The sequence below is a fragment of the Tursiops truncatus genome, chromosome 5 (genome assembly GCF_011762595.2).
Source record: "Tursiops truncatus isolate mTurTru1 chromosome 5, mTurTru1.mat.Y, whole genome shotgun sequence".
Lineage (NCBI taxonomy): Eukaryota > Metazoa > Chordata > Mammalia > Artiodactyla > Delphinidae > Tursiops > Tursiops truncatus.
Window position 1 is genome coordinate 102,417,683 of NC_047038.1, and position 72,089 is coordinate 102,489,771.

General features: G+C 41.1%; 1 protein-coding gene and 1 pseudogene across 14 annotated transcripts; one reads left to right on the plus strand and one right to left on the minus strand.

Moving 5' to 3' along the window:
- Nucleotides 1-4,551: 4,551 nt before the first annotated feature.
- On the plus strand, nucleotides 4,552-5,609 carry LOC101339124 (serine/threonine-protein kinase pim-1 pseudogene; annotated as a pseudogene).
- Nucleotides 5,610-18,089: 12,480 nt separating this feature from the next.
- Nucleotides 18,090-47,573, minus strand: TMEM192 (transmembrane protein 192). 14 transcript variants are annotated; one of them, XM_073805446.1, is made up of 7 exons: nucleotides 45,662-46,372; nucleotides 44,876-44,966; nucleotides 40,532-40,678; nucleotides 35,498-35,762; nucleotides 32,280-32,414; nucleotides 19,500-19,602; nucleotides 18,090-19,177 (listed from the first exon to the last, which is right to left on the minus strand). In XM_073805446.1, the coding sequence occupies exons 1-7, from the start codon at nucleotides 45,898-45,900 to the stop codon at nucleotides 19,039-19,041; spliced, it is 1,119 nt and encodes a 372-aa protein (XP_073661547.1). In that variant the 5' UTR covers nucleotides 45,901-46,372; the 3' UTR covers nucleotides 18,090-19,038. The 14 variants fall into 14 exon arrangements, 12 of the variants coding, with proteins under 12 accessions (XP_073661547.1, XP_019782261.1, XP_019782264.1 ...); XM_019926702.2 differs by lacking the exon at nucleotides 44,876-44,966 and adding an exon at nucleotides 44,396-44,465 and having other exon boundaries at nucleotides 45,662-46,371; XM_019926705.3 differs by lacking the exons at nucleotides 44,876-44,966; nucleotides 45,662-46,372 and adding an exon at nucleotides 47,436-47,573.
- Nucleotides 47,574-72,089: the final 24,516 nt, after the last annotated feature.

Below are 72,089 nucleotides of genomic sequence, written 5' to 3' on the forward strand. Positions count from 1 at the left end.
GCAAGTCTCTCTCCCCTACATCAGCTACAACATCTTTTTTAACTTTCTCTTCAGCTAAATCTTTTTTTTTTTTTGGTTCAGATATTTATTTTGTATAGTCAGCTAAATCTTTTTTTAATCCTGTTATGAAAAATTAAAAGCTTATATACAAAGTAGAGCGAATAGGATAATAAACCTCCATGCAGTCATCACCCAGAGGGATTATCCTTTCTACAACTTAAGAATCACTTTAGAATTATGTTCTATATATATAAATAGAATGGACTTAGATTATTTCTCAAGAATTTCCTTATGAAGTCAGTCTGCAACTATGAACCAGAGCTTGAGTAAAAACAGGAAGAAAAGAACATTGCTCACCCCCTGGCTCTACAAAGGTTAAGAGGCCACCCACAGCAGTCACCTCCCCCAACAGTGGACCCTGTTAGTAATTCAGGGTGAAAACCAGGATGAGGCACTCTGTGCTTTGGATAAATGAGCCCCTAGATAGTTAGATGCATACCTCAGAAAGAATTTTCAATGATCCCAGATTCTTGCATCTTCCTACACATAGAAAAGCACTAACTTCATTCACTTGAGATATCTTTTTTTTGTGACTTAAAGTAATATAAGCAGATAGGTTAGGGTGTCCTTGGCAAAAGATGATCAGGCATGGCTTTCTTGACATAAGAGGGACTGTTTTGACCTAAGCCATTTTGTGATCTAAGCCTGGCCTCAATGCTTGCGCTTGAACAAGTCTCAGTAGTCAATGATCGTAAGGGAACAAATGAATGCAGGAACAGAGAAAAGGTAGTCAAACGATAGTGCAGTGATAAAGCAGAGTCCTAGTTCCTCCTCAAAGGATATATGTAATAATACACTTTTGCATTCTGTAGGAACTAAGGCCCCCCACCCAGGTGGAGGATGGAATGAGGATGTTGACACTCTTGACTTCAGTCAACTAAAGTTTGGAGTCTGTTGACCTTTACCCCAATTCTATACCAAATTCTCCTCTGCTTGAGCCCCTTCATGAATATGCATGTACTCTTAGCTTAAAACCTCTCAGATTTTGCTGTTCTGGGATACACTGCTTTGGGAAGACCCTGCTGTTCTCCTTACTTGCTGCAAGTAATAAATCCTTCCTTCTCCTGAACTTTGGTGTGGTTCTGTCTTTTGACACCCACCGAGAAGCAAACCCACTTTTCTGATAACAACATAACATATAATACCACAGCAGATTGAAGGCAGAAGAAAATATGGTAAGCAAGATGTCTTCTATTAAACCAGAAATTAAAGATGTTGGCAAAAATGTAAAACAATGTCACTCTTCTCACTATTTGTATTTGTGTTTTAGAAATATATTTTTCATATTAATATGTGATGACTATTATTTTTAAGTGACTTCAATTTTTCTGTTTTATTCATAATAGCAGCTATCAATTGACGTTACCAACATAAACAAAACTTCTTTTTGGGTCCTGATTAATATTTAAGGGTATAGGGGAGGAAAACTAACTTTGCCTCTACCTTCTAGGTTCTTGCCTAAAAACCCCCTGTAGTAAAAAAACAGATTAACAGGAGAAAAAATAAAGTTAACTACGTATGCCATCTACATCTGGCAGCAGCACAAAGACATGGAAATAAAAAGGTGGGCAGAGGATTAAGATTTATATACCATCCTGAGCTACGGAAAGGGATGGGAGCCTGGGATTGCCAAGGGGGAGCAGTTCCTGGGAAGGTGAGAAGAGGAGCTGGTAAACAAAGGTTGTTACCCTTGCAAGAGAGGTTATTTCTGCTAGTAGCTATTCTACTAGCTATTCAGGCCCCCTTTCTAATGAAACCCTCCTTACCAAAGGGTAACTTCTACTCTGTTTTCAGAGCTTCTGTGTCTAAAGTTTTACAAAATAGTCAGCTCAAAATACTCTTTATGCCAAAGAGGCTTATTCTGCTACCCTTCAGTGTAAATGGGTCTTGAGATAAAAAAGTGAGAACCACTGCTTTAAAGTTCTAAAAGGAAGAAAAATAGGATGAAGATGGATCACAAGAGAAAAGTTTGCCCTTGAACCTGGAGAGGTGACTCCTTGTCTTAAAAAGAAGGTAAAGAGCATGGATTCCCATCTGATTCAGGTCTTACAAACTTATTACAGGAAGATGAGGGGTTTCCTATCTGATAGCCTATATATTTTATCTACATATCTATTCACTTAGTTTCTTTCTTGGTATAAGTTACTGTAAACAATGTTTAAAGGGTTCTGGTTTCAAGTCATGTTTAGAAAGTCACTTCCTATACCCAGATTGTAAACATGGTCTCCAATATTTTCTTATATATATGTGAGGGTTAATTTTACTTGTCAACTTGACTGGCTATGGGGTGCCTAGGTTAAACATTTCTGGGCAATGAAAGTAGATGAAGTCACAGGGTGTGAGTAGACAGAGATGACAAGAGGGCCCAGGACTGAGCCCTTGGTTATTCCAACCTTGAAAATCCAGGGAGAGAAACTTCGGATGCCAAACAAAATGTAATAAGCCTGCTATAGTCTATCTCTCCCACCGATTTTGATCTTGGAGAGGCAGCAGTGGGCAGTGGCTTGAAGCGAGGTCTTAGTTCTCTGCCCAGGAATCAGACCTGGGGAGCCTGGATGAAAACCAGGAATTCTTGACCAGCAACATCTAGAGGCTAGAAGCAGATTTCCCTGGCTCTTGCCCCCGGTGAAAACTGCATTTCTCAGGAGGTAAAAACTATAAAAACAGGTCCAAGGTATATTATTAGAGACACAGCACAACAAGTGGGAGAGCACACAGGGAAACGGTCTGTTTATTTAAGATAGAGGCAAGGTAGAGATACACACCCAGAGAGAAAGGGTGTGGGCCTCCCCCCTAATGAGGAGGAGTGCAGTAAAGAGGCTGTTAAATCATTTATATAGGGCAGTTCTTCCCGGTCTTTGTTTACCCTTAGCCAATTATCTGGTTTCCTTTTCCACACCTGACCTGCCCTAGGGCCCTCCCCAACACGAGTGCCCAACTTTTTTCCAAGATGGAGTCTAGCCCAGAGGCCTAGGGGGAGCCTTGGCATCACCTCTTCTAGGGTGGTGCCCCCTCCTTTTTGACCCGCAAGGGGCCTTTCTGCCCACGTGCAGTGTCTCCCTTGCCCCAAGGATGGGAAATATGTGGCCTCCTGATCTTTACTCCAGCAGGGTTTAGCCCCTCTGTCCTCCAGAGACAAAGCCTGGATATTTACCCTGTTTCTGTAGTTACTTCTCTTTCCAAGAGCAAACAGGAGGCAGGTTGTAAATACCTAACCTGGAGCCCACCTATCTCCTGTCTCAGGAAATGCAAACAGGAGGCTAGTTGTAAGTGTCTGGCCTGAAGCCCATCTTTTTCTCACCCCAAGAAATGTAAACAGGAGGCCAGCTGTAAATGCCTAGCCTGGAGCCCATCTATCTCCTGCATCAATTTCAACTGAAACCTGGACAAAATACAAAAAGCAGTTACCTGAGGAGTCTGAAAAGTAATTAAGGGCAGGCGGACTGGGGAGGGAAGGTAAAACTTGTACAGCAAGCTGTAAGGTGGCAGTGAGTTTCCTGGGGTTTCCCTCCTTTACTCTCAGCTTTGACCCAAGAGTGGGATGGTGAATCGAAGATGGCAAACCCTTGGAGAAAGACCCTTCTAGTGAGAGGACAGGGAAAGGGCACATGGAGAGTGTGAGTTCTCGCCTTGCTCTGCCTGAGACCAGTTCACGACCCAGCAGGGAAACTGCACTCCCGGGCTACAGAAACGGGGGAAAGAGACCACTTCTTACAAAGAGTGTGTGTGTGTTGGGGGGATGGATTCTCCTGTTATTTTTTCTCTTTTGCCACTTTGTCCTCAGGGAAGGCCCGATTGCTCAGAACTGCGCAATAGCATGGGAGGCTAAGTTTGCAGGAAAACGCCATCATTTTGTCCACATGTAATAGGAAAAGAAAGTCAGCCAGTGTGGGGGAAGCAGGTGGGACCTGGAGAAGGGAATTCCCTAACTCTCTGCATAGCTCCAGGCCCACCTCTAGCTGCTTTGAGAAATGAGCTGCAATGTAAACACACAGGAAGTCCCAGACAGCTCCTGAGTGGCTCATGCCTGGGGCACATCCAAATATATTAAAAGCCTCTTAAAAATCAACAAGAAAGCAAACAACCCAGTTTTTAAAATGGACAAATGACTAGAACGGACATTTCATCAAAGAAGATAAAGAGATGGCAAATAAGTGCACGAAAGATGCTCAAAATCCTAGCCGTCAGTGAAATGCAAATTTAAAACAAAGATACTACTACACAACTATTACAACAGATAAAACTTTTAAAGAGTGACAATGTCAAGCTCTGGCCAGTAGGCCGAGGCTGGAACTCAAGTTGCTGGTAGGAGTGCAAAATGGCACAGTTACTTTGGAAAATAGTTTGTCAGCTTCTTTCAAAGTTAGACCAGGGCCGCTGTGGCGGAGGAAGCGGCACCGGCTGCAGTAGCAGCAGCTACAAGCTCCCTGTGCTGGGGCGTTGCTGCACGCACCCCAGGAGCCGCCCGCCCCGCTGCCCTTGGAGCTGCCTGACCCCGCCAGCTTGTCTGTCAGCCCCCAGCCCGGCAGCGCCCCCAGGAGTCCTCCGACTTGCCTTCGGCCTTTTGCGCCACCTGCAGCCTCAGCCCCAGCTGTAGGCACAGCCACCGGCACAACCCCAGCCCCAGGTCCTGCTGCAGCTCCTCCAGACACAGTCCCTGCGCCGACACCCTGGAGGTTGGGATGCTCTTCTCCAAAATCAACTTGCTTGCCCACCTGCGCGTCGCGCCCTGCCACGACCTTCACGGCACCAAGCTGGCACCCGGCAAGGAGAAGGAGCCCCTGGAGTCGCAGTACCAGGTGGGCCCACCACTCAGGCATCTGTGTCGCCGACAACTTGCCGGTGACCAACAAGCACTTGGAGAAGGACCGGATCTCCGACTGCGGAGAGCTGCCTAATGGCACCCGAGTGTCTGTGGAAGTGGTTCTGCTGAAGAAGGTGAGCTCGGGCTTCTCCGGCATCATTAGGCTCCTGGACTGGCTCAAGAGGCCCGACAGTTTCGTCCTGACCCTGGAGAGGCCCGAGATGGCGCAAGACCTCTTCAACTTGATCACGGAAAGTGGGGCCCTGCAGGAGGAGCTGGCCCGCAGCTTCTTCTGGCAGGTCCTGGAGGCACCGTGACATCAAGGACCAGAACATCATTATCCGCCTCAATCACTGCGAGCTCAAGCTCATCGACTTCGGGTCAAGGACGCCGTCTACACGGACTTCGATGGGACCCGAGTGTACAGTCCTCCAGAGTGGATCCGCCGCCATGGCTACCATGGCAGGTCGGCGGCCATCTGGTCTCTGGGGATCCTGCTGTAGGATATGGTCTATGGAGATATTCCTTTTGAGCATAATGAAGAGATCACTGGGACCAAGTTTTCTGCAGGCAGAGGCTCTCTTCAGGGTGACAGCATCTCATTAGATTCTGCTTGGCCCTGAGATCATTAGATCAGCCATCCTTCGAAGAAATCCAGAACCATCCGTGGATGCAAGATGTCCTCCTGCCCCAGGAAACTGCTGAGATCCATCTCCACAGCCTGTCACCAGGGCCCAGCAAATAGCTTTTCCAGAAGGTTTTCCCCTCTCTGTCAGATGCTCACGGGAGGGGAAGTATCTGTTCCCAGCATCCCAAGTACCAGTGACACTTCTCTCCAAGCAGGACAGTGCTTGATACAGGAACAACATTTACAACTCATTCCAGACCCCAGGCCCTGGAGGCTGCCTCCCAAAGGCAGGAAGAGACTCCACTCCAGCCGCCTTAGGCCGCGACTCCTCCCACAGATGCTCTCCTTCTCATGGAGTCCAGCATCGCTGGACTCTGCAAAATCCCTGGGGGCGGGGGGCTGGGCGTGTGTCAGAATCCTGCCATGGAACTGTTCCCTTCATCAAGAGTTCTGCTGAATGCGCGATGTGTCAGGTAGGGGGAAATCGGGGTGGGGTGGGATAGGACTAGCACCATTTTAAGTCCCTGTCACCTCTTCCGACTCTTCTGAGTGCCTTCTATGGGGACTATGGCTATGCTGGGAAAAATACTTGAACTTGCGTCTTTTACCTGTTGCTTCTCCAAAAATCTGCCTGGGTTTGGTTCCCTCTCTTTCTCCCCCACCCCTTCACCCCCGTCCTTCATATGAAAGGTGCCATGGAAGAGGCTACAGGGCCAAATGCTGAGCCACCTGCTCTTTTTTCACCTCCTTTAGTAAAACTCCCAAGTGAACTGGTCTTCCCTTTTTGGTTTTTACTTAACTGTTTCTAAGACAAGACCTCACACACACACACACACAAAATGCACAAGCAACGCACATCCAAAAAAACAACAACAACAAAACTGTAAATGTGTGTACAGTTGGCATGGTAGTGTACAAAAGCATTGTAGTTGATCTAATTCTTTTTTAATTTTGCCTTTAAGTTATTTTACCTGGTTTGTTTTGTTTTGTTTTGGCTTTTTTTGAAAGATGCGCATTTTAACCTGGAGGTCAATGTTATGTATTTATGTATTTATTTAATTGGTTCCCTTCCTGCTTCAAGCTTTCATGGCTGCCACCATAGTTTTCTTTTCTTCTTTCCTCCTCTGACTTGGGGACCTTTTGGGGAGGGCTTCAGCGCTTGCTCTGCTCCTTCATAGGGTGACAGGACTCAGGTGGGACAGCTGCTGCAGCTCCCTGACTGCTGCGGGCCCCCTGGCCTGGTTTCCCAAGTGGGTATGGGCTTCGTGGGTGTTGGGGGAGGGGCGTAGCTGACTTCTGTACATAGGGTGGATATATGAAAAGCAGTTCTGGATGGTGTACGTTCCGCAACCTCTCTGGGGCTGTGTTTTGAGCAGCATGTGGTCTTCTGGTTTTATCGGCGTGAAATACTGTACAGGGGAATAAAAGAGATCTTTTTTTTTTTTTATATACTTGGTGTTTTTTGAATAAATACCTTTTGTCTTAAAATAAATAAAGTTAGACCATATGACTCAGCAATCCCACTCTTAGGTATTTACCCAAATGAAATGCAAGTTTCATTTCAGGAAAGTTCACACAAAAATCTTTACACAAATGTTTACAGCAGGTTTATTCATAATCACCCCAATCACCTCCTTTTGGGAAGCAACCCAAAAGTCACTCAACTGGGAGATGGATAAGCAAACTGTGGTACATTCCTGGAATACTATTCAGTAATGAGTGCCAATGAACTACTGGCACTCAGGACATGGATGGATATCAAATGTATTACGCTAAGCAAAAGACGACAGACTCAAAAGGCTACGTACTGTAGGATTCCATTTATATGACATTTTGGAAAAGATAAAACTATGGAGATGTGGAACAGATGTATCCTTGCCCACAGTTAAGAGTGGGGGTAAGGTCTGAGTATAAAGGGAATGTAGAACTAGGGTATTTTGGGGAAAAGGGCTGCTGACACTGTTCTTTCTCTTCATTGTTGTAAGAGTTTCCTATAAGCTGCTATAACAAATTACAAAACATTTGTGGCTTAAGACAACACAAATTTACCATCTTACAGTAAAGATGGTAAACAGTCCTAAAATCAAGGTGTTGGCAGGGCTGCATTCCTTCCGGGGGCTCCAGGAAAGAAATGGATTACTTCCTTCTTGCCTTCAGCAGCTTCCAGAGGCAGCCCACATTCCTTGGCTCAAGGCCCCTTCCTCAGTCTTCAAGGCCATCAGTATAGCATCTTCTAATCTGTCAACTTCCCTTGTCATACCTTCACTGACTCTCCTGCTTTCCTCTTTTCCTTATAAGGACACTTGTGATTACGTTGGGCCCACGGGCACCTCCATCTTTCATGACGCTTAATTTAATCACACCTGCAAAGTCCCTTTTGCCATGTGAGGGAATAAGTTCATGGGTTCTTGGGATAAAGACATGAAAATCTTGGCGGGGGGGCATTATCTTGTCCACCACAACCCATCCTCTGGCTCCCAAAGAGTCACATCTGGCCCCCACCCAAAAGACATTCACCTCATCTCAACCTCCCCAAAGTCCCAACCTACTACTATTGTGGTATTGGTTATACAACTTTACATGTACATTTTCAAGTCATAAAGCTGCATACCAACAGTTAATTTTACTGTATTTAAATGTTAAAAGTGGGGGTAGGAAAAGAGGAAAGAGCAAAGGAGACTGAGAATTCCACCAGTAAGGTGGAAAGAAACCCCAAGACTGTGGTGACCTGCAGATCAATGAATGTTTAAAAGAAATCCCTTCAATGATAGATTACCCATAATTTATCAAATGTCAATAAACAGTCTGTCCAAATAAGATGGTTCTCCAAGAAATTTTTATGAAACAGCCCACAGTATGGACTTCTGTGGAATTTTTGATGTAATCAATGAAATAAATATATCAAATTTGAAACATTGAAAAAGAAAAAAAAGATTTTTGACCTGGAAGCCAAGTAAAGAAAGTACATCAAGGAGGGCATGATAAACTCCGAAGCTGCTGACATCTAGGAAAATAAAGGTAAGAACCATCTCAGAGACACGGAGGCCTCCTTGACAACAGCAGTCTCTGTGGAGCAGTGGAAGCCAAGTGAGCTAGAAATGTGAGGTCAAGAGAGAATCAGAGAAGAGACAGTTAACACAGCCTTGAGTTACCCCAGTGGCCATCCTTGAACTGTTATTGGCCCCCCAGGAGATAAGGAGCTTGCAGGGGAATGCAAACCAACACACCACGTCCTCTGCTGAGAAGTCTTACTGTGAAAACGTCAGCTCATCTTCACACTTGCTGACAGATGTTGATTTACATCATGGCTCGCTCAGGGCCTTAATCTCAGAGACTGTCCTCCGGGCAGGCTGGCCACACTCTGGAAGTGTTCTTCCACCTGTTTTACAATCTCCACGTTTCTAAAAGGCATTTCCTCTCCTTTTATTTGGTCATTGTGAGTTTATGCCTTAACTTTTTCTTTATTATCATTCTAGGGGTCTAAGGAGGAGAGTAGTAAGTCTGTATGTTCAATCCACCCACCCTCTTTTCTTGCAAACACCAGATTTTCTTTGTATATATGGCACATGTTATTACTTAAAAGGTGGTTTATTAACTGGGCTGGGTTGTAACTTACATTTTAAAATTTAATATATGTTGAACATTTCTTTATTAATTAGAAAATAATACCTAGTCACTGTAAAAATATTAACTAATACAGAAATAGAATAAAGAGCCCCAAATCCCTTGTTCAGCCCCCACCTTTCAGTCTCCCACTCCAGAGTCACCTCTTTCTAGTGAGAGCTACTGGTTTATTATTCTTCAAATATACTGTGTTTGGTACAAATTGAAGGTTTGTGGCAACCCTGCCTTGAGTAACTCATCATCATTTTTCCAACAGTATTTTCTCACTTCTTGTCTCTGTGTCACATTTGGGTAGTTCTCACAATGTTACGATTTCAAAAAGGTTACAGCTTGTTGAAGGCTCAGATGATGGTTAGCACTTTCTAGTAATAAGGTATTGTTTAATTAAGGTATGTACATTGTTTTGTTAGATACAGTGCTATTGCACATTTGATAGACTATAGTGTAAACATAACTTTTATTTGCACTGGGAAACCAAAACATTCATCTGACTCGCTTTATTGTGATATTCACTTGACTGTGGTGTCTGGAACGGAACCTGCAACATCTCTGAGGTGTGCCTATAGTTTTGACCACTATGTATCATCTACAAGCTGCATGTATTTATCTTTTGCTTATTTTTCTTTGCTTTGTTTTTTTAAATCTGAAATTTAATATTTGGATAGGTATAAAAATCAAGATTCAAAATTCAAAGGTAGAAAGGGATATACAATGAAGTCTCACTTCCACCTAATTCCCCTTCTCAGAGGCAACAAAGGATACTAGTTTTTACAGTTTTAGAGAGAGTCAATGGATATATAAGGAACTGCATGTATAAGGAAAATGTACACTTATCTTCTTTTTACACAAACAGTAGCATACTAGCTAGTCTGTACCCTGTTTTTACTCGAAAACATATATGGAGATTATTTTTTCTCAGTAAATAGAAGGTTGCCTCATTCTTTTTGATGGTGCTATTTAACCAATCCTCTCCTGATGGACATTTAATTTGTATTCTGATTTTGGTTAAAACAAATAATCATGCAATTAATGCTTTCGAATTGGTGGGAGTATATCCCCAGGATAAGTTCCTGGAAGCAGTGTTGCTGGGTCAAAGGACATATGAAGTTGTGATTTTGACAGATATTTCTAAATTTGCCTTCCACAGTTTACAGGTCCCAGTGGGACACCAGTGCGCTTGCTTCCCACACCCTCGCTCACGGAGCAGTTAACACGTTCTCACGTCTGGTTTGCTATCTCATTGCAGGTGAGTTCTAATTTTTTTTATGACTGAGACTTATCATCTTTTCAAAGGCTTATGAAGCATTTGTATTTTCTTTTCTGTGAACTCTGTTCCTGTGCTTGGCCCTTTCGGTGGCAGTTGCTCTTTTTATATTAGAGAATTCTGCCCTTAGTCTGTGTAAGGAGCACCCCCCAGCCTGTGTGTCTGCTCTCCTCTCACACATCAAACAGTCCTGCCAGGTCAGCTGGGGATCCCACAATTTGTGATTCTGCAACCACTCACCTGTAGACAGCATCAGCTCCCACAGGCTTAGGGGTTCAGTCCCACAAAACTGCCGGTCCCACCCACCCCACATGCCTGGGGAGCCGTCACGAGCCCGCGTCGTCGCCTGTGCTTCCCACAGCCCCTCCTTGGTTTCCTTTAATTTCCTAGAGCAGCTCACAGAACTCAGGAAAACATTCCACTGACTACATTGCCGGTTTCTTCTAATAACTCAGGAACAGCCAGATGGAAAGGATGCATAAGGCGAGGTGTGTGGGAAGGGGCATGGACCTGCCCCCCACTGCCCCCCACCGCCCCCCTGAGCACAGCACCCTCTTCCCATCTCCAAGTGCTCATCAAGAACACCTGGGCCCCATCTTTTGGGGTTTTTAGGGAGGCATCCTTACAAAGGCACAAATGAGTAAATCATTGGCCACTGGTGACTGAGTCAACCTCCAGCCTCTCTCCCCTCCCCTTTCTGGAGGCTGGTAGAGAGGGGACTGTAAGTTCCAGCCCTCTGATCACTCGGTTGGTTTCCCAGGCAGCAAACCCCAATCCTTAGGGCCTTTCCAAAAGTCACCTCATGAAACTCAGTTCAGCTGCGGTTGGCTTTGGAGCTATTCAAGAAATGATGACAACAGACCAAATATTATAAGAAAAGATGCTCCCATTGCTGTTAAACGTAGGAAATTTCAAGGGTTTTAGGAGCTCTGTGTCAAATATATATTTCTTATTATAAATCACACTCTCAGCCTGTGACTTGAAGTGTAAATATTTTTTACCCAGTTTATTTGTCCTATAACTTTTGTCATGTTCATCTTACAACAGTTTTTCCCAAGGGGAAACTTTAATTTTTATGTAGTTAAATATATCAGGCTTTCCACTTATGGCTTCTATGCCAATCCTAAAAACTCTTAGAGCTCCCCTCTCTGAGATGATTTTGAAAACATACCCCATTGTTTATTTCTAATACTTTAATAGTTTCATTTTAAACTATGAAATCTTTGAATCAGCTGATTCAGAAGTTACAAACTGTAAGGTAGAGCTAATAACCTAAGTTTTTTCCTTGGTGCTTTACCCAGTTGTCTTAATACCATCTACTTATTGAGCTCACTTCTCTGTGATTTTAAGTGTCACCTTTAAGTACTAAATTCCCATATATGCTTTGGTCTATGTCTTTATTTCCTATGTCGTTTCTTTGATCTGACTATTCATGGACAGTATCTCACTGTTTGTTACTGTTATTATAATAATGGGCCCAATATCCTATAGCATTAGTCCTCTCATAGATGAACTGAGGAGGAATCACCATGTTTCTGGTGTCAAGTCTCTACCTGAGGACATGCCACGCCTTTCAAGTCTTCTATTGTAACTTTCAGTAGTGTTCTTAAGTTGTCTTCAAAAAGATTTAATCTTTTTTGTTGTTATTATAGATGGGGCTTTTTCTTGAACTGTATCTTCTAACTGGTAGTTGCTTGTATGAAGCAACAGATATTTACATATTAAGTTTTCACCCAGACACCTTACTGAATGCTTTTATTTCTGTATTTTTTAATAAAAGCTTTTCTAGCAGGATCTTTGGAGTTTTCTGGGTATTCAATCATATTATCTGCAAGTAAAGGTAATTTTCATTACCTTTTCAATCTATAAAGACCCATATTCTTTTTCTTATCTGAATATTTTGTTGGAACCTCCAGAATAATGTGTGGACATTTTTGTCTTAATTCTGAAGTAAATGGGAACATATCTGACGTTTCCTACTAACTTTGTCTGTTTTCTGTTGCATTATTTCTTTTCAAAATGAAAATCTTAAATAGGAATATTTGACTCTTGCATGGTAAATATGTTTCCCATACTGGTAGGTTTATTCTTAATTTTATATATGGTACCAGCCAACTTCTATATCAGTATATGTGTATTTGTATATATATATTTAATCACCTGAAACCATTTCAGTGTATGTATTATGAAATCCCTTTATCATATTGAGATATTTCCCTCTCACATTTTTCACTATTATAAACATTACTGCCATAATTTTACATGTCTTTGTGCACTTGTGTATCATGCAGGATAATGGCTGTAATTTTTTACTTTTAAATCTTTGCTACATCTGAAATTGGGATGTTACATTCCAGTCAGGGAAGAGAAAAACAACGTAAATAAGTAAATTATATAATATGGAAGGTGGGAAGTGCAATGGGAAAAACACAAACAGGGTGTAGAGGCAGAAAAATCTTCCCTTCTTCCCTCCTAGTTTCTTTGGCTGGTTTAATAATAAAATGGATATAAGACAGATTAACAGGAGAAAAACAAATTTAATTTTGTATGCATGGGAGCCCCATAAAAAGATGACTTGTGAAGAAGTGATCAAGCAGAAAGCTACCCTTTTGTAAGAAACATTTACATTTATAAATGAAATCTCTATTTGTAAGGGTATCTCCCTCTCTGTGCCAAAAAGAGGCGGATGACTCTACATCTTGATAAAGTGTTGCCAATGCAGAAGGCAAAGACCTAAATCTGTGTAACAACCATACTCTTGTCAACTGTGCTTTGCCTGTAGCCTCCCATAACCAGCTCTCCCACTCCCAAACATCTTTTGTCCTTAGCTGGATGGTATTTAAGGTGGTGGCTTGGGCCACTTGGGGGAGTTACTCAGTATTCCTGGGTATCTCCCATGTATGCACAAGGTATACATGTTATTAAACTTCTATTTGTCTCCTGTTTACTATCTTTTATTACAGACGGGTGTCAACCAAGAACCTAAAAGGATAGAGGAATATTATTTTTCCTCCCCTACACAAGGTTTGTTTATACAGCCTTCTTGGCCCTAAATTCCCTGTCTGGTGATAAGGATGTCTTCTACCCTCCTGGTGTTACCAGACCAAACCTGGGTCCACTCACCCACCATGCTGCAAAGCCAGTCTACTGACACCAGGCTGTGGTGAAGAAAGTACAGCATTTATTTCAGGGCCCAAGTAAGAGGAATGGGCAGCTCATGCTCAAAAGACCCAAAACTCCCAGATGGTTTTCAGGGAAAGGCTTTTAAAGGCAACAATTGGGGTGAGGGTTGCAGGGTACATGACTTTCTTCTGATTGTTTGGTGGTGAGATAACCAGGTGGGGCTCCAGGAAACTTAATCATCAACCTTCTGGTTCCAACCAGTCTGTGCTTGTGGTCAGCTTGTAGTCAGCTTGTAGTCAACATCCTCCACCTGAGTGGGGTCTTAGTTCCTGCTGAACAACTCAAAGATATGCAGCAGATTGCTATGTATAGCACTTGAGGAGGAAGCAGGACTCTTTATCTCTGCAGTATTGTTTCTTGACTGCTTTTCCTTTGTGTCTGCATTCCCTCACTCCTCTAATTAGTAACTGCTTGTGCCTGCTCTTTGGAACTCAGAGAAGGCCTAGGAGATTAAAGCCCTTTTCTACAAACAAACAAGAAACAGAGACATAGAGGGGCTTTTGTACCCAGGAGAGCCCTGCCGGGTCCTGCTCAGTTTCACTGGGGAGGGTGCCTTTCACGTGGCAGATTTATCTCTTGCTTTCTCAGGGAAAAAGGAGGGTAAGAGTTTACTTCTGTTTTTTTGTTTCTTAAGTGACTTTTATGAGTGGTAGGGTTTTGTTGTTGTTGTTGTTTGGGATTTTTTGTTTTTGTTTTGCTTTGGCCATGCTGCAGGGTATGTGGGATCTTAGTTCCCCGACCAGGGTTCGAACCCGTGCCCCCTGCAGTGGAAGCGCAGTCTTAACCACTAGACTGTCAGGGAAGTTCCAAGAGTTTACTTCTTGTAGTGGATGTTTCTCAAGTAACTGTAGTTCAAAATAACCAATATGCCAAAGTGACATATTATGAGATGACATATTCTGAACCCCTAAGGTAAGGGAGATAGAAGGGACTGAGTGGGGAGGAGGCCTCACTGAGAAAGAGACATGAATAAAGACTTGAAGGAGGTAAAGTTACCTAGGAATTGATCATTCCAGGCTGAGGGAACAGGGGTGCAAGGTCCTGAGGTGGGGACGTGTCTCAGAGTCCAGAAACAACAATGTGACTGAAACAGAGAAAGTGAAGGAGCAGAAAGAGGTGAGGTGGGTGGGAGCTGATCTTCTAGAGCCCTGGAGGTCACTGCCAGGGACTTGGGATTTTACTGATTAGGGAAACCTCAGAGTAACACGCTATGTCAAATGTGTTTCAGAAAGATGTCTTTGGCAGCTACACTAAACACTGATGCTTGTGGTGGTGGGGGGTAGGGGCGGGGGGAGAGTGGTGGTTAGAATCTGAAAGACCACTTAAGAGACTACTGCAACAATCCATGTGAAGGTGATGGAGTCTGACTCTATTGTAAAGGAAAAGCCAGCAACCCCCGTGGAGATAGAGAAGGCTGTGGAGGAGGGCTCACCTTTGCAAAATGCCTTTCAGTCGTTGCAGCGGAGATCTAGAAGAGAAGCAGCGTATACACGTCTGGAGGTCAGGGAGGACACACCTGGAAGTGGCCAGCTTGTACACTGCGCTATAGCCATGAGGTCAGCAAGAGCGAGTGCCTATGGAGAGAGAAGAGGCCCAGGAGACACTAACACCAAGAAAAGGAGCCTGCAAAGGAGACAGGACAGGAGGCCAGTGTGGCTGGAAGAAAGCCAGGAGGCTGCAGTGTCCTGGAAGCCGGAGTAAAGAAAATCAATCAAGGAGGGAGTGGGCAACTGAGAGGAAAGGTGCAGGCAGGCTGAGGAGGGCACTCAGCCCTGGTAAGAGGTATCCTACCCTTGGCCGGGATAAGAAGTTCCAGTGGAACAGCAGGATGAAAAGCTGGGCCAGACAAGAGAGGCTGCGAGGGGAAGAATTAGAGACAGGCTTACGTGGTTTACAAATAAACAACCTTCCTTAGGAAACCTAGGAAACGTTTTGAAATTTTTGTGATTTGTGATTGGCATATATTCAAGGTTTGTTTCCTGAAGAATTCAAGAGGCTAACAAATGGGAGTTTTGTATTCAAGGCTCACAAGAGCATCTCTGATCAGTTTGCGAGATTACCAAATAACAGTGTCTTCTGTAAAAAGGATGGGGAGAGAACGTAAAGTTCATTTTGTTTGCCATTCTGTTTTCTGAATGGTTGCAGAACATGGAAGCTAAATTCTTTCCACAAGTCATATTAACATCAGAATCTCCATGAGGCCTAACTTACAGAAGGAGAATTGCATTCTTCAATCCCGATACTGGCTTGTCTGTCTGCTGTGTTCACTTCCTCCCCCCGTCATGCCCCAACCCCGCCACGAGAATGTAGGTTCCATGAGAACAGAAACCACCTCTGTCTGACTGACCCCTGTTCTCTGGTGCACACCGGCTCTCAACTAAACGTTAAGTATTAAATGAAATGAAATGCCTGTGTATGGAGACATTTTTAGTTGTCACAACTGGAGGTTGCTACAGGCATCCCAGCAGTCAGAAATACTGCTAAATATCCTACAACACACAGGACAGTCACCATAACAAAGATTATACCACCCAAAATGTCCATAGTGCCAAGGTTAGAGAACCCTGCCTTAGAGAAAGAAGAAAAACGGCCTCCAGCAGAAGCCTGGGGGTGCAGGGTGTGTGTGTGTGTGTGTGTGTGTGTGTGTGTGTGTGTGTGTGTGTGTGTGTGTGTGTGTGTCTGTCTGTCTGTCTGTCTTTGGCTGCACTGTGAAGCTTGTGGGATCTTAGTTCCCTGACCAGGAATCGAACCTGGGCCCTCAGCAGGGAAAGCACGGAGTCCTAACCACTGGACAGTCAAGGAAGTCCCAAGCATAGGTATATTAAAATTCCCTCAAACACTGCTGGCTCTCACCCGATGTGGCTTTAGGAATTCATTTGTGTGAACTTTCCACTGGTGCTACAGGGAAAGAATCCAGGCTGTAGTGTTTGAAGAGTACGTGGCAAAAGAACCCAAAACAAACTAGCAAATATTTCCAACAAATATAAACTGAAGACTATCCTTATATATAAAAGAAGATGTTTGTTAGAAAAAGAATATCCCAGGAGAATAATAAGCAAAAGACTTACACATGTACATCACAAAAGATTTGTAAAAGGCCAAAGAATACGGAGGAAAAAAGCTCTAATTCATTAGTATTCAAAGAAATTCAGTAAGTCATGATGCTATTGTCATTTGAAATAAAATCCCCAAATTAACAATATAGAAATACAATACAGACATATACATATATACCCATGATAAAATGTTACTTTACCTGCCCTAGTTCAGCTCCACATACTCTGCCACCCACTTTCCTACACCACACTGGCAGTCTGATCCTTCTGAAACTAAAACCGACTGCCACTTCCTTGCCTAGAACACTTCAGTGGGCCCCATTCCACTGGAGGCCCCTTGGCCTAGAGAGCGTTAGGGTCCCCAGAATCTGCCACTGGTCGTTCCTCCTCCCATGTCCAGCACCACCCTTTGGGCTCAAGCTATACACAGTGCAGATGATCATCTGTAGCTGTTCGACCTTCTTGTTTACTCATAAATTTCCCTGGAATACCTAAAGCCTTTCCCCCCAGGAAACTCTCTGAGCCGGAGCCCCTATGGCACTCTGGGCTTAGTGTCATCATTTCACTTAGCACAGAGCCCGGAAATCCCAGTCCTCTCCTTAGAATGTAAGCTACAAGCTAGGACTGTCTTATTAATTTTTGTATCCACGGTGCTAGCACAGTATCTACTTGGTGCGCAGAATGATTAACATTTAAATTGTTTTGTTCATTCCTTTCTTTCATTTTCTTTTATTGTTTGAAATGTTCAGTACTGAGTTTAGAAAAGAGTGTTGGTGATTATACAGACAGCCCATCGGAACTTGAGTATTCTAACTTTTTAACTAGACCTTTCTCTGTAAACCAATGTTCATCACATAAACCTTAGAAACTGACTGTAGATCCAAACTGAATTTAAAAGTAAATGAGAATTAACCATCTACCACATGTATTTTCCCTAAGGAAAACAGCTAAAGGCAAAAGCTCTTCCAGAACATAGAGACAGGTTTCCACAGAAGGCAATGGCTTTGAGACATATTAAAAAGGAAGGAAAAAAGAAAAAAAGAGAGGAAGGAAAAGTCAGGAAACTTGGATACAATCTTAACTTTAAAAATACAATTTTGGCTTTAGTTTGTGAATGTTTTCAATTTGGGACTCAATGGTTTTGACTACAGGTGACACACAATCACCTTGACCTCAGCAGAAAACCTTGAGAATGCTCTGCAATGGCTGTATCTAAAGGAAACAGATGTTTGCCCTTCAGATGTATGGTATGACTCAATGAACACATCCCTTGCCAAATAGTTATGTATAGCTCAAGGATTTTTAAATCAAATATTGATTATTCAGCTAAATAAAAAAGAAATTCAGCAGCATACATAATCACACATATCCCCTTCCCTCATGTTAAGCTTTCACACAGAAGGCTTTCTGAGGCAGCATGTAAAGGTGCCAAAAGCAAACTGATACATGAAAAGGCCATGCTAGGAAAACTGGAGAAACAATGCCATTTATTCATAAATATGCTTCATTTTATCCAGAGAATTAGATATGTTTAATATCTATATATGTTGATATGACATTTTTTTATCATAATTTTTAAGTATAATCCAAGACTAAAAAACATATTCTTTTTTTCTTTCAAACTTAAAGCTACAGAAGACCCCTTTCCTGTCACTGAACTTATTAATCCAAAGACAGTCAATACTGAAATACATGGCTACCTCTCAAAGAAGGGCCAAAATAAAGAGAAAGCCCGAAGTCTTCTCTAATTATTTCAGCTGCTGCCAATGGCAGGCGCTCCTGCTTTCACAGGCAGCACTGGTCGGTCTAATGCTGGTCCAAGTAATCTTCAAATCTTATTTCTGGAGAATGGAAACCTGTAGGGGCTGCAAAGTAAATCATCCAGTGAGACCTTGGTCCTACAGTAACGAAATTCTTATAAAAGCCATAAGGGCCAAGGCTATCCAATACCACACAAGCATATAAAATACATAAGGCTCCATGGGAAAAAACACTAACCATGAGAAATGATGACTTCTCTCACCAGTATAAAAGTGGGAAAAACTCAAGCCCAGTTGTAAATAGGTTGTCATTTTAGACTTCCTCTATAAAAAGCCAAATTATTACCAGGTCCCAATAAGTATGGAAGAAGTGGTGGTCAAGGAGATGTTTAATCTATACCTTTGATCCTAGGATAAACCAGGCAGTTAAATAATTTCAAAATGTGCAAAACAGACATTCCCCTTGAGTTCGCGAGGCGCTACAAAGTGTCTTTCAAATGATCCGCGAGTCCAACTTATTAAACAGCCACACAGGTGAGAACCAAATTCAGGTTTCCAACAGAAATTGTAGAATGTTACTTGGCAAAGCTACATTTCCCTAAGACAGCTTGTCAGGTAGCCGGTCAGTCTAAATCACTCTGGCTCCTCTGGAATTGCTGTCAAATCCCACTTGGCTGAGAGCTGAGGTCAGAGGACGTGAAGGCCAGCAGACGCTGGCTGAGCAGGGCATTGTGCCGCTTCAGGTACACTATGATGTCTCCTTGCTTCTCCACAATCTCTTCCAGGCTTGAGAGAGTCCTGCACAGAACCAAGGTATTCATGAGTTACACATGTTCACCAAAAGTCTCTTTGCAAATGGATCTCTACTAGTTTCCAGTACAGCACATTATATCCGTTATTTTTTCTTAGATTTTATAAGCCAAGGCAATATCCCAAAATGAGATTCTTTCTTTAGACTTGGTTTCACCACAGCTGAGAGGAAGTAAACAAATCAAACATAGTTGTAAACATATTTTAACATATGCAGAGTCCTTAAACTCCAAGCATCAGAATGGTCTCTAGATTTCCAGATGGAATAAACTTTTAAATCTCTTTCACTAATCTTTTACTCCACACTTACCTGAATCCAGTCTCCGAGGTAATATTGCTGGGGTAAGCATAGATTTTTTCTTCTTCAAGTACATCAGGCTGTGGCTTGGCTTTATTAAATTTTCGAATTTTCACTAAAATAATAAAGTCATTATTGTCAGGTTATCCAATCACGAAAAATTTTCTAATTCCATTTATTCAAATTTCATTAGTAATTGGCTATTCTTTTCAAGTAATATGCAAAAAAAAAAAAAAACGGTTCATGAAGTGAATAAACAAATAGGGAAAATGTGCTAAAAGGGAATGGAAATGATGATGCAGAAGCAGGAGAAGAGTCAGGAAAGAGCCATCAGTGCTCATTGCCCGGAAGTGAAGACACGTGGAAGAGCCAGGGAATTCGGCGACCTGGAGGCCACTGACGAACCTGAAGCCTTAACCCCAACATGAGTGTCCCTGGAGACGTGACCTCTGGTGAGGTAATCAAAGTAAGAACAAAGTAATGGGGGCGGTGCTGATCTGAGAGATGAAGGGACACCAGGAATGCACCTGCACAGAGCAAAGGCCACGTGAGGACACAGCGAGAGGCGGCCACCTACACACCAAGGAAGAAGCCTCTGGAGAAGCCAGGTCTGCGACACCCTGATCTCAGAGGTCCAGCCTCCACAACTGAGAGAAAATAAGTTTGTGTGTCTTAGTCACCCAGGCTGGGTATGTGCTCTGGCAGCCCCAGCAGCCTAATGCACGTGGATAGAAGTCTGCTGCAGAGAGTTGAATAATCAGACACAACAAGGCGGTTGTTCCCAACCTCGCAGATGTGGCTACAGACTGAGCTGAACAATCTGCATGTCTGAGTAAGAGCCACTGTCCGGGGGCCCTGACCCACCTGCGTAATAACCCTGGGACATGGCTGGAATGAGCACTCCCACCACAGATGGTGACAAGGGGCCAAGAGAAAGGGCTGAACCAGGCCTCAGTGATGGCAGTGACTGTCCAATGAGACTGGCCTTGAGAATTGTTCGTGCAGCTCCAAATGGGTCAAGTATTCAACACATGGGAAGGGGGAGGGGAGGTGGGTTAGGTCCCAGCACAATTTTTAAAGACTCCACATATGATTCTTTCCTTTCTTGTGACAATCCTTGAGATATAATTCACATACAATGCAATTCCTTCAAAGTGTACAATTCAATGGTTTGGTACATTCAAACAGTTGTGCAACCGTCTCCACAATCAATTTTAAAACATCTTGTCACCCCAAAAAGAAGCCTGGGATCCATGAGCAGTCTCTCTCTAGGTACCCCCACCTCCAGGACTAGGCAACCACTAATGTGTTCTCCTTCTCTATAGATGTGCCTGCTCTGGGCATTCCAAGTACACAGAATCATACAACATTTACGTCTGGCTTTTTTTTCTCTCAGCATAATGCTTTCAAGGTTCATCCATACTGTAAGTGTCAGTGCTTCATTCCACTATTCCTTCCTTTTTGTGGCTGAATACTATCCTCTGTATGGGTAGAACACCTTCTGTTGGTCTAGTCCTCACTTTATCCTAACACCATTTAGGTTGTTTCCACTTCTGCCTGCTATAAATAATGCCATTTGTAAAAGTACACATGGACCCAGAAGTGCATGTGCTGAGTCATATGTTCAACCTGTCATGGAACTCCCAGGACCCACAGATGATTCTGATGTGACTCTCAGATGAGAATGAGGCTGGAGAAGATTAAACAAAGAGGTTAAAGAGAAATGTGAGAAGGTTAGGAGACATGCAGAGGGTTCAATCAGAAAGGACCAGAAGGAAGCGGGCAGTGAGATGCCGAAAGAACCGGGCAGTGAGATGCCCGGCAGTGAGGGAATGTAACAAGAAGCCCTTGATTTTTAGGTGGTGGCCAAGAGAGTTAGAAAAGAGAAGCCCCTCACACAAAAACAGACACACACAGATCAACACACAGAAACAGAACAGAGGACACAGAAATAAACCCACACACTTATGGTCAATTAATCCATGACAAGGGAAGCAAGAATATACAATGGAGAAAAGAATCTCTTCAATAAGCATTGCTGGGAAAACTGGACAGCTACATGTAAAAACTGAAATTAGAACATTCTCCAACATCATACACAAAAATAAACTCAAAATGGATTAAACACCTAAATGTAAGGCTGGAGACTATAAAACTGCTAGAGGAAAACATAGGCAGAACACTCTGACACAAATTGCAACAATGTTTTTTTGGATCCATATCCTACAGTAATGGAAATATAAGCAAAAATAAACAAATGGGACCTAATGAAACTTAAAAGCTTTTGCACAGCAAAGGAAACCATAAACAACACAAAAACAAAACCTACAGAATGGGAGAAAATATTTCCAAACCACAAGACCAACAAGGGATTAATTTCCAAAATATACAAAAAGCTCATATAGCTCAATATCAAAAAAACAAACAAACAACACAATCAAAAATTCGGCAAAACTCCTACACAGACATTTCTCCAAGAAGACATCAAGGTGATCAACAGACACATGAAAAGATGCGCAACACGGCTCATCAGAGAAATGCAAATCAAAACTACAATGAGGTATCACCTCACACCAGTCAGAATGGCCATCATCAAAAGTCTACAAAAAAGGGCTTCCCTGGTGGTGCAGTGGTTGAGAGTTCACCTGCCGATGCAGGGGACATGGGTTTGTGACCCGGTCTGGGAAGATCCCACATGCCGCAGAGCGGCTAGGCCCATGAGCCATGGCCACTGAGCCTGCACGTCTGGAGCCTGTGCTCTGCGACGGGAGAGGCCACAACAGTGAGAGGCCTGCGTACTGCAAAAAAAAAAAAAAAAGGTCTACAAAAAAAAAAGTCTACAAATAAAATAAAATAAAAAGTCTACAAATAATAAATGCTGGAGGGGGTGGGGAGAAAAGGGAACCCTCCTGCACTGTTGATGGGAATGTAAATTGGTACAGCCACTATGGAGAACAGTATGGAGGTTTGTTAAAAAACTAAAAGCAGATTTACCATATGATCCAGCAATCCCAGTCCTGGGCATATATCCAGAGGAAAAACATGGTTCAAAAGGTTACATGCAGGGGACTTCCCTGGTGGCACAGTGGTTAAGTATCTGCCTGCCCGCGAGCCGCGGCTAAAAGCGTGGACCCCAAGGATGGGCGCGAGCCGCAGCTAAAAGCGCGGATCCCAGAGACGGGCGGGAGACGCTAAGGCTGCTGCTGCCAGCACCAAGGGGCCTGTGTGCGAGCACAGGTCACTATCCACACCCCTCTTCCAGGGAGCCTGTGCAGCCCACCACTGCCAGGGTCCCGGGAACCAGGGACAACTTCCCCGGGAGAACGCACGGCGCGCCTCAGGCTGGTGCAACGTCACGCCGGCCTGCCGCAGGCCCGCCCCGCACGCACTGCCCCTCCCTTCCCCCCGGCCTGAGTGTGCCAGAGCCCCCGAATCAGCGGCTCCTTTAACCCCGTCCTGTCTGAGCAAAAAACAGACGCCCTCCAGCGACCTACACGCAGAGGCAGGGCCAAATCCAAAGCTGAGCCCCTGTAAGCTGTGAGAACAAAAAAGAGAAAGGGAAATCTCTCCCAGCAGCCTCAGAAGCAGCGGATTAAAGCTCCACAATCAACTTGATGTACCCTGCGTCTGTGGAATACATGAATAGACAACGAATCATCCCAAATTGAGGAGGTGGACTTTGAGAGCAAGATCTATGATTTTTTCCCCTTTTCCTCTTTTTGTGAATGTGTATGTGTATGCTTCTGTGTGAGATCTTGTCTGTACAGCTTTGCTTCCACCATTTGTCCTAAGGTTTTATCCATCCTTTTTTTCTAAATAATTATTTTTTAATTCAATAACTTTATTATATTTTACTTTATTTTATTTTACTGTATCTTCTTTCTTTTTTCCTTCCTTCCCTCCTCCCTCCCTCCCTCCTTTCTTTCCTTCTTGCCTTCTTCTTTCTTTCTTTCTTCCTTCCTTCCTTCTCTCCTTTCTTTCTTTCTTTCTTCCTACTTCTACTAATTCTCTCTACTTTTTCTCCCTTTTATTCAGAGCCGTGTGGATGAAAGGAGTCAGGGCTCTGCCTCTGAGGTGGGAGAGCCAACTTCAGGACACTGGTCAACAACAGACCTCCCAGCTCCACATAATATCAAATGGCGAAAATCTCCCAGAGACCTCCATCTTAACACCAGCACCCAGCTTCACTCAACGACCAGCAAGCTACAGTGCTGGACAACCTATGCCAAACAACTAGCAAAACAGGAACACAACCCCACCCATTAGCAGAGAGGCTGCCTAAAATCATAATAAGGCCACAGACACCCCAAAACACACCACCAGACGTGGACCTGCCCACTAGAGAGACAAGATCCAGCCTCATCCACCACAACACAGGCACTAGTCCCCTCCACCAGGAAGCCTACACAACCCACTGAACCAACCTTAGCCACTGGAGACAGACATCAAAAACAACGGGAACTACGAACCTGCAGCCTGCAAAAAGGAGACCCCAAACACAGTAAGATAAGCAAAATGAGAAGACAGGAAAACACACAGCACATGGAGGAGCAAGATAAAAATGCACCAGACCTAACAAATGAAGAGGAAATAGGCAGTCTACCTGAAAAAGAATTCAGAATAATGATAGTAAAGATGATCAAAAATCTTGGAAATAGAATGGACAAAATGCAAGAAACATTTAACAAGGACCTAGAAGAAATAAAGATGAAACAAGCAACGATGAACAACACAATAAATGAAATTAAAAATACTCTAGATGGGATCAATAGCAGAATAACTGAGGCAGAAGAACGGATAAGTGACCTGGAAGATAAAATAGTGGAAATAACTACTGCAGAGCAGAATAAAGAAAAAAGAATGAAAAGAACTGAGGACAGTCTCAGAGACCTCTGGGACAACATTAAACCCACCAACATTCGAATTATAGGGGTTCCAGAAGAAGAAGAGAAAAAGAAAGGGACAGAGAAAATATTTGCAGAGATTATAGTTGAAAACTTCCCTAATATGGGAAAGGAAATAGTTAATCAAGTCCAGGAAGCACAGAGAGTCCCATACAGGATAAATCCAAGGAGAAATACGCCAAGACACATATTAATCAAACTGTCAAAAATTAAATACAAAGAAAGCATATTAAAAGCAGCAAGGGAAAAACAACAAATAACACATAAGGGAATCCCCATAAGGTTAACAGCTGATCTCTCAGCAGAAACTCTGCAAGCCAGAAGGGAGTGGCAGGACATACTGAAAGTGATGAAGGAGAAAAACCTGCAACCAAGACTACTCTACCCAGCAAGGATCTCATTCAGATTTGATGGAGAAATTAAAACCTTTACAGACAAGCAAAATCTGAGAGAGTTCAGCACCACCAAACCAGCTTTACAACAAATGCTAAAGGAACTTCTCTAGACAAGAAACACAAGAGAAGGAAAAGACCTATATTAACGAACCCAAAACAATTTAGAAAATGGGAATAGGAACATACATATCGATAATTACCTTAAATGTAAATGGACTAAATGCTCCCACCAAAAAACTGAATGGATACAAAAACAAGATGCATATATTTGCTGTCTACAAGAGACCCACTTCAGACCTAGAGACACATACAGACTGAAAGTAAGGGGATGGAAAAAGGTATTCCATGCAAATGGAAAGCAAAGGAAAGCTGGAGTAGCAATTCTCGTATCAGACAAAATAGACTTTAAAATAAAGACTATTAGAAGAGACAAAGAAGGACACTACATAATGATCAAGGTATCGATCCAAGAAGAAGATATAACAATTGTAAATATTTATGCACCCAACATAGGAGCACCTCAATACATAAGGCAAATACTAACAGCCATAAAAGGGGAAATCGACAGTAACACATTCATAGTAGGGGACTTCAACACCCCACTTTCACCAATGGACAGATCATCCAAAATGAAAATAAATAAGGAAACACAAGCTTTAAATGATACATTAAACAAGATGGACTTAATGGATATTTATAGGACACTCCATCCAAAAACAACAGAATACACATTTTTCTCAGGTGCTCGTGGAACATTCTCCAGGATTGATCATATCTTAGGTCACAAATCAAGCCTTGGTAAATTTAAGAAAATTGAAATTGTATCAAGTATCTTTTCTGACCACAATGCCATGAGACTAGATATCAATTACAGGAAAAGATCTGTAAAAAATACAAACACATGGAGGCTAAACGATACACTACTTAATAATGAAGTGATCACTGAAGAAATCAAAGAGGAAATCAAAAAATACCTAGAAACAAATGACAATGGAGACACAACGACCCAAAACTTGTGGGATGCAGCAAAACCAGTTCTAAGGGGGAAGTTTATAGCAATACAAGCCCACCTTAAGAAGCAGGAAACATCTAGAATAAACAACCTAACCTTGCACCTCAAGCAATTAGAGAAAGAAGAACAAAAAAACCCCAAAGTTAGCAGAAGGAAACAATAGCAAAGATCAATAAAACTAAAAGCTGGTTCTTTGAGAAGATAAACAAAATAGATAAACCACTAGCCAGACTCATCAAGAAAAAAAGGGAGAAGACTCAAATCAATAGAATTAGAAATGAAAAAGGAGAAGTAACAACTGACACTGCAGAAATAAAAAAGATCATGAGAGATTACTACAAGCAACTCTATGCCAATAAAATGGACAATCTGGAAGAAATGCACAAATTCTTAGAAATGCACAACCTGTCAAGACTAAATCAGGAAGAAATAGAAAATATGAACAGACCAATCACAAGCACTGAAATTGAAACTGTGATTAAAAATCTTCCAAACAAACAAAAGCCCAGGACCAGATGGCTTCACAGGCGAATTCTATCAAACATTTAGAGAAGAGCTAACACCTATCCTTCTCAAACTCTTCCAAAATATAGCAGAGGGAGGAACACTCCCAAATTCCTTCTACGAGGCCACCATCACCTTGATACCAAAACCAGACAAGGATGTCACAAAGAAAGAAAACTACAGGTCAATATCACTGATGAACATAGACGCAAAAATCCTCAACAAAATACTAGCAAACAGAATCCAACAGCACATTAAAAGGATCATACACCATGATCAAGTGGGGTTTATTCCAGGAATGCAAGGATTCTTCAACATATGCAAATCTATCAATGTGATAAACCATATTAACAAATTGAAGGAGAAAAACCGTATGATCATCTCAATAGATGCAGAGAAAGCTTTTGACAAAATTCAACACTCATTTATGATAAAAACCCTGCAGAAAGTAGGCATAGAGGGAACTTTCCTCAACATAATAAAGGCCATATATGACAAGCCCACAGCGAACATCATCCTCAATGGTGAAAAACTGAAAGCATTTCCACTAAGATCAGGAACAAGACAAGGTTGCCCACTCTCACCACTCTTATTCAGCATAGTTCTGGAAGTTTTAGCCACAGCAATCAGAGAAGAAAAGGAAATAAAAGGAATCCAAAAGGAAAAGAAGAAGTAAAGCTGTCACTGTTTGCAGATGACATGATACTATACATAGAGAATCCTAAAGATGCTACCAGAAAACTACTAGAGCTAATCAATGAATTTGGTAAAGTAGCAGGATACAAAATTAATGCACAGCAATCTCTGGCATTCCTATATACTAATGATGAAAAATCTGAAAGTGAAATCACGAAAACACTCCCATTTACCATTGCAAAGAATAAAAGAATAAAATATCTAAGAATAAACCTACCTAAAGAGACAAACGACCTGTATGCAGAAAATTATAAGACACTGATGAAAGAAATTAAAGATGATACAAATAGATGGAGAGATATACCATGTTCTTGGATTGGAAGAATCAACATTGTGAAAATGACTATAATACCCAAAGCAATCTACAGATTCAATGCAATCCCTATCAAACTACCACTGGCATTTTTCACAGAACTAGAACAAAAAATTTCACAATTTGTATGGAAACACAAAAGACCCCGAATAGCCAAAGCAATCTTGAGAACGAAAAACGGAGCTGGAGGAATCAGGCTCCCTGACTTCAGACTATACTACAAAGCCACAGTAATCAAGACAGTATGGTACTGGCACAAAAACAGAAAGATAGATCAATGGAACAGGATAGAAAGCCCAGAGATAAACCCACGCACATATGGACACCTTATCTTGGATAAAGGTGGCAGGAATGTACAGTGGAGAAAGGACAGCCTCTTCAATAAGTGGTGCTGGGAAAACTGGACAGGTACATATAAAAGTATGAGATTAGATCACTCCCTAACACCATACAGAAAAATAAGCTAAAAATGGATTAAAGACCTAAATGTAAGGCCAGAAACTATCAAACTCTTAGAGGAAAACATAGGCAAAACACTCTATGACATAAATCACAGCAAGATCCTTTTTGACCCACCTCCTACAGAAATGGAAATAAAACCAAAAATAAACAAATGGGACCTAATGAAACTTCAAACTTTTGCACAGCAAAGGAAACCATAAACAAAACCAAAAGACAACCCTCAGAATGGGAGAAAATATTTGCAAATGAAGCAACTGACAAAGGATTAATTTCCAAAATTTACAAGCAGCTCATGCAGCTCAATAACAAAAAAACAAACAACCCAATCCAAAAATGGGCAGAAGACCTAAATAGACATTTATCCAAAGAAGATATACAGACTGCCAACAAACACATGAAAGAATGCTCAACATCATTAATCATTAGAGAAATGCAAATCAAAACTACAATGAGATATCATCTCACACCAGTCAGTATGGCCATCATCAAAAAATCTAGAAACAATAAATGCTGGAGAGGGTGTGGAGAAAAGGGAACACTCTTGCACTGCTCGTGGGAATGTGAATTGGTTCAGCCACTATGGAGAACAGTATGGAGGTTCCTTAAAAAACTACAAATAGAACTACCATATGACCCAGCAATCCCACTACTGGGCATATACCCTGAGAAAACCAAAATTCAAAGAGTCATGTACCAAAATGTTCCTTGGAGCTCTATTTACAACAGCCAGGAAATGGAAACAACCTAAGTGCCCATCATCGGATGAATGGATAAAGAAGATGTGGCACATATATACAACGGAATATTACTCAGCCATAAAAAGAAACGAAATTGAGCTATTTGTAATGAGGGGGATGGACCTAGAGTCTGTCATACAGAGTGAAGTAAGTCAGAAAGAGAAAGACAAATACCGTATGCTAACACATATATATGGAATTTAAGGAAAAAAAATGTCATGAAGAACCTAGGGGTAAGACAGAAATAAAGACACAGACCTACTGGAGAACGGACTTGAGGATATGGGGATGGGGAAGGGTGAGCTGTGACAGGGCGAGAGAGATGCATGGACATATATACACTACCAAACGTAAGGTAGATAGCTAGTGGGAAGCAGCCGCATGGTTCAGGGATATCGGCTTGGTGCTTTGTGACCACCTGGAGGGGTGGATAGGGAGGGTGGGAGGGAGGGAGATGCAAAGGGAAAGATATGGGAACATATGTATATGTATAACTGATTCACTTTGTTATAAAGCAGAAACTAACACATCATTGTAAAGCAATTATACCCCAATAAAGATGATTAAAAAAAAAAAAAGAATCTGCCTGCCAATGCAGGGGACACGGGTTCCCGCCCTTGTCTGGGAAGATCCAACATGCAGCGGAGCAACTAAGCCCATGTGTCACAACTACTGAGCCTGTGCTCTAGAGCCCCCGAGCCACAACTACTGAGCCCACGTGCCACAACTACTGAAGCCTGTGCACGTAGAGCCTGTGCTCCACAACAACAGAATAAGTCACCACAATGAGAAGTCCTCGCAATGCAATGAAAAACAGCCCCCGCTCGCCACAACTAGAGAAAGCCCGCACGCAGCAATGAAAACCCAATGCAGCCAAAAATAAATAAAGCTGTTTAAAGAAAAAAAGGATACATGCACCTCAAGGTTCATTGCAGCACTTTTTACAATAGCCAAGACATGGAAGCAACCTAAATGTCCACTGACAGATGAATGGATATAGAAGACGTGACACATATATACAATGGAATATTACTCAGCCATGAAAAAGAATGAAATAATGCCATTTATAGCAACATGGATGGACCCAGAGATTATCATACTACATGAAATAAGACAGAGCAAGACAAATAGCATATGATTATCACTTATATGTGGAATCTAAAATATGATACAAATGAACTTACTTACAAAACAGAAATAAACTCACAGACACAGAAAACAAACTATGGTTTCCAAAGGGGAAATGGGGTGTGCAGGGAGGGATAAATTAGGAGTTTGGGATTAACAGATATACACTACCGTATATAAAATAGACAAACAACAAGGACCTACTTTATAGCACAGGGAACTATATTCAATATCTTGTAATAACTTATAGTGGACAAGAATCTGAAAAAGAATATATACATCTGAATCATTTTTCTGTACCCCTGAAACTAGTACAACACTGTAAATCAACTATACTTCAAAAAAAAAAAGATATGAATAGCCCCTTGGCTTCCGATGGCACGAGAACAGCGCGCCCACCCAAGGGCAGACAGGGACTGAGCGCTGGGCTCCACCACGCAGGCCGGGAGAGCTCAACAAAAGAGAAGATGGGGCCATCAGGGGGCCAGGCGGGATGCCAGGAAACCAGCTTCCCAGGACAAGTAAAGAACGCATCTCAAGGAGGGAGCGAGCCACTGTGTCCAGTGCCACTCAGGAGATGAAGGCTGAGACTCGACTGTCTCATGAGGCTTGCCTATAAATTGGAGTTACGTTCATATGGCATTTCCTTATAATGATGTCTTCCATATAATAACTCCAAGATAAATGAAGAAACTTGGAACAAGTTTAAGTTTCTTGAACTGGGCAAAAAGAAATAACAGTTACAGGATATTAAAGTAAAAGTTAAGAGGCAGAAATAAAAGACAATAGCTCAACAACAGAAAAATGTCCATCTTTCAGACTCATCTTTGTGGGTTTTTTTTTCCTGAAGGTGTTCCTTTTTTCTTTTTTAATTGAAGTACAGTTGATTTACAATGTTGTGATAGTTTCTCGTGTTTGTGGTTAATTTTAAAATAAATTAAATTCCATGCAGTCAGCATATATCAGATCACAGGCCAGGCAATAACACCAGTGCAATCTACATGAAATGAGAATCTTCCACTCTTCCTTTCCACCACAATAAGCCAAGAAGAGCTCTCACTAAACCGCAGGACATTGGACATGGGCCTGCTGCCCCTTACAGTCCTTTCCTCCTGAGCTGAAGCCCAAACATCAGGGCTACTGGAAGGCTGGTAACTGAGTGGCATTTTTTGAATCCTTGCTTATTTATTTATTTTATTTTTTTGCGGTACGCGGGCCTCTCACTTGTTGTGGCCTCTCCTGTTGTGGAGCACAGGCTCCGGACGCGCAGGCTCAGCGGCCATGGCTCACGGGCCCAGGCGCTCCACGGCATGTGGGATCTTCCCGGACTGGGGCACGAACCCATGTCCCCTGCATCGGCAGATGGACTCTCAACCACTGCGTCACCAGGGAAGCCCCGTTGCTTATTTTTAAACAAATGGAAAGCTAATCAAATCACCACAAAGCTTTTAAGTTTTATTTCCCTAGTTTTTTCCTACAGGGGCAGTCAGGTGCCCAATGAGAAGAGTCTATCTTGACTTTTAGAGATTAACTACTTTACTGCAGACAAATTAGTCAAATTTAGATTAGAATTAGTATATCAAAGAATCATATCATGAAGAGTTCCTATCAGCATTACCAAAACTAGGAATCTTTTAAATCTTTTTAATATAGAGAAGCGAGAAAAATGCATGTATCAGGGAATCAACCTTAAATTTTTTGCGATACACTGAACAAAGTCAACATTTGCCCTAGAAGGCTTAAGAAGAGGTACAAAACAGTAAAATGAAACACAAGCTTTGGCCCATGTGACTTTTCCTTCATAACTGAAGAAATTATCTCTTTCAAAATGGACAGATAAGGTATTTTATTGTCACAAAACAACTGTTGCTCAATGCCACCAAATTAGCTGCTATTACAGATTTTAGTGCATGTCAGTACTGCAGCAGGAATGAAATCTTGTTTCTTCCGGGCATGGAGTTTTTTCTCTTCAGGTATCCTTCCATCTATTTTTCATGTTAACATGTTTGAAGCTTATTTAATTTTACCACTGAGAGTTCTGAGAGACAGCCAGACAGAACAATCCTCAGACAGTTCTAAATTTAGAAAGAAGTGGGTTCTTAAATGGTTTATCAAAATCAAGTTTGGGCTAAATGCAGTTTTGCATGTATTAACTTATTTACTTATTTTATTTTACTTTTATTTTGCCGCACAGCATGTGGGATCTTACCCCTACCACGGACTGAACCCATGCCCCCTTTAGTGGAAGCACAGAGTCTTAACCACTGGACAGCCAGGGAAGTCCTATATTTAGCTATATTTTAATTTAAAGCCAGAGTTACATCTCAGTTGCTTTTGAGGATGCAAAAGTTTGTAGATCTTATTTTTTCATTTTCTTTTTTTTTTTAATGGAAAGCCTTCATTCTAGTTGATAAGAATTTACTGATGACACAACTTTAGAAATGCGACTCACCGGTATGTTCCTGGTGGTTTGAAATTACAGAAGTCTGGATGTGGTCAGCAATGAGGTATGGGTGCTCAATAGGGTAACGGCCACGTAGAAAAGGTTTCCCGCCAGGAAGGTAATGGGCTGGGCTTCAGGTGGGGATGCGACCAGCAATGAAAGGCCTTTCTATAAGAACAGGCTCCTTGTCATTCTCACCTGTGTACACGAGCAGGCACGTCAGGGAACAGACCAGCTCCACGGCCAGGGTGGCCAGAATGAGGTCCAGGTACAGCGCGCTGGGCTCGGGGAAGGAGTGCTGCAGGCAGAGCAGGAAGAGTAGCGCCGTGTTGCCTGCGGGGAGGAGACGCAGCGTGCGTGCGTGCGTGGGCTGGACGGAGTCCCGGAGCCCGCCCCGCTGCCCCCGGCACAGCCCCCGCAGGAGTACCGCGAGGGCGCGGGCACCCACCCAGCTACGCGGCGACGAAGGAAGGTAGAGGATGGAAATCAAATGTAACACGGCTAAGAGCAAATGATGCCCCATAACACAAATACGTAAGAATCTGGACTTTTTTAAAACTCAAGGAGTGAGTTTCTACGAGGACCCGGTGGCCCCTTCTGGTCATGCAGCACAGTAAAGGACGCAGCGAGTATCCAGAAAAAAAACGGGGACACGCTGCTGCCCTTGTACAGATGACCTAACACCTCCACTCCTCGTCTGAAAAATGGGGTGACAATAAATATGAGCTGTTTCCCCCCTGCTCAGCATATCCATTATTTATTTTTGAAGACCATTTTAACCTCATTCTGCACTTACAGTCTGAAGACTGTCAAAGAAAAGTTTAGGGGCAGAAGTCATTCCTGTAATGTTTTACCTTAGAATTTCCTAAAACTAACATATTTATCCAAGTCTGATCAAGGCTGGGGAGATGCTCATTTGATTTACCTTCTGCTTCTTGGTACAAAGGGATGACTGTGAGCCAAAGAACCCTGTTTAAATAACCTATCAGAAGTCCCTCTACACAAAGCAGTGGTCCAGCACAAATCCCTACGCCCTCCCCTTACACTCACAAATGTCATAGTGTCTTAGCATGTTGACCAATAGCTCAATTTATGAATTAGTTTTGTGTACAAGACAAATATAACTTTACAGCTTTAGGGAGAGGAAAAAACTAGGGAAAAACCTCTGCAGGGAAAGTGAACACACAGTTTCCAGAGGATTTCTGATGCCCTGAGCAAGGCCTGTGTCAGCAGTGTGGCAGGTCACAGGGTGAACTTGTAGGCTGGCAGCAGAGACTGCAGAAGTAAGACATTCCCCTGAATGATAAGTACTGTGGACATCATGAGAACACCCTGCCCAGCACCATGTCTCCAAGGGTCAAGTTTTCGCTTCAATGAAAAGAACAAATATGCAACTTGCTATGCAGCTAATAACATTTGATAGAGTTCAGGATGTATTTCGATCTAAGGAAGGAGAACAGATAAATCAGATAAATATTTTCAACTTATTTGGAAGGAAAGAAAAGCCCTTCTCCCATCTCCACAAACTAAAGTAAAATCAATTTATTTTTCTCTCTGCAGAGAACAACAAGCATCAGGATGAAGCCAGACAATACCCAGCAATACTATCACAGGCAAAAAAAAAAGAATGGTTACACCCTTCGGATTAGCTGGAAGTTCTATACCCTCATAGATTTACCTTCTTTTTCTTCAAATAAGAAAAAAAAATATTTAAAGAAAATAGAAACAAAGTAAACACCTGCCCCAATTCTCCTGGATTTTCTGGGTCCTTATATGAGTAACTTAAAAGTGATGCCGCCTGTGATTAAACTGAGGGTCCAATTGTTTAGAAACAGACTGTGATTAAGGGTCACATGTGTAGCAATAATTTGAAAGTCAGAGGAAAGGCAAAGATTAGACAATCTCTTGGTGGGCCTCAAAAATACTATTTCCAGACCATCAGTGGAGAAACTGAACATTATTTTGGTCAGTATACAAACAGGTTTCTGCTTTTCTCTTTGTCAGAGGCGCAAAGATTATAGGGACATCTCCTGGCCAAAAACAAGTACTGCAATCAGCAGTAGAAGTAGAAACCGCACTCTTCCTCAGGGGGCAGTAAAGGCCGCCCCTTGGAGGTGCTTCAAGACCAGCCACTCCAATACAACGCTTCTTTCTCTGCAACCGCTGGGCCCTCCCGCTCCCATTGACAGCCTCGCTGAGCAGATGAACTCAGAGCCTGCCCTTTAAGAAAATGCACTACCAGAACACAGGAAAAACATTAAATTCTGTAGAGCTGTTTTTCTGGGGAAAAATTAATTTCTAATTTGGTTTCAAAATGTTCAAACATTTATTCTGGACTCAAATTGAAAAAGAGGGCTTTTTAGAAAAGGTAGAAACCTTGACAATTAGGCAAAAATACCTAAAGAAGTTCAATTTAATTCCATTAAGCCTTTAAATTGTCTGCATCCTGGATGGACTTTCTGACCTTGCCTTCATAAATTGTTTTCCAGGTTTTCTGCTTTAGTAATACATCTTATTATATAACAGTCTTTCTCTTACTGTGGGAAAAGCACTGAGCTTCATTTAAAATAAAACAATCCCCTCATCCTACAAGTATCAACTAGCGTCAGCTGTATATCTCCTTGCGATGAGTAAGTCTGCTAGTATCAAAAGGCGGAAAAAGTCCACATTTCACACAGGGGTAACTTGCTCATAATGAAGGGGACAGAAAATGCTACCCCAAAATATGCCTCCTTTGTCTTAAGGATTATTTTAAGCTGATTATTTTTAAGAAACGGCAGACACAGATGAAGCTCTGAAAACCAAGTAGGAATTACCTTTTATAAGAGACATTTACAATTATAAGGGAAATCTCCATTTGTAAGGTTATATCCCTCTCTGTACCAGGATGACTCTAAATCTCTAGCAACTCTAATCAATGCAGAAGGCAAGCATAACAAACTTACCCTTGTTTACTGTGCTTTTCCTGGTCACCTCCCAGAACTATCGCCCCTCCCACAACCCTCCCCATCTTCTTTGGTCTTTAGCTGGAGATATTATTTGAGAGGGTGGCTTAGGTCATTGTGGAGTTACTCTGCTTTCCTGGGTCTCTCCCATGTATACAGGAGGTATAATGTTATTAAACTTCTATTCGTTTTTCTCCTGTTAATCTGTCCTTTCTTGGTGGAATCTCAGGCAAGAACCTAGAAGGGCAGAGGGAATATTTTTCCTCCCTTACATAACAAATACAGATTTCAAAGGGAAATATAAGAAAAACTTCAAGACATTAAGGTGATCCTAATTTTAGTGGCCGCGTCACTCTCACAAAAATGAGAGCATGTATTTGATTATAAAATCAAACTTAACATTTTCTTTCTGCTGTCATTTATTACACTCAAGCAAGCCGCCGAATAGCTGAGTGAGACAACTGGGCTTACCAGTGGAGTGTATCATCAGCGCAAGGCTTTTAAGATGCCTTGTTGACCGGTAGATCTTGTTATAGCCTCGGTTTCTTACTTTGCTGTGGTGATACTGGATGTATCGTTCAAGGAGGAAATGCAGAATCCACAAAATAACTTTTCCGAGGATTATGACTGTCTGAACTTTCAATGGGTTGGTATAGTTTCCTGGGCACTTGTCCTCAATTGGATTGGGGTAAGAACAAAGCACACCTGTTAAAAATGCTAAAATAACAAACACAATCTGGTGGAAAGGAAAACAGTAGAATTAATATTCAATATTTGGATTTAAGAAACAATAATGACCATCCCCAGCACATGTTCTTATACCTATGACTTTCAGTATCCTACTTTTATGAGTTTAAAAATACTTTCTTTTTTGCCATTTTTACAAACTTTTTAAACAGATAATCTGGAGAAAAATTTGCAGAAAATTTGGGAAGCAGATAAAATCACAAATAAAATAAAAATCACCCCAAATCCCATCTAACAAAGATGAGTACTTAATGTTAAATTCAATTTCCTGCCCACTTCTCTTTTATTAAAAAGAGTAAAAACAGTTAATTTAGCACCTCAAAACTAAATAATAAAAATCATGAATTAAAAAAGTTTATTTCTAGCTTCAGTTTTAAGAGAACAAGAATAACTATCCAATTAGATTGACAAAAATTTAAAAGATTGATGTCAACATATGGGCAAACAGACAGTCTCATAAAATGCTGACTGGTCTGGGAAGTGCTGCTGAAAAATAATTTGGAAATATCTTGACCCAGAAATCCTACCTTAGGACCCTATCACTCAGAAGTAAAAGCACAGTACCTAGGATATATGGACACATATATTTACTGCAGTGTTCTCTGTATTTGAAAAAGACTGTAAATTGCCCAAGTATATGTATGCATCCATAGCAGAATATTTGAATAAATTAAGGTATACCCACTCACATAATAGAATGTTATTCAGCTATAAAAGAATTAACTAGGCAACTTCCCTGGTGGCACAGTGGTTAAGAATCCTCCTGCCAATGCAGGGGACATGGGTTCAATCCCTGGTCTGGGAAGATCCCACATGCTATGGAGCAACTAAGCCTGTGTGCCACAACTACTGAGCCTGTGCTCTAGAGCCCACGAGCCGCAACTACTGAGCCCTGGTGTCACAACTACTGAAACCCACATGCCTAGAGGCCGTGCTCAACAACAAAAGAAGCCACTGCAATGAGAAGCCCGTGCACCACAATGAAGAGTAGCCCCCGCTCTCGTCACAACTAGAGAAAGCCCAAGTGCAGCAACAAAGACCCAACACAGACAAAAAAAAAAAAAAAAAAAAAAATAATTAACTAAAGCTCTATGTATTAGTTTGGGTGGATACCTATGATATGTTAAGATTAAAGAAAGTAAGATGTAAAGTAGTAGTTCAAAGTGTGATCTCCAGACCAGTTAGAAATGTAAATTTTCAGGCCCCAAATCAAAATCTCTGGGCATGTGGCGAGCAGCCTGTAGTGTAATAAGCCTGCCAGGGTATCTGGTGCATGCTCAAGTTTGAGGAACACTGCTGTTGAGTAATAAATACCATATTATCCAATCTTTTCTTTTCTGGAAATGGGGGACATCCTTTTATAACGTGGTAATCTTTTTGTATACATTTGTATGAACTTAACAAAAGACACTGAAAGAGATACAGTGAACTGACCCCATTTATTAACTCAGGGAGAAGGGGTGAAGCAGAGAAAAGGGAAGATTATATCTTTGTATACTCTGGTAATGTTTTACTTGTTAACCATAAGGCAGTATTATTCTATAATTTTTAAAAAAAATCAAAGAAAATTTTAAATGCTGTCATTAACATCCATCACCAAGCATCCAATAGCAGCCAATCTTAGCATGTAATAAATCTATTTAAAATTTATGTGGTTTGTCAAGAGCAGTAATATTTGCTATAGCAGCTCAAGATGCACATCCTCATAAAGTAAAAGTGGAAAAGTCAACATATTCCCTCTACTGTAACATACTGTACATTGAACCCAACTGATCCATTTTATACAAAGTAGTATATAAAGACATTAGGTTTTCTTGTTCTTTAACATAAGATTTTCTTAGTCCTAAAATTAGGGCAATCAATCCCACAGTATCAAAGGCAGGCAATTTAACATAAAAAGTTTTTTTTAAGTGGTGTGTGTGTGTACTGTACATACATAAAGAGTATGTTATACTCTTTATATAATTTATAATTATATAATTTATAAATTGTATCAATACAAAGAGGCACAAGGAAAGAAGCGCTTCAGCTGCTATTTGGGGATCAGGAAGCCATGGCAGAATCAGGCCACTTACTAGATCTACATGAGGAAAACAGGTGCACCTCTGTCCTCAATGCACTCAGTTCTGAGCGCAAGTCTTCCACAGTGCACCTCACTGGAGCAGCACCTGGGCCAGTCCTCAACCACATCCACCCCCTAATGAACACCCAAGGAGTGGCGGGAATCTGCCTTCTTTTGATCTTTCACATTGCCGCAAAGAACAACTACAGCCCCTAGTGTTTGAGACTGCAGTAACCAAAATGAGGAAATAATTAACAGACTTGGAGCAGAGCCCCCAGTAAGCCTACAAGACCATTCATACATGTGTCTTGTTTTGTTTTTATGATGTTGAACTTTATTTATTTTTATTGAGGGATATAATTGACATAACACTGTATAAGTTTAAGGTGTGCAATGTGTTGATTTGAAACATTCGTATATTGCAAAATGATGGCCACCATAGCTTTAGCCAACACTTGTATCATGTCACATAATTACCATTTCTTTTTTGTGGTGAGAGCAATTAAGATATCTAGTCTCCTAGCAACTTTGAAATTTATAATATTAGTGTTGACTATAATCACTATGCTATGCATTAGATCTCCAGGATTTATTTATCTAGTGGTTGCAACACACATTTTTAAAAATCCCCAGACATTTGTAATTTTATCATATAAAACATGGGGCAACAGTACACTGATTTCTCTGCTTAACACTATTTCCTAGGTGTAAATAAATAGATAAATTTCCATGTCAACATATGTAGATTTATTTGTATCTTTTTTGTTTTTATAACTTAAAAAGTAATACATGCATATGATAAAAAAAATTCAAATAGTACAAAAAGTAAACATTAAAATATATTAGGTGTCCCTTCCATTGAGGCGCTCAGTGCAACTAGCATTAAAAGGGTCTTGTAGGGCTTCCCTGGTGGCGCAGTGGTTGGAAGTCCGCCTGCCGATGCAGGGGACACGGGTTCGTGCCCCGGTCCGGGGGGATCCTACATGCCGCGGAGCGGCTGCGCCCGTGAGCCATGGCCTCTGAGTCTGCGCGTCCGGAGCCTGTGCTCCGCAACGGGAGAGGCCGCAGCAGTGAGAGGCCCGCTTACCGCAAAAAATAAATAAGTAAATAAAAATAAAAATAAAAAATAAATTTAAAAAAGGGTCTTGCGAATGCTTCTGGAAATATTCTATTACAGAATACAGGAATAAATGTTAAAAGTTTCCAGTACCAATTCCAATGTGTTTGTGGGGGGGAGGGGACGGCAGAGGGGGGCGGCAAATCTCTGACACCAACTGGGAGCTCAACTGGTGAAATGGGTGTCTTGAAGAAGACAGCTCAACTCAATTCTGACACTACCTGGAGAGAGCATCAGATCCAGGGGTTGAAGGCTCAGTCCCACAAGACTGCCCTCACTTCAGATGCTAACTGCAAGTCCAAGTTGTCACCAGTGCTTCTTACCCACTGGCTACAAATCAGAGGTTCCCACAACCCCCTCCTTGGACTTTAGATACCACTTGCAAATCCAGGTTGTTACCTGCACTTCTGACTGACAGGCTATAAATCAGAGGTTCCCATCAACTCCTTCTTGGGTTCAATTAGTTTGCCAGACTGGCTCACAGAACTCAGGAAACCTGTTTACTCACCACATTACCAATTTATTACAAAGGATATTAAAAGATACAAATCAATAGCCCGATGAAGACATACTTCCTGCCAGTTCCCAAACAAAGGAGCTTCTATCCTGGTGGAGTCTGGGGGCCTGGCAGCGGTTCATAACAAGTGTTCTAGCTCACCAACCTGGAAGCTCTCTGAACCCCCTCCTTTTGGGTCTTTATGGAGGCTTCATTACATAGGCCTGGTTGATTAAATCATTGGCCATTGGTGGATGATTTAACTTCCAGCCCCTTTCCCATCCCCAGAGGCCAGGGCGTGGGACTGAAAGTTCCAACCCTTTGTTCCTGCTTGGTTCCCCTGGCAAAAGCCCCCATCCTTAGGTGCTTTCCGGAGTCACCTCACCAACATAAATACAGCAGTGGTGGAAAGGGGTTGTTATGAATATCAAGATACCCATTTCACCTTTATGACTTTGAAGCGATTTTAGGGACTGAGGACAAAAGACCAAAAATTATAACAAAAGATGCTCCCATTGCTCTTATCACTCAGGAAATTCCAAGGGTTTTGGGAGCTATGAGCCAGAAACCATGGATGAAGACCAAAGACATATGAGAACTATATTTTGATCATCTGAACGACCAAATATATTTCTTATAAGTCACAACATCACCCATATACACACTTCTCTCAACACCCTTTTAAAATGTACAAACAGGAACATTCTGTACACACCACTGTAAACCTCATTTTTTTCCATTCAACAATGAACCGTGAAGGGTACACATCCACCCCAAGTTTCTCTTCTAAGTTTCTCTTTTAATATTGTATAAGCATTCCTTCATATGGACAGGACATACAAAGCATCTTCTGGATGGTGGCAGATTGTAGTTTCCTCATATTACAGACAACATTGGTATCATAAACGATATCCTTACATGTGTGCAAATATGTCTACAATAAATTATTTGAAGTAGAGATATGAGTAAAAATGTATGCACACTTTAAATGTTAATAGATATAGCCAAACTGCCCTCTGAAGAGGTTATAAATTTTTGAAAAACATTGCCTTTGGATGGATCACTTTCTCCCAGTCAACTTACATGTATCAACAAGAGAAGATTTGCAATGATGACTGTAGGAAGAGCCTGGAATCTGGGCCTAAAATGAGCGTGTAATGAGTGATGTGGGAGATGCTGGGTGTCCAGAAGGGGGTCATCTTCAATACTTTGGATGAGATCCAAGGAACCCTGAGGTGCAGAAAAAAGCAAGCTATAATCACCACTCTCTGGATTATGTTTCCAAGACAAATCTACTAAACTATAAAGCTTTAAAATTCATTACACAAATTATAGGCAAGAAAACACACTCCCTACCTAAAGGTAATTTTGAAAAAATACCATAAACTTCTTGATGACTACTGTAAACTGGTAAAAACAATTATTAAAACAAGTAGAAGAAATCTTAATTCTTTATCTCAAAATGAGGTAAGTCAAAATGAGATTATGTATAAATAATCTCATTAATTATCAATTATTAATCTCATTAATTTCAAATAATTTTCTTCAAGCCCTCAAAACTTAGATATTGATTTATTTAACATTACACACACACACACACACACACACACACACACACACACACACACACACACACACACACATATATTTACATTTCTGGCTGTGCCGTGCAGCATGTGGGATCTTAGTTCCCTTACCAGGGATCAAACCCGTGACCTCTGCAGCGGGAAGCGCAGTTTTAACAACTGGACCACCAGGGTAGTCCCCAACATTATTTATATTATTGATAAAAATTACATATGATTGCAATTCTTAAACTATATCTCGGTGTTCCACAAAATTTTGGAAAGCTGGTTGAGGCATTACTAAGAGGTCTTAAACAAACTTTCAATCATGAGAGAAATATGTTAGAGTGTTAATAGAAACAGATCACCCTGATAGACCCTCGAGATTTCAGTTTGTAGATACCAGATTCTCAATGAAAACAACTAGTTGCCATGTCACTGAAGTAGCCAGCAAAGGCTGAGCTGCAACCTCAAAATCTTGTTAGTCATGTTTAAAGTTAGGGTCTTGACAGGAACAGCATCTTAGGTATCTGGTGCATAAAACAATCTCTCAGTCTCAGAGCCTTACTGAAAACTGTTCCTGAGATAAAAGAATGTAAGACACAGTCCCTATTCAAAAGGAGATGACATTTTCATCGGGGAGGTTAGGATAAAGGCATGCAGGATTGAACAATATAAGAATGCAAAATAGAATATAGTGTGTGGCATATTATGGGGCAGTACATAATAAATTAGCAAATGAATAGCACAAATGATGCAAAAAATTTAGGTTAGATAATTGCACTAGAACAAGAGGGAAATGAAAATTTAGTGGGAAAAGGGGAAGCCTGAGAATTGGATTTGGAGACAGAGGATATGGGCTCTTCACTTTGGAAGGGGTAGAGAGGGGGACCAATGGTGTAAGGGCAGGCTGCTGTGCACCAGGATTAAAAAGATAATACAGCAATCTGGGAAATGATCAGATCTGGAATGGGCTTCTCAATTTCCACTCCCAGGCATTCAATGCTGCTGCAATTTTTTTTTATTCAATGCCTAGATAGCTTCCTGTTTAGTTTGCCATAACTCATGGAGCAATTCTGATGATTTCTAATCTCTTCAAGACTCCTCTGTTTCTAGCTTTCTCAGTTAAGAGGCTGTCCCACCTCTACGGCTCTTCCCTTAACTAATGTCCATGAACCTCTCCAGGCCATCCTTCCAGTCTCTGTGCCTCTTCATCCCTCCCCACCTGTCAAGTGTCTGTCTTAGCAAAAATGCTGCCTTCTCTGATGCCTCAATGCTGTTCCTTTTTCATCTGACATTGTAGTTTTTATTTCTGCAAGTTTGAGTGGGTTTGTTTTATATCTCCCATGTGTCTTTTTAACCTTTGGAACATATAGAAAACAGTTATAATAATTTTTTTAAATGTCCTTGTTTGCTATTTCTAGCATGTCATTTTTGAATCAGTTTTAATTGACTCATTATGTCATATTTCCCTGCCTCTTTGCATGCTTGACCATTTTTTCCACTTTATTGAAATATAATTAACATGTCACATTGTGTAAGTTTGCATACCATGAGTTGATTTGATACACTTATATATTGCAAAATGATTACCACCATAGCATTACCTAACACCTCCGCTAAATCACATAATTAGCAGTGCCTGGTAATTCTGGACTGGATGCCAGACATTGCAAAATTTACCTCTTTGGGTGCTGGACATTTTTGTATTCCTATATTACTGAGCTTTGTTCTGGGATTCAGTTAAGTCACTTGAAACAGTTTGATCTTTTTGGTCTTTCTTTTAAGGTGCTTTCTTAGGTGGGACCATACCATGTTTGGTCTAGTGCTAATTATTCCCCACAAGTGATGCAAGACCTTTCTGAAAACCTAATACCCTGTGATTATGAGGTTTCCAGTCTGGCTGGAAGAACAGGCACTACTCCTGGCCCTGCATGACAGTACTGCTCCCTCTGGTCTTTCTGAGTGTTTTTTTCCCCAGTCCTCAGGGAGTTTCCTCAGAGGCACGAAGAACAGGACTCAGCTGAATACCTGAGGGGACTCTGCACCTCTTCCGAGCTCTCCCTCTGCACAGCGCTCTCCTTTCTGGGTTCTCTGTCTTGTGAACTCCAGCTGCTTCGGTATCCCCAGATTCAGCTCCATCTCCTCAACTCGGGGTCTACTGAAGCCCCACTTGGTCCCCCTTCCTCTGCCCACCCCGAAAACTCTCTCAAGGCAGTGAGCTGGGGCAATCATATGGCTCACGTCATTTGCTTCCCATCTCTCCAAGATCACTGTCCTTCATCACCTGATGTCTGTGATCTCAACAAGTATTTTTTCATATATTTTTTTGTTTTGTTTCATTTTGGGGTTTTTTTTTTTGCTTTAAAATATACTCTTTATTTTTTTCTCCAATTATAAAAATAATACATCATCCAAACAGATAGCTTAGGAAGCACAAAAAATCACCCAGGAAAACGACAACAAAAGCCCCTCCATCGCACCAGCCAGAGACTGCTGGTGTCTGTGACAAAGGCGCACCTGAGGCCACGAACCATGTACATCTAGATGATGCCTTTTAAGTCCGGGCAGAAGACAGAACAACTCACACTAGAAGGAAGGCTGCAGTAAGGCTCCAAAGTTTCTGCGCATACAACAGTGACCTTAAAGTCTCCACCCCTTGACCATTTCTGATGCTGCAGAGCCCCACCCACCTGGGGACAGAGGAAGAGCAAGTCCTGGCTCCCTGGGGACAGGGCTGGCCTCTCCTCCTCTCAGCCAGACGCCCACGTCCATGGCCACATGAGATGCCCCAGGGCTCCACGGGGCATAGCAGGGACTTGCAAGCAGGGACCCCGAGACTGTGGGTGCGACTACGCATTCCAGAGCAGGCAGCAGGAGACAGGGCTGGAGTCCCAGCTCTGCCGTCCACTGCCCTTGGACCAGGCAGTTTCTTGGGCTGGTCTCAGTTTCCTTGTCTATAAAATGGGAATAACGCCTACCTCATGGGCTTTTGAAGGGACTAAATAAAACATGAGAAGCAGGTCACAGCACTGGCACATCTCAAGGGTCAATAAATGTCACAGTACGCATCACTCCTTCCCATTAACCTGCTTCGTGTCAACCCTGTGGCTCTCATTTAAAAAAAAACTGTCCCTCTGAGAGCTGACCAAAGCCCGGGGGGGTAAAGGGGAGGTTTATCCTATCCAGGGCCAACCTGAGTCTAGATCCAGCCAGGCCTGCCAGGTGACAAGAACCTATGAGCCAGGGGCCTGGACCCTGGACCAGAGAAAATCAAGACTGGTGAGGGCTCTGCCAGGGCCGCGTTCACGCTGCAGAGCAGACAGGGCCCAACAAAGGGCGGGCCTGTGTGGAGGGGCACCGTGGGGGGCACCGAGGCTACCTGGCAGATCTCGGGGGAAGGAAGCCCTCGGGAGAAGGAAGCCCTTTCACCGGCCAAGCTGGAACCCTCCCTGCAAAACAATGAATCCCCCATCATTGTTTTGCCTTTAATCACATTTTTAAACACTTGACAAGCGAACATCTGTTCCCTGATGTTTTGTCTTTGTGCGTCTGTCATCCTCAAAATGAAAGTCCGGAACCTTCTGCTCTAGTTTTAAAGTCAGGCTGGACGTTTAGTCATGAACAAAGCTGCTTAAATTTCCCTCTAATTCTAAGTCTTCATCATAAGTAGGGTCATCATAAGAGAATTTCTGAATCATTCCAATCAACGATTCTAAGACCTTCATCTTTTTGCTGTCTTTCTCAGTGGCGTAGCCGTGCAGGAGACATCTCCAAGCAAAAGCAAAACCCTGGTAGCACCCGATCTCAGATCCGATTCTAGCTCCATGCAACGTGCCATACTGTCTCCCTTCAATCATACCCAAACTACTTCCTTCTTCATAGCCTTCCTGATAACCTTCCCCGTGAAACCGATCTTGGCAGGCGAAGTCCACTTCCGGTGGCGGCTGCGCCTGTTTTTTCATATATTATATACAGGTTTTTGGTTCTTTCAGGCAGAAGGAAGGACAAGGTATCAAAGTGGTTCGAATAAGGTGTGCTTCACAAGGGCAGGACTCTACATTATACTACGTTCTTTGTACCTTTAGTACCTGATACACAGCAGGTACTCAATATGTGTGTTGAGTGAATGAAAGACGGCCCAACTTCTTGAACAGTTGGGATCTGGGAACTTTTTAAAAGGTAGCATTGAAACCCTGACTGTAAGACAATAGTCTACTTTATCTCCCACTCGTTCCCTTTCATGCACCTTCTCCTCTAGCCTGCATGAGCTTTCTGGAATACCCCACAAATACCCTTTCTTATCTTTTTCAGAATCCAACTCATCTTTCGAAGTCCAACCAAAACTTACATTCTCTATAAAACTTGTCCTGCCAAGTGTTTTCTTTCTACTTTAAAACTCCTAATAAATTACTGCCCATAATATTAATTTGGAATCTTTCTTATGCTGCCTTGTATTGTTTTCTTTATGTGTATGCCTTTTGTTTTCCCTGACTACACTGAAGGGGCTGGGGACAATATGGTTTCTATATCACTTATTCAATGTTCATGAAATACAGTGTATTTGGTGACTACATCAAATACACTGCCCTTTGGAGCCTATAAGAAATGTGGGAAAACCATACAAACAGCACCCTCTGGAACTCACCATCTGCAAGTGAAGATAGCTGTTGTTTTTTCCACACCATCTTCTCCCTCTTCTTTTGTGACAATAGCTACTTCCTTTGGGGACCCAATGTCTACCTCTGCATTAAGTCTCAAGGGGAACATCCTTTGATGCTCTTCACCCTCTGTCCTGGGGTGGTCATGGAACCAAAAAGGGCTGGGCCAATCCAACTCTCTCTCAGAGCAGCAAAGCAAATGGAGTCCATGGTTGAGGCGATCCATCCCAGGACAGATTCTGAAAGGACCCCTGTCTCTGGATCCTTTGAGCTGCCCTTGTTTGGATCCTTTCAGAGGCCTAGGTGTTCATCTACCCTATATCCTTTCAAATAAATCCCTTTCTTCCTTAAAGTAGCCACAATTGGTTCACCCACTGGCAAACAAAGAATCGTTAACTAAAAAGCCTTTGCCTCTTTTAACTCATTTAGGTGTCTGGGCCTAAGACATGGCACACAGTTTTTAGCTTACTACTGAGTGGTAGAAACCATACCCACAAAATACCAAAAGCAGGCGACTTGCTCAGATCTAAAGCTATGTAGCTATTGGTGAAACATTACTCTCCAACTGTTTGGTGAAACAAATTTCTAGGGTTGTACTAATCCTAACGCTAAAAGCTACAGACCCAAGAACCCTGGGGCAGCTTAGCACCAACCAAGAAGCATTTACTGCACACATTTTGATGTGTCTCTAATTTTCCTCTTACTCATTTTCTCCACACATTGTCAGTTCATGAATCTCACTCTTAAAAGATTTAGAAACAATCAGTTTTTCTTTAAATATATATGAGTCTCAAATCTACTTCCAGGTGTTACAGTTAGCTTTCCATGTTCTCAACTGAAAAAAAAAATAGAATTTTTTAGTCTTATCATTAGAAATTGTTCGGTCTTTATTTAGTCAAGATAATTGAACTATAGTCACTATTTGCACAAGAATCTAAGGTCTTGTGTAGGGCTGGAACTTTGTTTCATGTGTCTTGCCTGATGCACCTCATTCAGTGGTAGGATCACAGTAATATTCCTATTAATCTATTAACTCAAATCAGTGCTTTAATATAACTATCAACTTTGCATTTTTCAAGAGCAAGAATTTTGTGCCAATGGGTAACCCAGTTAATTCTGGGCACAAATACATTCTTTTCTTAAAAATGTTTTAATACATTTAAGCAAAGATTTTTGCAATTACTCTTCACTCTGTACACTATATACACTGTAACTAGTGCACTGGTTTTTAAATAATCTGGTTTGGATCCATCTAAGTAAAGAGATTTAAAAATTCCTTCACTCCTACCATGCCTCGATTCAAAACATCACGACATTGTTTTTCTCCAATGTGGGTTTTCGGGTGATGATAACGACAGGTCTGCCGCAGCCGCTCCAAGTCACAGCCCTCAGGGCCAAGGCCGGGACCCAAGAGGACGGGGACTCGCCCCTGCGCCAGGGCGTCCGAGCGACCCCGCGCCCGGGGCCCCGCGCGCACCTCGGGCCGCCCCAGTTCCGGGACTCGACACGCGCCCGCACCGGGCTGGCGCCCGCCCGGCCTTCCGCCAGGAAAATAAGCCCGGGGCCGGCGTGGACCCCGACGCTGCCCCGGACCCCGACGCCACCCCGGTGCCTCCTCCCATAACCCCGCGCCCGGGCAGCCCCGCGCAGGAGGCGCCCCTCCGGCCAGGGCTGCCCCCACCCCCGTCTCCGCCCAGCGCGCCCAGCACCGGAAGAGTGGGCTCCGGGCCTGTCGCTCGCCACCAGCATCCGCGAACTCACGTCCTCCATACTGCCCGCCGGCGGAGGCCGCAGCCCTACCGCCCAGCCTTCGCACCTGCGCCTGGCACCGCCTTCCGGGACCCACCCCGGGACCCGCCCCTCGCTTTCAATTAGCCGAGGCGCAGAGGGCGGACCCCTCTTCCTAGCTCCAGGGCTCCACGGCCAGCGGCAGGCCTTCCCGGTCCCGCCCCCTCGCTCCCGATTGGCAGAGGGGGCAGGATGGACTGGCCTCGCCTCTCGCTTACTATTGGCAGATGCCCCGACACCTAGATCCGGAATGGCCGAGGAGGAGGGGGACGTTATACTCCCTGAAAACCAGCCTCCGGCCGCCGCTGCCTCTGGGAACGCTGCTGTGCCTGGGGATCCCGTAACCTGCGTTCGCGTTCTAGGTTGGCCGGAGATTTGGGCACCAAAGAATGCATTCCAAATCCAAGAATCGAACTGTTTTCGGCCGCCACTTGCTTCTTTGTAAAACATTAACTTTTCTCGGTCGTGCTTAATTATTGTTTGCAGCACAGCTCCGTGCACAGAACCAGCGGTGGAATCCCAGGTTCCTATTTATAGCTCAAAATTCCACCTGCGGAGGGACACGAACAGAATAAAGACTGATTTCCAGGACATACAGTTTTCACCAGAGGGACAGGAGGCAATAAGGAATTTTTAGGGCTTTCTCTCTCTCTCTTTCTTTTTTTTAAGTGGAATTGAAAAAGAAAATTTTATGACATTTTTCTGAAAATACACGATCGTTGTAAAACTGTAAGGAAAGTAAAATTTTCTGTTAATACCAGTCCCTATGCTGATACTACAATACATACACTTTCATAGTTTTTAATGCTTATTTGTACATTGTGTATGGTGTAATCTTGTTTATACCGTTGGTGAAATAAAATCATTTAAGTAGCAGCAAAGAAAAAGATGGTGTAAGACTCCACTTGATCTTTAAAATCTCATGAAAATTTTAAATCTTTAAAATTTCCTGAGATTCTATGAATTATTTCTTAAGAGGCTTGTCTAAATGTGCATTTCCCCCAACATATTATTTAAAAAAATTTCAAACCTAGGGAAATGTTGAAAGACTAGTACAGTGAGCATCCAGGTACCCTTCACATTGATTCAACAGTGGTTAACATTATGCCAACAGTTAGTTGCTCTGTGTGAGGGTGCATGCTTGTGTGTGTGTCACACATTTTTTAACTGAAGCATTTGAAAGTAGGTTGAGGACATAATGAAACTTCATTCCTAAATACTTCATTGCTAAAAATAAGGACATTTTCCTACCTAACTACAATTATATTATTACACTTAAGAAAACTAATAGTAATTCCATATTTGCAAAAAATTTCCAAATTGTCCCCCAAATGTCTTTTTTGCCGCTTTTATTTCCATCATCTAGGATCCAATCAAGGTTCACACACTACATTTAGTTATTATGTTGACATGTATTTTAACAGGTATAGTAAACTGTAAGCCAGGGTTCTGGAATTAGTCATGGAGGTTTGAATTCTGCATCTTACTAAGGGAGTGATCTTTAAGTTCTCTAGGGCTCAGTTTCCTCATTTGTAAAAATGGAACTGTTACTATTTCTAATTTCAGGGAGCTATTTGACTAAACGAAATATGCATGTAATGCTCTTGTACAGGGTGGTCTCTACAAAGCACCCAGCAAATATTAGTCACATTTTTGTCTAATTCAAGTTTGTTGAAGTATTATTAACATACATAGTCACTGTTTTAATAACACATTAAAATACTGTTATTCAAATCGTTCAGCAAGTCTTTTTTCCAAAGGTTAACATTTTTCAAAATAATTGGAGGTGTTACCAAGTCCAAGATTGTACCGCTTGCTGCACAGCAGGCCAATAAATCGAGAGACGAGTTGTTGGGGCAAGGAACACCAACTTTATTCGGAAAGCCAGCCAGACAAGAAGATGGTGGACTAGTGTCCCAAAGAACCATCTTGCCTGAGTTAGAATTCAGGCTTCTTTTATATTAAAAGAGGAGGCAGTAAAATCAAACACTTCCTGGTTCCCATCAGCCTCTGGAGGGGAATGTGTTAATTTCTTCCTCCCTGCAGTCATTCACAGGTGGGCCTGGTCAGGATGTTTCCTGTGAGCTAAACAAAGGTATTTTAGCTTAATGCTCATTACCTGGGAGGCAGGGTTCCCAGAGATGGGCCATTATGTATAATTTAAACTTATAGGCAACATCCCTTTAGTGATTAACTTAGAATACAAAGGTTCTTGCCTATTACAAGGGGACAAAGATGATGGTGTACTTGATAGGTTAAAGGACTTGCTTACACTTTAGGGTAGAAATAATCTATGATTACCCAGTATAAACCAGGGGGAGCAATGGTCTTAAGAAATAGAATTCTGAACTTCATGAGGTTATATTGGAGTGGGTTGGTGGGGAGTGAGGTTGTCAGGTTAAGAGGTGTGCTTCCGTAGGAGACCTTGACTTCCAGGAATAACAGTGAGTGGGGGAAAAGGGTGCTCTATGGAAAGGTAAGAGTGAATATTTAGAAGGAAGAAGTAGAACAAGCTTATCTTTGCCTCACCAATTTGTGTAGGCCTAGACATGCAGGAGTAGGTGCTATGTCATGTTTACTGTGTCTGGGTCAAAAGTTAGAAATAAAGAGAAATATATAATTGCCACTAAAAGTCATCAATACCCATAGTAAGGGAATATAAGCAGAAACAATGGGTTAGGTACAGGAATATGGTTCTGTGGAATTCTGTCCAAAAGGCAGCCTCCAAATTGTGTTTTTATAGAACCAAACGCATATATGATAAGTATGGGGAATTAAAACTTAGTCATCATCAGGAAAGATGATTAAAATCTTATGTCTACATAATGCTCTAGTGATAGACAAAACAAGTTAAATAAACATAGCCCTATGAAGAAATTATATTTATAAAAGTGTCTGACACTTCGTATTTGCATGATTAAAATATTTTTGGTGAAGATTCTTGTACTTGTTTACCTATGAGGAGTAAGAGGACAGCAGAGAACCTGTCTTTCGGCTAAACAGTTCACCTGGTAAAGATTCAGGTCTGAAGTGCCATCTTTCCTATGAGTGTTGTCACCATTTATACAGTTCCAAGCACAGTGCTTAGCCCCTATCACAGATGCTACAGTGTTAATAATATCTCATTTTTTCCAACGTCAAAACACAATGTGTCCTTAATTCACTGTAACTTCCATTTGTCAACGAAAAATTAATGTTGATCTAACAAAGAAATGGAAAATTTTACTCGAAACAAAGTGAGGATTATAAGCCAGGAACAGCCTCTCAGAAAGCTCCAAAAACTATTCTACCCATTAAAAGTGAAAGCATAGTTACATAATGTCTTGAGACAGAGAGTTGTCCATCAAATGACATATATATTACTGACAGTTTACACAATCCAGGTGTATACATACAAAGCGAGTAGTGGGTCATGGGTCACTGTGGCCCCTTACAACATTAAGAAGGAACGTTATCTTTTAAGGAGTTGTCTTGTTGGTGCTAGGAGAATGTTGCTCTTTATGGTTGAGCAGGTATTCCTGCCAATGGAGAGGTTTGTTTGATGAACAATGCAGACACACAATGCACAGTGAGGGGCGATAGGAGGCCAAAAGGCAGAGAAAATTTTTTATGCTTAAATTCTTCTTGTCTTGCCATAAAATACAAATTTTATTTCATACATTTTTCAGCTTAATATATCTAGTATCATGTATTATGCAAATGATAGGTACGTAATTAATATTTATCATTGATTTTAAAGTGAGATCTCTTTACTCTCTTTCACAATTGTGACATTTTCACGATTCTCGTAAGTTTCCCTGTACCTCACGAATGCACATATTCTAAATTCTGGCTTTGGATAATGCTTTGTAGTTGTTTCTCTTAGCTCCCCAGAGATGTGTCACTGAAATTTTCCCTTTCAATGAACAGTCAGAAAAAGTAAGTCAACAGTTATTTTAGTGTGTCAAATTATTTTTGGCTTATGTACTTTTTCTAGAAAACATTTTACCGAAAGAAATGTAAGGATATTGTGAGTAATTGGAAATATTCCACAGTTTCTATTTATTTGTTCCATAAGTGTTCATGTCTTTCAGAGCACTGTGTACCACAAATAGAAACAAACTGCAACCACACATTTCAAATTTGGGTGAAAATGGTCTATTAGAGGTCCTCAGAACCAATGAAATTTCAGACATTATCCAGTACTTCCTCCCACGTTATTGGTTTATGTTCTCCAGGAGTTCTTGTGCCTGACTTTTAAAAACACACTTGTTTTTGAAGACAGAAAAATTTTATTTTGGTTTCACTAACTAATTCGGGAGTGGGAGAACAAATTTGCTAAAACTTCCAAAAATAGTTTGTCCTTGGATAGACACCAAATATGTGAAGTTTTAGACCAGAACCAAAATTTCCCTGAAAGTTTAGAAAAAAACTTTTATCATAACTCAGGAAGGAATGAATTTTGTAACTTCCATGGAAATCAAGGCTACTACTTAGTACTTCTAGAGCTGGTCTCATCTGATCTCTGCTCTTGCCTTATTCTACTCTAATGCTAAGTCCCAGGCTCTGCAATCCAGCCAGGTTAGTTCTTAACATTTTCATGGAGGATTTCCTTATACCAGAAAGAACCAGAAGATGAGGCTTTCAGCTTTCTGCAGTGATGTCTCATTTAATCAAGTAAGATTAAGAAGTAAAATTTTTCTTTTAAAATACAATTCACAATTCTGTGTGCTGAATTGTGACATTTGAAATGTCCTCCAATAACTTATAAAGTAATTATTTTGATTTTCCAGTATTTAGAAACAATTGTAGCTTCAGTCTCTGAAGTTGTGTGGGCAGAGGTGACATAAAGCAGGATGTGTGATGATTTGCTGTTTACAGCATCTTTGTTATATAAGCTAGTGATGAATTTGTTCTTTAAAATAAGTGAAAATTAAGTTACTAGAGTGTTAAAAGGAGAAAAAACAGAAAACAAAAAGAAATAATATGTAAATTTGTACACGGACATGTGTATATCCTGCCTCTCTCTAAGAAGGATCCTAGGTACAGCATTTATGGAGGGATGACAATTGACAAAGCCTTTACACATTTTTAAACAACATTTCTATTTTGGTCCTGATGACAATCCTCAGAGGTGGGGTTGCACAATATTATTACTTTCATTTTATAGTTCAGAAAATTGGTAAGAGTGTTTAAATGACTTTCTCAAGATCATCTGTTAATCACAGGGACACTGGAGTTTGACTTTATGTTCAGCACTGCCTCACTCATTCATTTATTCATTCATTAATAAATATTTGCTAAAGTCCTCCAACATGGGAAACTGATAGGCATTGTGGGAAACTAAAAAATTAGTAAGTCCTATGTTTCCTTGTTTTTATTCTTTGCCTCCTGGCTAGTCTTTGTAAATGCTGCTCTAGATTTGCCCTTAGACTCTTGTCTTTAGGCTTAATTTCTACATGGACTGAGTACCCTATACTCACAAATGCCCGTAATTCTCCCAATTATACCCTCATACCATACGATGTACTGGTCTCCAGCATTAGCCCAATTCTCTGGTATCTCCTGTCAACCCTCTCCCATTTTCAGGTTTCTATTCTCAGCTGACAGTTAAAAAGGATTCCTGGATGTCCTGATATGTGTGTTTGAAGTAAAGCAGGAGAAAAACCAGAAACTTTTGGAGAGCAAATAAATATTTCATTGTGGTTGAGGTGGTAACTGAGTTGGATTTCACAGAGAAAAGTAGAAAGGGAGGGATATTTGGATTAAAGGGAATGAGCAAAGAACCCAAATTAGAAGCCATAGTCTCACACACTGGGCTGAGCAATTGTTCTTAATCTGGCTCCAATTCAGTTCTGAATGATAAGTAGGTTTCATCTTCTTTCAGGAGACTCATGCTCCAGAGCATGAGTCTTTGTCTGCATAACCCTCCTAGGAATAAAAATGTCCTAGTCCTTTTTCAACTTGAACTTTATATTTCTTTTATAAGTACCTCGTAGTTGATGGATTATTTGATGAATGATGTTGGGAAAACCAGACAGCCATTTAGAAGAAAATGAAACTGGATCCCTCCCACATTCCTTAAGCCAAAATAAGTTCCTAAAAGTATAAAGATTTAAACATAAAAGATAAATCAACAAGTGTGCTAGAAAAAAGAACATTTTTAACATAGTCTTATAGTAAAGAAAGACTTTCCATGCATAACCCCAAATCCAGAGGCACCAAAGGAAAAAAGTATAGTGGATTTGACTACGTAAAAGATTTGAAACTTTTGCATAAGAAAAAAAGACAGCATAAAGTTAAAATATAAATTCCAAATAATTGAAAATAACCTAAATATCCATTATTTGTGGAATGGTTAAATAAACTGTGGTATGGTATAATTAGAATACTATCCAACAATTTTTAAATGAGATAGATCTATATATGTTGCCAAAGAAAATTCAGCTGTATAATTTCGTGTGTCATAAAAGCAGGTTGCAAAATTTTTTCATGAAAAAGAGAGTACACGCATAATGCAAAAATCAAATATTTTGATATTCAAATATATGCTATAAAAGCATACAGAGCTAAAGAAATTAGGCAAGAGAAAGAAAATAAAAAGCATTCAAATAAAAAAGAAAGAAGTAAAACTATCTCTATTCACAGAAGACATGATATTACATCTGGAAAACCTTAGGGAATCCGCAAAAACACCATTAGAGCTAAGAAGCAAATTCAGCAAAGTTTCAGGATGAACAATCAACTCATGAAATGATTTGCATTTCTAAACATTAGCAGCAAACATTCCAGAATAAAAGAACTCCACTTAAAATAGCATCAAAAAGAATAAAATACTTAGGAATAAATTTAACCAAGGAGGTGCAAGATTTGTACACTGAAAACTGAAGAACATTGCTGAAAAAAATTAAAGACCTAAATAAATGGAAAGACATCCACATTCCTTGATTGCAAGACTTAACATTGTTAAGATGACAATACTATCCAAAGTGATAAACAGTTTCAATGAAATCACTGGGAAAATCCTAACAGTATTTTTTCAGAAATGGAAAAACTCATGCTAAAAATCATACAGAATTTCAGGTGACCCAGAATAGCCAAAATAATCTTGAAAAGGAAGAACAAATTTGGAAGACTCATCCTTTTCCTGATTTCAAAACTTGTTACAAATCTGTAGTAATCAAAGCAGTGTGATACTAATATAAGGTTAGACATTTACACAAGTAGAATAGAACTGATACCCCAGAAATAAACCCACACATCTATAATCAATTGATTTTCAACAAAGGTGCCAAGATCATTCAATGAAAGAAAGAATGATCTCTTCAACATGTTGTGCTGGGAAAACTGGATATCCACACCATATTCAAAAACTACTCAAAATGGATTAAAAACTAAATTTAAGAGCTAAAACTGTAAAACTATTAGAAGAAAATATAGAGTCAAATCTGCATGACCTTGAATTTGGCAATTTTTAAAAAATATGATATGAAAATTACAGGCAACAGAAGAATAAAAAGATAAATTGGACTTCATTAAAATGAAAAACTTTTGTGCATCCAAAGATGCTATCAAGAAAGTGAGAAAACAACCCACAGAATGAGAAATATTTGACACTCATATATCTGATACAGGTTTAATATCCAAAATATATAAAGAACTCCTACAACTCAACAACATCCCAATTAAAAATTGGGCAAAGGACTTCAACAGACACTTCTCCAGAGAAGACATACAAATAACCAATATGCACATGAAAAAGTATTCAACATCATTAGTCATCAGAGAAATGCAAATCAAAACCCCAATGAAATAGCACATCATACCTACTATACTCAGAAAAATGGAAAACAGCAAATGTTGGCAACAATGTGGGGAAACTGAAATCCCCAAACATTGCTGGTAGAAATGTAAAATGATGTAGCTGAAAACAGTTTGACAGTTCCTCAAAAAAGCTAAACAGAATTACCATAAGACCCAGCAATTCCACTCCTAGGTGTATACCCAAGAGGATTGAAAGCAGGCACTCAGACAGGTACTTGTCTGACAGTGTCCACTGCAGCATTATTAACAATAGTCAAAAGGTGGAACACTCCTTTTTCTATTTTTTCTGTTTTGTTGTTGTTGTTTTGCAGTTCTCCATGTTTATTTTAGAATTACAGATAGGAAATATAAACATCATTAAATAGTATGAGTAGAAATAATAGCAGTCTTGTTAAAGACAATAATGGTAATGTGCGTGTGTGAATATATATATATATATATATATATATATATATATATATACTGTATATGTACACATAGGATAGATTTTACATATTTACATATGAAAGGAGTCAGGGGACTTAAATCCCTGTAATTTTCAGCTACAGTTATGATTTCCTGCCACTGAAATTAAGAAGATTGACAGATGAGGCTCTGGAAACATCACAAATGTAAACAGATGGAATGAAGAGCTTCAGAGCTGAGCTGTTCCTCATAGGTGCATGGAGAGACACACAAGGCAGTCACACCCTGCACATAATCACCCACCAAGTCCCCTGTTTACAACTCCTTTTTTAGCAATTCCTGTGCCAGTCAGGCCCCAGCACCTGGCCTGAACTCTTTGGGCATCTTGGGGACATGAGCCTCTCTCTGCAGGGGTTAGGGTGTGGAGGCCAGGCCTCTCCCTTCCAGCACCTCCCCTCACTCACAGCTCAAGCGTCCATCAACAGATGACTGGATAAATAAGTTCGGTCTATACATGCAATGGAATATTATCCAGCCATCGAAAGGAATGAAGTTCGATACATGCTACAATATGGATGAACCTTGAAAATATTATGCTAAGTGAAATAAGCCAGATACAAAAGACAAGTACTATTATGTTTCCACTTATATGAAATATGTAGAATAGACAAGTTCATAGAGACAGAAACTAGATCAGAAGTTACCAGGGGTCTGGAGAAAGGAGGAAGTAGGGAATTATTGTTTAATGGGTAAAGATTTCTGTTTGGGGAAATGAAAAATTTTGGAAATAAATAGTGATGATGGTTGCATAATATTGTGAATGTAATTAATGCCACTGAATTGTAAACTTAAAAATCGGGAACATGGCAAATGATATGTTATAAATATTTTACCACAATAAAAATATAGTTAATAAAAAGTCTGGAATAGGAATACACACACAAAACTGCTTACTGTGTAATTATGAATCATTGAATGATTCTAATTTTAACTCACATGATAAAGAGCTAATTTCCTTATTATACAAAGAATGCTTCAAATCACTGTTAAACAAAAATGTAAAAAAAGGGGAGGGGGCAAATGATAATAAGTGGTTCACAGAAACAGAAATACAAGTAGCATAGGAAAAGTATGTTCAATTTCACCCATAATTTTTTTAAAGGCAAATTAAAACAACAGAAGATGCTATTTTACTTATCAGATTGACAAAGGTGGAAAGTCTGGGTGACAGTGTGGGAAACATTCCCACACCATTCTGAGAAAAATTTGGCCAAATCTGTCTAACCCATCAAATAAAATCCAAGTTTTAAATATTTATCCTTTGACTCTAGGAGTTTTTCCTGATGTTATACTAGAAAAGATAAGAAAGATATTTGTTTGTGGACATTTGTTGGAATATTGTTTCTAAACTCTCTTCTTTATTAAAAACAGTAATAATCTGAATATCCATCAGCAGGGGACTAGTTAAATAAAATATTGCACCAAAGAAACTTACCATTAAAAAGCATAGGGGTAGATCTCAATGCCATAGCAAGTAAAAAATTTCCAATTTGCAATTATATGTATATTGTATATGTTTCCATTGTGTTTACCTCTACTAAGAAGGAGTTAAGGGTATTGAAGAATGCTTTCTTTCCAGTTAAAATTTTCCACACTTTAAAGTGTTTACTATATGTAACTTTTAACACTTAACTTTTAAATGTTTCATTAAACAGGTAATTCATGACTACACCATGAGCAGTTTGGCATGTGTTTTCTTGCAGACTATTTTCTGTATACTTATATAGCATACATTTGCATTTGGTTTTTCTATTATGTATACATTTTTTAATGAATAAAATAATATCATAACTATTTTTTTCTACACTGTAGAACCGAGTGTTTTTGGATAATGTATATAGATCCACTTCATTTTTAAAAAATTGCTGAATAGTATTCTAATTACGAATATCATAGTTTATTTAACCTCAATGTATATCCTCACATATTATATAAACTCAAATAATATATATTCTCAAATAATATCATCAAATAATGGATATTTAGCTTGTTTTATTTGATATTTCAAATAACGCAATAAATGAACATTTTCCTACTTCCTTCTTTAAGTACACTTGTGCTTCTTGATGCATTTTCTGGAACAGGTATGTTATTTTTACAATTAAAAATAGTTTGACAGGGCTTCCCTGGTGGCGCAGTGGTTGAGAATCTGCCTGCCAATTCAGGGGACACGGGTTCGAGCCCTGGTCTGTGAGGATCCCACATACCTCGGAGCAACTAGGCCCGTGAGCCACAACTACTGAGCCTGCACGTCTGGAGCTTGTGCTCCACAACAAGAGAGGCCACGACAGTGAGAGGCCCGCGCACCGTGATGAAAAGTGGCCCCCGCTCACTGCAACTAGAGAAAGCCCTCGCACAGAAACGAAGACCCAACACAGCCAAAAATTAAATAAAGAAAGAAGCTTTCATTAAAAAAAAAAAAGTTTGACAAAGAATCATGCTTTGGAAGGCTACTAGACATAAATTTGGAAAGTTCAGACATAAGTATCCAACCATATAAATAGAATATATATTATAAGGCTGAAGGTGTCTCTCTATGTGTCATTGGAAAGCAGCCAAGAGAAATAAAATGGGGGGAAAATGACTTAAAAACCTACGTCATAGTCAACATGCCTAAAACATGGTTTGAATTAAATATATTGAATCAAAGATGGGAAACTATAACCGAAGAAATTAAGAAAAATACTATAAGGAAAACAAACATCAACAGGAATGTGAGGAGGAGTCCTGGACAAGGGGAGTCAGAGAGTAAAGGTTTCCTCAGCCAGGATCAGGCCGGACTCGAGAGAAAGATGCACTGATGCCCTTGGCTCCTTGACGCTCCTGTCTGGACCGGTGGCTCCTCTTCCTTCCCTAACAGCAGATTTTCTCCAGCCGCTTAAAAGTAACAAAACTGAATTTCTTTCTTTCAAGGTATTCTTTTCTCATACCTTTTAACATACATTTTAAGTTGACTTTTATCCTTTAGTGACTGAGAAATTAGCAAAGTTAAAACCAGATATTTAGAGTTTAGAAGGTTAAAAAAATACCAAAGCCCTCTCCCACCGCGGAGCACAGGCTCCGGACACGCAGGCTCAGCGGCCATGGCTCACGGGCCCAGCCGCTCCGCGGCATGTGGGATCTTCCCGGACCGGGGCACGAACCCGTTTCCCCTGCATCGGCAGGCGGACTCTCAACCACTGCGCCACCAGGGAAGCCCTCTCGTCTCTTTAGATCCCAGTCCACACCGTGTTTCTGTCTGACTTCCAATAATGATTTCCTGTAATCGCCGAGTTTCATGGTTATGCCCACCCCCCCAAAATCAGACACTTTAAAGTGTGATCCACACACACAGCCCAGAACTGAACAAGCAACAAATGGAGGTTGAATTGAACTCAAAGAGAAATGAGGGAAAGGGATAAAAATAAGGTGCTACTGGAAGGTGGGAAGTGGGATAAATACGATCAAGAAGGATGGGTTAGGAGAGATGTGGGAGGGAGGAGGAGAGAGAGGGATGGTGGAGGAACAGATAAGAACGCTTGCAGCAGTTGAGCAGAGGTACAGAAAAGCAGTGGGGCGAGGCCTGAGGGGCACTGACCTGGGGACTCACCGCGCCCCTCCTCAATTAGTTCAAGACCTGGAGAACAAGATCTACGTGAAACACCAAGGGCTGGTAGGGGCACAGGGAGATAAACCGTGTAGGTGCCTGGCGTAGGGCAGCAGAGGCACCAAACACACAGACACTCCGTGCTGACAGTGAGTGGCAGACGGATGCCAGGCAACGAGCAAACATCTGCGTGGTGACAGGGTCCCAGCCCGGCCACCAGCAGCAGCGGGCTCTGCGCTTGGGCGTTTCTGTGGACCCTGCCGTAGCTTTGCAGCCTTACTCTCCGAATGGTCCTGCATCTGCGGCAGATTCACTGTCCAGAGGCGTTAAATACGAAGGGCAATCTCGGGATCTCATAACAGCCTGGAGGGGCGTGGGAGGGGCAGGCGCTTCTCAGTCCCCTGCACTCTGCAGCACCCCAAGCCTGAGAGAATAAGCAAAGTGTTTTTGCCTCAAGCTTTCAGGACTGAATAAAGAAGTCTCTTTCAGGATGTCTACAGGACATACTTTCTTTGATCCCAAATTACATTTCATTCATCATCTCTGCCTTCCATCCCCAAATGCTGGGAAGCTGTCTTATTGTTTTAAGGGGCCATTTTGCTCTGAGCACACTTTCCACATCAGCCTGTCCTGTCAGAGGCACTGTGGTGTCCAGGAGAGAGCCTGGCACTTAGAAAATTCCAGCTCTACAATTTCCCCTCTGAGCCTCCCTTTCCTCATATATAAAATGGACAAAATGATACTTGTCTTATAAGGTTCCATAAGGATTAACTCACATGTTGATGGGACTGGGCACAAATGAGGAACTCATGATGTGTTAGCTTCCTTCCTGTCTCTCCCTCTGCCCTCCCTCCCTCCTCCTCTTCTCTATACTGTAAACTGCAGGAGGGGGGCCTGGGGCACCTAGTTCTCTCTGTGGGTATCCAGCACAGCAACACCCGTAATTAAGTACTTCACAAATGCTTTTTGATTAAGCTCAGCAGCATCCTAGCAGGCGAAAAGCACTTTGCTCAATCACCCTGATTAGATGTTTTTCCTTGGCAGAATTTCAGATGGCACCAATGCTAAATTCAGAGTGTTGTTTTGGCAAATCACATAATGCACTTCAATTCATTTCTCCCCAAGATGGAATGATACTTCTCACACCTGTCTCACAGCTTTGCCTCTATGGCACTGGGCAGTCAGGCGTCTAGAATTTGAGTGTCCTGCCCTTAGATCACATAGTTATCTAAGATGGAAGCAAAGAGGTTAAGCTGGAGGCTGGTCAGAGAGACTGATGAAGTGCTTTGTCGCTTGTTCACAGTCATCACCCCTTCAAAGGTCAGGAAGAGAGGGTGAGATAAGGCTTTCAGTAGGAACCCAGATGTTAGCTGGGGTCTCCTGGCCCTTCTCCCTTCACTGATTTCTGCAAGAAACCAATTTACACCAGGTGTTTGTGGATTGTAGAATTTTCTGAGGATTTGAGGAAGCGTGGGGCTTTCTGCCATCCTACTGGCTCAGCCCATTTCCCCGCTGTTTGCTCCGTGCATACTCTTTTTTTTTTTTTTTCTCCAGTACGCGGGCCTCTCACTGCTGTGGCCTCTCCCGTTGCGGAGCACAGGCTCCGGACGCGCAGACTCAGCGGCCACAGCTCACGGGCCTAGCCGCTCCACGGCATGTGGGATCTTCCCGGACTGGGGCACGAACCCGTGTCCCCTGCATCGGCAGGCGGACTCTCAACCACTGCGCCACCAGGGAAGCCCTCCGTGCATATTGTTGCTTACATCTTTTGTTGTCCCATCAGGCTCTTGATGCCTGCCCTCCTCCACTAGCAGCTTCCAAACAGAGCTTCAGGGCTCTCCCTAGGAGAAATTCTGTGGTGTGGAGTCTTCTCTACCTCATCACCCCTCCTCCTACTCTTTAACTCCCACCCCTCCCCTACACTGCTCTGGTGGCTGCCCCCTAGGAGCAAGCAATGAAGTTTGGGCAGGATGGAACACGCTCATCTCACTGCCTTAAGGACTGCAAGCTATCCAGCAGCTTTCCTGAACTGACTTGCTTTGCAAAAGCTGAGCAATTTCGTTCTAGGTTCCCTGCCCACCCCTGCACTTAGAGACGCCGTTCTCATCCAGCCCTCTGAGCGGTGCTGCTCCTCCACTAGTAATGGACAGTGGACCCTTAGAAGTGTAATCTTTCTCATCAAATGGATAAATAGTATTTCTGGCTAAGTGTTTAAAGATAGATATTTGTTTCCTTTTCATGATGTGTATGAAGAGGCTCTTTAGTGGACACTAAATAATTAAAGCGAGCTGTTATCTGTATAGCACTTAGTGTGCATCAGGCATTGTGCTAAGAGGTTGACATACCAGAATATCTAAGAGTCTTAAAACGTGAGACCTTAATAATGTGCCTCAACTCTGATGAGAATCATCATCATTTTCATCATCACTAAGGCCGGAGTCTTTAGTTCTGTATTAAGCTGTTGCCATGTACCTGGACACTCTTGTCTTTGTGCAGGTGGCAGGAACATGAAGCCAGATAACAGAACCAAAATTCTTTACCTGTGAGTTTGGGAAGAGGCATTCTGGGTGTCTTTATTTTTTTTCTCGAGAAGGAGAGCAGGGAAAGGAGATTAATATTTATTAAATGACCACTATACAGTAGGTATTATGTGCTTATTTTATAAAATTACCTCATTAAACTTCATAACCTTATGAGGTAAGTGATAGTATCCTCAATTTAAAGAAAAGAAAACCAAGGCTCGGTAAGCCAGATGATTTGGCCAAAGTCACACAGTTACACCAATGTGTAAACTCAAATATATGTGACAGCAAAGTGATGGTTTTTCACCCTAAACATACACACTACAACAACAAATGGAAGGCAGATGTTTCTTTCTTTGTTGGGTCTTTGTTGCTGCATGCAGGCCTACTCTAGTTGCGGCGAGCAGGGGCTACTCTACATTGCGGTGCACAGGCTTTTCATTGCAGTGGCTTCTCTTGTTTCAGAGCTTGGGCTCTTGGCACGTGGGCTTCAGTAATTGTGGCACGTGGGCTCAGTAGTTGTGGCATCCGGGCTTAGTTGCTCTGCAGCATGGGGGATCTTCCCGGACCAGGGCTCGAACCTGTGTCCCCTGCATTGGCAGGAGGATTTTTAACCCCTGCGCTAGCAGGGAAGTCCCAAGGCAGATGTCTCTGATGGGAGAGAGTATTTTTAGGTTTCTGAAATTATTTTAAAATTTCAAGATTAGGAAACTTGAATACGGTTGCTGTGTTTTCTAGAAATCAGTGTTGAGCATTCATTCTCTTTTTAAGACATTTTCTTCAATATTGATTGACTTTATAGAAATCTTAGATGACTGATGATTTTAAACTAAATGCAAAGCAACATAAAACTATTTCATTGCATACTCTTCAGCAGGTATTATATTCAAATGAACTCTGTGTGTATTAGGGAGTTTCCTTTTTTGCTCTAGGCAGAGATTACATGACTTTTACGTGCTAACATAGCAGCATAATAAAGATACATTTGGTTCTCTGTTTCAGGTTGTCTTCAGCCTTTTAAAAGAAGGTTAAGGAGGGAATGAAAGTTGTTTCCTAGCAAGAGAATATGACTGATTATAGAATATTTTTTCTCCCTCACAATTTTCATGCTACATCTGGGCACCTGAAGGAGTTGTGTCTATCTGAAGCCTGTTACAGACATCCTTAGCAATTTTGGTGACCATATCAAGTACGTACTCCCATGAACTAAATAACGGTGATTAAATCAATCAGAAGCAAAGTTGACTGGAATACAGGTATTGTAAATGTTCTCTTTTGTTTCAGGAGCTTCATGGTTATGCCCTAACCCACTCAGCTCAACTTCAGACAGCCCATAACTGAACATGCAACAAATGGTAGTTGAATTGAACTCAGTCAAAGAGAAAAAAAGGGAAAGGTATAAAAATAAGGTACTAGTGGAAGGTGGGGAGTGGGATAAATATAATCAAGAAGGATGGGTTAGAAGGAGAGGTGTGGGAAGCAGGAGGAGCAATGAGAGGAATGGTGTCAGGCTTACCAGTGACGCTATTCTAGATTTTCAGCCCCCTTCAAGCTTCCAGACGGCTGCATCCAAAACTACATGGGGAAGAACCACCCAGTTAAGTCCAGCCCAAATTTCAGAATTGTGAGCAAATAAATAGTTGTTATTTTAATCCACCAGGATTGGGGTGTTTAGTTATAATAGCAACAGGTAATTGAAATAGAGGTCTATATGGAGAGTTACGCTTCTGGTACCGTAGAAGAAGCTATCAGCTCAAACTGCCTGCAGATAACAATTATAAACTCTGGAAAAAATATAAGAAGCAACTACTCAAGGGCTATGAAGTCTGGTCAAAGCAGTAAGTTTTGGAGAAGAGTTGAATCTTGAAAGAAGAGACTATTACAGGGTGAGTTTCCTGTTTATTTGCAGCTTTTCCCTGAGTGCAGACCAAAGTCAGAGGAGGGCACAGAGCAACAAAAACTCCAATGGAAAGTTAGCTATCTTTCTGATTTGAACAATAAGTTTGGGGCAAATAAGGGTAGCCAGAACATGAGAGAGGAATCCCAGAAAGGAAAGAGCTAGAGAAGGGAGCCAAAAATTTTGTGTGTAAACTTTGTGCCAAATGCTGGCTGACTCCTGAATTATTCATGGTGTCAGACTGCAAGCAGTGAAGCTAAAGGTAAAAGAACAGAACTGAGATTTGAGTTGCCACCCACCACAGGTGAGATAAGGTTTCCATTGAGTCTAACCAAATTGACTATGTGCTAAAACAAAAGTGTCAACATTCTTCAGAGAAATAGAATCCAGAGTCTCTACAACATAACATCCACAATGTCTAGGATATAATCCAAAATTATTTGACTTAAAAAGAACTAGGAAAATCTGAGCTATTCTCAAGGGAAGGAAAATCAACAGAGGTCAACTATGAGATGACCCACATGGTAGAATTTAAAGGACTTTAAAGCAGCTGTTATTATGTTCAATCAGATAAATGGAAATATGCTCAGAATAGAGATCTGGAATAGGATTTGTAGATGGAAGAGGGAAATTGGGGAGAAAGAGGGACAAATGACATATACAGACAAGTTCTTCCCCTTTCTCTGTCAGAATCATAGAAAGCATTTGATTGTCCTTTCACCCTTGGCAAGGGTAAGTATCTTGGCAAGGCGGTGTGTATTTTCTTGAAAAAGCCTCTATTGATAGAAAAGTTACTGTTTCGAGGTACAGAAATATGAGTCAAAGTTGAGTCAGTATTGTGGGTGGGAAGGAGGAAAATGCAAAGAAGTAGCACAATATGGAATCTGAAGAACTAGAGGATAGCCATCAATTTATATTATCTTAGGCATATCATTTAACCCTTTTGAGCCTCAAATTTCCTCACTTGCAAAATGGGGATATTAATAACACTTGCTCCAAAAGGTTGTTGTAGAGATCAGCTAGATAAATATAACACATGTGTAAGTATATTTTGTAAAGTACTATAACTTAGACATGTTAAACACAACACTCTTAATGCAAGACATAATAAGATAAAGGTTTTTATTTTGAAGAACACTTGGGAATAAGAAACAATAACATAAAAATAAAATAGTGGTTTTGGCATTGTTTTCTGTTGAACCATTTTGGGGAAAGTTCCCTTTTTTCCAGCTATAAATCCAAATAGAGAAATTTAATTTAGCTACTGAGAAATACAGTTAAGTTTAAGTGTACTTCACAAAGAAAACTTGTGCTTCTTTGCATCTAAAGAAGACTGACTTTAAAGCATTTTTAATATGTTGTATTTTTCTTACACATTCTGATATGGTGCTGTGATTTTTGTGTCTCTGTTTCCTGATAAAGTTTCAGCCTGGAAAGATATTTACCTCTCTCTCTCTCTCTCTCTCTCTCTCTCTCTCTCAGGCCATTTTAAAAAACCAGTGTCATTTATTGAGCAAAATAGTTTATTTTAAGCACAATTTTACCAGCTATCTGTTTAATCTAAGAACATATTTACTCCAAGAAATTTCCTTTGCAAAGTGGTGAAATGTCACGATACTCATTGACATTTCTAAAAGGATGCCTGCTTCTTGATCATTGAGATTATCATAAGGACTGACTAAAAAGTATTGTAAATACCTACTTATGGGGTACAGCTCAAGTAGCACTTAGGTGCCTTTTTTATTCACCCCAAATTGGAGCAATATGAATGTCTGAAATTTTGCCACCAGAAAATGGCATAATGCTTTGTCCCTTATTGAAATTAAACTATCTCTAAAAGGAGAATGTGTAAAATTTCCATCAAAATTTGTAGTTTGATATGAATTAAGTCTTTGCCTGAGAACACAGGGGAAGGAGGGAAAATATGAAGGGACCGATCCTCTAAGTTACAGTCTCGTATATTAAATGCCAACTTCATATTGACACTTGAATGTCTAAAGGGCATCTCAAACTTGAAATATCTCCCCCCAACAGCAAAAAAACTCTTGATTTTCTTCCCTTCTCCTTCATGAACTTCTCCATATTATTGAATAGAAATACTACCATTCAACCAGCTTCTAATGCCAAGAAACTTAGAGATAGCCCACAATCAAGCCATCAACAAATCCTATTTGCTTTAGTTGTAGAATATATTTAAAAAATCTATCTCCTGTTACCTCCTATACCACCTTATAATCTAGCCATCATTACTTCTCACTTGGACTATTTCACTGGCTTTCAAATAGTTTCTGTTTCAATCCTTACCCTCATCCCAATTTATTTTCTACATATCAGCCAGAGTAATCTGTGAAAAGCAAAAATTAAATCATGACAGTTCTCTGCTCAAAATGCTCAGATGGCTTGCCATCTCACTCTGAATAAAGTCAGAAGTCCTTACCATGGCTTTTAGGTAAGGAGAGCAAAGCATCAAAACTCACTTTATTTTAGTCTGGGAGATTCTAGATCTATACACACAGAATTCATACAGAATCATGAAGGTCCTAGGGGATTTGGACAAGGCATTCAGGGTACCATGCTTCAGAACTGACATAATGAGACAAAACCCAGAACCTCCAGGTTTTAACATTGGAAGGAGAATTTCCAGAGAGAGGGGACTAACTAACCAAACCCACCTGCCTTCTTGAGTTTTACATTAAATTTGGGATCTTTCTGTAATTCATGATTTTATGCTGCCACTACCAGGCTGGTACCTTAGTTTCCTCATTTTGTAAGTGGAGCTACTAACAGTACCTATCTCATAGGATTGTGGTAAAACTTTGAGTTACATGGGTAAAATGCTTAGAACAAACCCTGGTACACAGTAAGTCCTTAGTAAAGTTTAGCTGTTATTATTAGAACAATTCTATCTTAGTACCTAACCATAACCGTTGTATTCATGTAACATAATTGGTCTCTCTTGAGTAGTAGCTAACTCCCTTACGTATCATGGCTCATAGGCAGTTATTCACATGGGTAAAGACAACGTTCAGGGCAAATTTCTCCCAAAACATTTTGATGAGAAAGTAACATGTAATCTAAACTCTCTACGCACATACTGAATTACAAAGACATCACTTAATCCTCTTCCTGTAAATTCACTTTAATTTTGGATGGGAATATTGGTACCATTTTAATTATTTTTTTAAAGATTAGTAAATACTATTTCTTTTTTTAAAAAATAAATTTATTTATTTATTTATATATTTTTGGCTGCATTGGGTCTTTGTTGCTGCACGTGGGCTTTCTCTAGTTGCAGCGAGCGGGGGCTACTCTTTGTTGCGGTGTACGGGCTTCTCATTGCGGTGGCTTCTCTTGTTGTGCGGGCTTCAGCAGTTGTGGCTCACAGGCTGTAGAGCGCAGCCTCAGTAGTTGTGGTGCACGGGCTTAGTTGCTCTGTGGCATGTGGGATCTTCCCAGACCAGGGCTCGAATCCGTGTCCCCTGCATTGGCAGGCAGATTCTTAGCCACTGCGCCACCAGGGAAGTCCCAGTAAATACTATTTCCAAAGAATTTATTTTTTTCTTAAGAGTCTTTCTTTGGAATGGGGTCTGACTTAGTGAAAAGTTTAGTGCATGGCTGCCTGTGTAACTGACTTACCATCATAACTCATATAGAAACCCCATCCTGTCATTCTGTCACATGGCAAGAATTCAAAAAGTGTTTGTGCCTCTCGGAGAACAAAGGGAAATGTAAGCTGTGTGATCAGCAGTTAACAAGCAAAGGAGAACAAGCATCTGGTCAGAGAGATAAAAAGTCCATTTTGTTTCAGGGACCCTTAATAATTTAGTTTTGTTCTAAGATTTGTCTTTGACATCAATTTCCATGGAAAGCCAGGATTCTAGGAAGGATAACAGGCTGGATCCACTCTGGGGTAGTTATAGGAGGGGTAAAGTGTGGCTTAAGTACTTTCCTACCCACCAACAACTTCTGCCCTTTTTTACATTCCTCTTTCCTCTTTCTTCTCTCTACTCCACAACCTGATCCCCCACTACCCCTCTCATAGGCCCCAAACATTAGTGCTACCTTCTGGTGCTCAGGACCTAGCAGGACATAGTTCGTTCTTTGACCATTGCCCACTCACCACTATGCCTTCCCCTATCAACTGTCCACATTGAAAAGAACTTACACTGTTCCATCATATTTTCTCTCCTCAAGGTCCCAATAAACGATAGCTGCTTACCTGAGAGGTTAACTAAAGGAGTGAACAGCCGATACTGGTTTTTTTAAATGTAACTCTGCAAAATATATTGCTTATAAATAGGGGTTTCCAGAAGTGGCAATGCCTTAACTAAAGAACCAATTTCTCCACTAATAGAATTAGAGGCATCTTGGCATCGTAGCTGGGGAGGGATTTTTTTTCTGAATTATATCATCAACAAATTTAATTTTATTATATCACGTTCTAATTTAAACATGTATTACCCACCGTGGCTAAGTTTGTTGTTGTTTTTATTAATTTTTATTGATATTTAACTCACATATCATAAAATTGCCATTTAAAGTGGATAATTCAATGATTTTTAAAAATATGTTTACTGCTATCTAATTCCAAAATGTTTTCATCACCCCAAATGGGGAAATATTTTTGAACAAGAAAATCTTTCAACAGTATGTCTCAAAACATGCCTACTTTACAAGATTGTGCCTAGAAAAATAATTAATTGGAATGCCCTTTAGAAGATTTAGAATTCTTTTGAGTAAGAGGAATATCCAAGGCAATCATACAATAACATGTCCCTACAATTAAATTGATTACATTTGCTAATTGAATTGATCACAGTTAAATTGATTACATTTACAAGAACACTGTGATAATAAATGGTTTGCAATTGTTTTGCTAAAAAAAGAGAGAGCAGATGGAATAAGGGCAGTATAGGAGAAAATACATCCTTTCCTCACCAGTTAAAAGTAATTAGCATGCTCTTTATTCTCAGGTAGGGTGGTAAAAAAACAAAAAAGGGAGGTGGGTTGTTGTATCCTTTAGAATTGTCTTGTCTGCAAATAGGAGAAACCAACCCTAGCCAGCACTAAGAAGAGATGGAGATGGAGATGGAGATGGGGAGAGTGAGAGAGAGAAAGAGAGAGGGAGAGAGTTGTGGGGCGAGAGAGGGAAAACTTGAGAGAATTTATTATAAAGAGGCAGGGACCCATGGCAGTAGACTGGAAGTAGGACGCCTACAGCATCCTAATGAACCAAGGAAATACTTGCCCCATTTTTCTCTACTCGCTGACCAACTTTCTCTGTTTCCCAAGCCACATGGCAGAAAACCTGGCTGCCAAAACATCCCCAGTTTTTATTAGCCTACAGGTCCAGCCACCTGGTGAAAGAATTTTCTGATTCCTGAAGATTAGGATTGGCCCAGTTTTGGACAGTTGTCCACAGTAAAACCAATCTGTCAGTGATAATTTATATAGACTTCAGGGGTAAGAAGTCTAATTTTTATTAGCCTACAGGTCCAGCCACCTGGTGAAAGAATTTTCTGATTCCCGAAGATTAGGATTGGCCCAGTTTTGGACAGTTGTCCACAGTAAAACCAATCTGTCAGTGATAATTTATATAGACTTCAGGGGTAAGAAGAGCAGGAAAGAGGTCACAAAAGAAGAGAAATTTGGGTAATCAAATAGGTTTTCACTATAGTGATCTTTGTGGTCTCATCCATCTAAATAAGATTGTTTCTGTTTGAAATTTCTACAGTTCCCTACCCTTACTGCCACTAGCCACAAGAAAAGAAATATACCCACTGCCTTGTTTGAAAATTAATTACAGGGATTGGTGGCACAGTGGTTAAGAATCCACCTGCCAATGCAGGCGACACAGGTTCCATCACTGGTCCTGGAAGATCCCATATGCCATGGAGCAGCTAAGCCTGTGTGCCACAACTACTGAGCCTCCGTTCTAGAGCCCGCAAGCCACAAACAACTAGTGAGCCTGCGAGCCACAACTACTGAAGCTCACAGGGCTAGAGCCCGTGCTCCATAAGAAAAGAAGTCACTGCAATAAGAAGCCGGCGCACCGCAAGGAAGAGTAGCTCCTGCTCTCCACAACTAGAGAAAGCCCGTGCGCAGCAACAAAGACCCAACACAGCCAAAAATAAATAAATTTATATTAAAAAAATTAATTACAGTCAACACTTCCAATATCCAATGTCTATTTTCCAACTTGAAAAAGGAGGGGCACTTAATCATACATGGTAGAAAAGTGTAGAGTCTATTCAACCTAACCTTTCAGTGAACTCCAGTGAAGACTGACTAGAAAATAGCATTCAGAAGATAAGAAAGACTCTGTTACTGACATACTCTCAGATATCCACTAGAGTTTTCCATTTCAGCATATAAATAATGAAGAGCTGTTGGGAGTGAAGCCAAATGTTTCTGTTACCCAGCTATAGCTTGAAAGGAAACAAAGTTCTCTTAAGGTATTGCAGAAAGCATTATTTCTGGGATTCTGGTAATAATACTTGAAAGGAGGCTTCCATCGCTGTCAAACGTTTTCCTTTAAAGAGGGTTCAAAAAGCATTATATTAAAAACAAATGGCCAATAAAAAATTTATGTGTGCAACCTCACTAATAATAAAATAAATAAAAAATAAAGCAAAAACCATTGGTTTGGTCAGCAATTTGGCAATGAATTTAAGAAAATGATCATTGTTCATTATTATTAGGGATGTGCTAAAATAGACACTATCAGGCTCTGATGATGGGGTGAAAATTGGCACAAACTTTCTAGAGGTAAATTTGGCTGTCTGTATCAAGTGAGTTTTTAAGGATTTTTTAAAAAAGGAATTTATCCCCAACACACACACGTATGTTCATTATGACATTGTTTCAATAACAAAGATCAAAGAGAAAGAAAAAATTAAAATATCTAGTATGAGAGGATTAAATGGCTAAGTAAATTAAGGTTTAGCAACACAATAGAACACTATGCAAGTGCTTTAAATGATGCACAGATACTAATATCACTCTTTGATAAAAGTAGCTATTTGATAAATGAAGTACAGTATGTCCATAAGTTAGAGTCTGGACAAAAGCTATGATATAAATGTTAAGCAAAAAAAGTAGGATTCAATTTGTTACCCCCATACGCACATGAATATAGAAAACAAAACTAAGGAATTATAGTTTTAATAGTGACTATCTCCCACATATGGAATTACATAATTTTTTTAGAGTTCATTATTCATATTTTCTGGATTTTCTAGTTTTTTATATAGATCATATGTATTAGTTTTGTAATAAATATATTAAAATTGAAATGCTAGTCAGCTGCTCTCTAGGGGTCCTCTTTGATAGCACTATCGATGGTACCTTCTAGAAAGTATCAAAGGTTGTCTATCTTCCCAGCCCTCTCTGCCTGACTGTTGAGTTCATTCCTGCTTTCCTTACCCCATTCCCTCAGAACCATGGCGCCCTAGTGGCTCAGATGCAATCTAGCCCCGTACCCCCAGCCCCATGCTTCTGTCCCCATGAACTTCATATTAATAATAGTGGCTATTTCTTAAGTAGTTACCAAATGTCAGGCACTTGCCTTTACAGGCATTATCTCATATAATACTTACAATAACACTATGAGATAGCTACTATAGGGGGGAATTAGAACTCCAGGAAGTTAAGCAATTTCCCTAAGGTCACACAGCTAGAGGGTGACAGGACCGGCTTTCAAAACCAGGTCTGTTTTGACTACAAAGGCAACGTGCCACTGGAAATGACCTGGTCTGCCCCAGACATTCTTCACTTTCATTACGCAGACCTCTCATAAGACCCCTTCTCCCTCACCTTGCTGCCCTCAACAGCAGTCTTACATTTACCTGTACTGCAGTTTGACTGGAGTTGCCAATCTTGTAGATGATTAGTAATGACCAACCCCTCTTTAAAGCCATACTTCTACCCTGAGTTTTTCTCTGCCCCAGCTGCCCTCCACGTGGCCTCTGTATCTGAGCAGCTAGCTGACAGATTGTCACTCCTTCTGCTTTCTTCCTGTCAGCCTTTTGGGGACCACCTTGCTCGTGCCATGTTTACTACCCCTCCCTTACTTTCCTTTGTCTGTTTCTTTTTAAAACATTTTTTTGCACATAACATGATGCTATGCATTTAATAAATGTTCCTTAAATGTTTCTTCAGTTAAATTCAATCTTCCTTTTCTAACAACTATCATTACATTATTTTACTGTCTTGCAAGGTTATTCCTTTCCTATGGCTTTTCTAACCATCTTTCTTCCTAGCAATTTGGCATTCATCCTCACTAAAATTACCCTCTCTCATCACTGGTGATTTCCTGATTATAAAATAATTGAAATTTTTTTTGGCATGTTCTC

Coding starts and splice junctions, on each gene's coding strand:
- TMEM192 (XM_073805446.1), bottom strand. CDS start 45,900: ATGGATCGCCTCAACCATGGACTCCATTTGCTTTGCTGCTCTGAGAGA. Junction 44,967..45,661: donor GCTATCTTCACTTGCAGATG/GTGAGTTCCAGA, acceptor ATGAAAAAACAG/GCGCAGCCGCCACCGGAAGT. Junction 40,679..44,875: donor TGAAGAAGGAAGTAGTTTGG/GTATGATTGAAG, acceptor TCTGCACCTCAG/GGTTCCTTGGATCTCATCCA.